This window comes from Taudactylus pleione, unplaced genomic scaffold (assembly GCF_031769625.1).
Source record: "Taudactylus pleione unplaced genomic scaffold, aTauple2 ptg000563l, whole genome shotgun sequence".
In the NCBI taxonomy this organism is placed as follows: Eukaryota; Metazoa; Chordata; class Amphibia; order Anura; family Myobatrachidae; genus Taudactylus; species Taudactylus pleione.
In genome coordinates this window covers 1,318,115-1,390,203 of record NW_028284965.1, presented here as the reverse complement: position 1 = coordinate 1,390,203, position 72,089 = coordinate 1,318,115, and positions in this window count along the sequence as shown.

Below are 72,089 nucleotides of genomic sequence, written 5' to 3'. Positions count from 1 at the left end.
ACCGCTTCAAATTGCTACCACATGTTGTTCGACAGATCACTGTGTACCAAAAACACCTAAATGTAAGTTACTCAAACTTACTATTACTTACTAAGTTTTATTATTATCATTATCCTTTATTTGTAAAAAGTGACATATTACATTACATCACTGTACAATGCATGAATCCTGACACAAACAATGACTTACACTGACATGAAACTGGAGGTAAAGATGCTCTGCCCAAATGAGCTTACAATCTAAGCGGTGTGGGGAACATCTGATACGCAAGGTAGCTAAATAATAATTATAGCTGCTGGTGGGGGATGTCACTGTGTGTGGCTACTACAAAACAGAAACATGATCAGCCATCGATGTTGAAGCAGCCATTGGGGACTGGAAGTTCGGAACATCGACTGGTGTGCTGCGGAAATGAGAAGACACAGTCAAAGTTGGAGACAAGAAACATGAATTATTCATTGTTAAAATCTAAAGACAGACAGCTGCTGGCCATCATGGCTGTCCTTCACCATTTATCTTTCCTGAACCTCCTTCCTCTACTCATTCTGGAGAAGGCTTTTGCTTTCACATTGCATTGTCACTCTCAGGGCCGGCTCAAGGCACGTTTTGTCAGTGCAGCCGCATGACGGCACAGGGGCAGTAAGGTGTCCGTTGTGGCTGCAGATTGCAGACTTCATCAGCTGACTGGCTCTGGAAGAGCCCCAACCTTCCACCACCCACTGGCATTATTGGCATAAGGTCAGAGGGAGGGAAGGAGTGGCGGAGGAAAGGGGCAGAGAGGAAGGGCAGTGGTGACAGTGCAGCACAGGACAGCAATGGGTGCCGAGAAACACAGCACTGGTCCTGGTCACTCTCATGATTATCTGCCAGCAGAGAGCCCTAAATCAGGACTGGTGGAACAGAGCTATGGCTAACATCTGTTATGTCTGATAGCAGCTGCTGCCACCAAGTAGGCTTCAGAGCTTCCAAAGGAGGTACAGAAATGACAACAGTAACTGAGATGGTATTTAGAAGATCTTCTGAGAAACTCTATCCAGGGATGAAGTTAGGCTTTATGTTACCTGGGAAAAGACACAAGTTGGCGCCACCCCCTCACATAAATAGCAGTCACTGTTGGCTTGCTTGAATACAGACATCAAAATTGCAAAGACTGAAATGTTTGTAGGGTAATAAGACCCACTTTTAGTCCTAATACAATCAGGTGACAGTGAATGCTGCATTTGATCTGTGTCTCTGGGGTGTTTTTACATTTAAATAGAGCATGCAGACTCTATAGCCCAAAGACCCAGAGATACATTAAATCTTGCTCCCTGTACTACACTACCACACCCACCACAGAGAATTGCAATGATGTCCACACAATATAGAGAGCATTGCATTGACCGCCATATAATATAGAGAGTAACAATGACCACCATATAATACAGAGAGCATCAATGACCACCATAATGCAGGGTGCATCTATAACCTCCATGCAATACAGAGAACATCAGTGACTGCTATATAATGCAGAGATCATCAGTGACCGCCATAAAATGCAGAAAGCATCAGTGACTGCCACACAATACAGAGTAGTTGTGTCTACCATTTAATACAGAGAATATCACAGTGACCGCCATATAATACAGAGAGCAACAGTGACCACCAAACAATATATAGAGCATCAGTGGCCACCATACAATGCAGGGAGCATCTGTAACCACCGTGCAATACAGAGAACATCAGTGACTGCCATATAATGCAGAGAACATCAGTGGCCACCATATAATGCAGAAAGCCATACAATACACCCCCAAATTTTCTGGGAGTAGTTATTTTCTGCTAAAAATACTGCTTAATGCTATTCTTCACCACTTGTGTAAAGATACTAATTGGAAGTAATTGACACAACTTAAGTACACCAATTACCTTCATTAGGGCTAATCGGGGGCATCTATAGTGGTCCCCAATGTTTGTGCATGTTTTGGGGGCTGTCAGACTGAGTTCCCCATTTTTGACAGAACTTTCCGCCTGTTTAAGTATCACTGGGTGCCGTTTTCGCCTCCTTTGTAATTGAATACGGGGAATAGCGGTAGCGTGCCCGATACTTTTTCACATGTAAAACACGCGATGTAGGCGAAAACCTCGACAGGCGAAACTTTATTGCGGGTGTGAAACTAATTGAATACGGCCCTTAGTCTGATATTTTAAGATTTCGATTACGTGGATTGCTTCGTATATTGGGCCTGATTCAAACCCGTTCGCAAGCGGCCACTCGCTCATACTCGGCCGATGTTATGCATTTGCGCATGCGTATGGGCGAACTAGTCGTGTAGAGCTCGCTCGCCCAGCAAAGACGGCCCAGTGGAATGAGTGACAGGAGAGGCCGTTTGTGGGTGGTAACAGAGGCAGGGTAGTAGTAACGGGGGAGTGGTGTTGCGAACGCAGGCGTGCCAGAATGTTTCAACACCATTTAAGAAGCGTGCATATTTAACAGGCAGAGTCATAGTACACGTCACCTGATTGATTTGTTCACAGAATTGCTCTCAGTGCTTCCAGTAGGGTACAGTCAACCACAAGCGCTGCGGTCAGATCCTATGGTCCCGATGTACCGATGGTTGTATATACTTCCTGGAGATGACGTACACTGGTGGGCATCTATAAACACAAAGTGATCGCTCACCAAGACATAGGGGCGTGCTTATGGCTTACCGTGCGATCGCCTGCCTTGACGTCACTTAGCTGAATTTGCATATGCTGGGAGCGAGCGGCCACATCTAGCGAGCGGGTCTGAATCAGGTCCACTGAATGCTTCCTCTATTGTATAGAGAACATTAGTTTGGTCTATGTATTGAATATTGATCATTAGAGTGGTCCCTGTATTGTCTAAGTATAAGTCACTAGATTGCTCTGTGTATTGTATGTATAGAGATCATTAGTTTGGTCCATGTATTGAATATTGATCATTAGAGTGGTCCCTGTATTGTCTAAGTATAAGTCACTAGATTGCTCTTTGTATTGTACATAGAGTATATAGATCAATAGTTCATTATTGTACAGAGGTCATTATGAGTTGTATTCATAGGCATGCACAGAAGATGGCACATGGGGTGCTGCTTTGGCCCTCCCCCTCTGGGACATACCTGGCCACCTAGGTAAGTAGTGTAAGTCCAGGTGAGTAGTGTATGTTCTGGAGGAAGGGAGGGATGGGGTAGCCCATGACCCAGGGGAGGTGAAAGTGCCAAAGCAGCACCCCCTGTGCCATCTTTTGTGCACACCTATGGATGTATTTGATTATAGCTCTGTGACATCTCAATTTTAGACCATACCAACTTCAGACAAACCACTCCCATAGGTTTTTGTCAGGTCCAGTTTTTTCCTTTGTCATGTGCCAGGATTGCTAACTGGCATTTCCCCCCCCCAGGCTATAAGTTGCAGGCCAACCACTGCCCACAGTACTGACTGCTGCCATTGGACGCCTCCTCACCACCTCATGCAGACATTGGCCTGGGGATATGTCTGTCAGGGCTGGCACCAGACCACATGCATGGCCTAATGATGCCCCTAAACAAAGTGAGCTGGGAGGTGGAGTTCCGGACTGCATTAAAGGACCCAGGCACACAGCTAATGACATACATTGTAGCGGGCACCCAGCAAATATCAATTGCAGCCATGGACGGTTCTCAAGCTCATCCTGTGCTCTTTACTGTGACACCAGCCTCACTGCCCTCATTATGGCCCTGATCTTGTGCATCCACTCATTAATACCTATCCATACATCCTACTACCCAGGCTGATGTCCTAGTGGCATCTGAGTACCGGCTACTATAAATGATCAGAGTTCTATTTCTAAGGATTTATCATGTGTATGTTGTGCTATTAATACAAATCGAGGAGTTTGTCCAGATTTATTTCAGTTGCACTGACGTGAATGCCATCCTATTTACTAAGCAGTGTTAGGAGACAGAGTGAAAAGTGATAAGGTGCCAGCCAATCAGCTCCCAACTGTCATTTTTCAAACACAGCCTGTGAGATGGCAGTTGGGAGCTGATTGGCTGACACCTTATCACTTTTCACTCTGTCTTCTAACACTGCTTAGTAACTAGACCCCTTCAATAGGCAATAACCTACATAGGAAACCAAATGTAACCTTTTTTCAAATTTGCAATATGAAAGTTTGTACAGTACCTTATGCGAAAAAAAGGGACTCTAAATGATTCCCTTTCTCTGATGAATGGAATCCTGCAACAGCTGCACCTTGATTTCTTGACTCACCGGTTATATTATTATTACTCCTATAAATTGTCAGTGACTTATTTTCTTTTACTTCATGTGACAATTCTCACTGTACAGTACGAAAACTCACTTTTATGCATTTTTTCTTTTAGCACCAGACAAAAGCCATGAGAAAAATGGAGTGAGCTGCCCTGTGTGTTTTAACACATCAAGTGAATGTCGTTCTAAAGAAACAATAGAGTGCACTGGAGCTGAGACAAATTGCACCACAATTCAATTCAAAATTGCAGGTATGCCGATAGATAAATTGCAAATATACTGTACCTGTCCTCGGCGGGTCATTCACCAACTGCAAAATCTGCCCATCTGCAGTGCTACTCTACATCCTCAACTTGTCTCTTAAGTACATTTCAAGGTGAACACCCACTTCATGAAACATACTTAGGGGGAATTCAATTAGCTGCTATAATGTGATTTTTTTTTGCGCGCTAGGTTTTTGCACTGTTTGCGTGCAAATTTGCTTATCGCGTTTATGCGCGCTCCTGTTTTTTTGCCAATTCCAAAAGTCGCGATACAGCATCTGTGCGAAAATTCTTCCTGGTTTTACATGCGATAGTTATAGGTGAAAACGGGTCCTGCCTGCACCCAAAAAACACGCAAAGTGATATATAATAACAATATGGGAGTGTATCAGTGGTGCTAACAAGTGTTTGGGGTTTATACATATTTCTAAAACTGCCAATAATGATAGAAAGTGTTTTTTTTTTGCTAAATAAATGCTCTGTTTAAATTGGGGCTGCATAAAAATGCCCATAAATATACAGTACATTTGTGTCATTTAAAGACACTTTTGAAAAACCTTCAAAATAATACACCTCTAACACCCACTTACAACCTTAAATATACCTGTCCCATTCATACAGCACACCTATATACCTGTCCCATTCATACAGCACACCTATATACCTGTGCCATTCATACAGCACACCCATATACCTGTGCCATTCATACAGCACACCCATATACCTGTCCCACATCAATAAACTCCTTTTTCCTACACTACGCACTTTTTCACCCCAAAAATGACATAAAAATATTGTTGCCTAATTAGTCATTAAGGAGGGTGTTCTAGTGGTTTTGAACCAAGTCCCGATATTTTTACCTTGAAATAGGGATTTTCCCCAACTTTTCACCTGCTGAGAAGGTGGTGAAAACTAATTTGCGCAAAATTCATGTAAAAAATTCATACCCGTGAAAACAGCAGCTAATAGGATTGCGCGATAACTGTAAATCGCACGTTAAACCTTTTTAAATAAAAAAGCAGCTTATTGCAGCTAATTGAATTCTCCCTCAAATACTGTAAGCGGCCAGGAATAAACCAAATAAAACTTCACAGTGAGAAGAGTAAGACATCATGTAGAATTATTTATTGATTTATTACCAGTTATTTATATAGCGCACACATATTCCGCAGCGCTTTACAGAGAATAATTGGCCATTCACATCAGTCCCAGTGGAGCTTACAATCTATGTTTCCCACACTAGGGTTCATTTTTGTTAGGAGCCAATTAACCGACCTGTATATTTTTGGAGTGTGGGAGTACCCGGCGGAAACCCACGCAAGCACAGCGAGCATATGCAAACTCCACACAGGTAGGGCCGTGGTGGGAATCGAACCCATGACCTGTGAGGCCGTAATGCTAACCATTACACCGTCTGCCCAACCTCCTACCACTCATACCCCTTTTAAACCAGAGCAAAAACCCGGGTCAATGCCGTGTCAACCTTAGTGGAAACAGCTCCAAAATAAATAACATGGCTCGAAACACAGTGTATTACCCCTTTTATACCAGAGCTAACCTGAGTTATTGCAGGGTTAACCCGGGTAGCTCCTTGGTGTAAACGGGGACAGGGTTGGATTCAATGGTCGAGTGAACCGGCAATCCAACCCAGGTAACTTGCACACACCCCCTCTGCTGGCTGACCACCCTACTTAAGCAGGGGCCCCTTCCTTTGCATTTCCCTAGTAGGCCCTTCAATCCCCAGTTCGTACATTTGTATGTTGTTGTACAGTAAGGCGTCAATTTTAAAAGAGATGTTGCCCATAGCAACCAATCAGATTCTACTTAACATTTAACTAGCACCTTCTAGAAAATAATAGCTAGAATCTGATTGGTTGCTATGGGCAACATCTCTTTTAAAACTCACTTCTAAAAACTCTCACTTTAGTAAATTTACCCCTTTGTCTTTTAATTGTCCCATCTTTAATTTCCATAGATGAGGTCTGGAAAAACATAAAATTAAATTCAATTACTTACAAATTGCTTACAGATAGATATACAGTACAGTACCTAGAGTGGCGGTTCCAGAGGTGTGGGCTGCAGCATGGTCCAAAATAGTGGAGTCACAGCCAACTGTCACCCCAAATACTGCCGACATCACTGGCAGTTGGTGTGGCTCCCCTACTTGAATTTGGAGCCACCACTTATTTGTATTTATATATATATACATACATACATTCTGTATGGTGCAGTTTGAGTAATCTATTTACACTTGTCTTTACTAAGCTGATTGTTGCTTATCCTTACTGAATCAGGCCTGAGTTAGATGTATCCATGGCATTGTGTCCGGCAGCAGCAGATTACTTACTGTGTCATGTGATGGGACTATCCGCTCGTCAAGTATCTGTGCATCTGCATGAGCGCGAGTCACTGTCACAGGGTCTGATTCAGCAGCGGAGGCTAATGCGATCGCAGCTGTGAGAAAATATGCTAATGCTTGCCAAAGCATACCTGAGCATAGGGACACCCAAATGCTACTTTCTCATGTACATCCAATGTCGCTCTTCTGCGTAAACATCGGTACCATCGTCGCACATCGGCCAGTCACGCAGCATCAAGTCTGACCACCCGCAGCCTCTACAAGTCTCCTCGCACACAGAGAGCTCTCATGCTGTCTATGCAATCGCAGAAGCTAATTTATGCACGCCCATAAAACCGCATTGAAACGGACAGCAGAGGCAGAACTATGGGAGACAATAGGGGCACCAGCACTGAATGGGCATCTCCTCCATTGCCCACAATGTATTCACGCCACTTAGGGCTGTAACTATGTACCCGGAGTGTACCGTCATGGCCACTCAATACATGGGACCTCTTCCCGGCACCTGAGAAAACCCCATACACTAGTGGAGAGCTCCATGTCATACCATCGGCTGCCATCTCCGTCTTTCTATGGCCTGTCCCTAGTGACACATCCGGTGCCCCCCTCACCCACAACTCTCCGTCTCACTTTTCCCTGGCGGCAGCCCTAGCCTCAGACCCATGCAGCAGTTCCGGCACTCCCTTATGCTAATGCATACTGATGTGCCCCCATACATATATCCTCCATGCGCTGCAAGTCCAGGGTTACCGACTTTTGATTTCTCCGGGGAGGAGAAGCAGGTGGGCGGAGTCAGGGGCGGGGCCGGCCGGGTCACATCATTAAACCCCGCCCCCTCACAGCAATTACCTGCGAGCGCCAGATATTTACACAGCCATGCTGATAGAACGCACAAGCAGTTTCTGCTGATTAAAATGATATGCGGCATGCCTATATTCTATGTGCGACTGCCGGTGTATCTGCATGCGAAATGCTACGTTACAGTGTCAGTGGCTGTGAGGGGGGGGGGAGCACCGAATTATAACTTGCCTCCGGGCATCTGGGATGATCCTATGCCACTGACGGACAGGCACGTCTGCGTTTTTATGACCACCCCCCCTGTCACCATCCCCAAATGCTGACAGCCTGTTACTCACTTTGCGATGGAATCCTCTGTGCTTTTGTAATCACAGGTACAAAAAGATTTGTCAGGAGCAGGTGTCCCGGCCCCCGCAGATTGCAGCTGTTCTGTGCATCCGAACCGTCACCACCCAGTTGCTGCTCAGAAACGCACTTACACTACAGGCTACACCCACTGGGGATGTGGCATGGAGGGAGCTTCTTGCTGGTGTGGGTGCAGCTATCTCAGGATCAGGTCTATTATGCTCAGGTGTAGCTGAGAGTAGTTTGGCCACTTACCTAACCCTCTGGTATAGTTTCAGCAGGGAGGATAAACCCTCTGCACTGACCTAATATACACTATGCATATACTTTATCATTGCTAATGAAGCTTTATTATCTTTCAGAAGAACCCTCCCTTCAATTATCTCTGCGTGGCTGTGCAACTCCTTCCATCTGCAACCTGGGAAACAATACTGTGATAGCTGATTATCTAAACGTGAATGTGGGAATTGTTTGCAATGACACTGGCTACATCCGATATAGTTTATTATTTCTGGTTGTTGCTTTAAGCATTGTGCTCAAAAATAATTATTAAGACCTGTTCCATGAAGGGCTGGACTGGCAGCCATACTATGGCCCGTATTGAATTTGAGCTGAGCTGCGATACTGTTTTGCCTCCTGGACTTTTTGCCTACATCGCGCGCGTGCCCGAATATCACCGTATTCAGGGCCTGATTCAGAGCCGGACGCTCTGAACGAGCGCCCGCTCTGAATCAGGGCGTGTTTTTTTTATTTGCAAAGCGGCCTCTTGGACGCTCGCATAGCTGTGGGTTACCACCCACAGCTTATGCGAGCATCCATGATGATGGTCGCGATGGTCAAGACCATCGCGACCATCGGGCTTGCAACGAGACCCTTGTGGTAGGGTCTCGTGGCCGCAAGCCCTAGAGAGCTTTTGGCTCTAACAGAGCCGGATGCTCTCCACTGACATCACTTGTGATGTCAGTGGGTCCGCCCCCAAACGGCAGGAGTTCTCATGGGAACGCCTCCGTTTGGGCAGCCACCCCCCCAGCCCGCCCACCAAAGGGGGCGAGCTGTCACTCAACATTGACAGCTCGCCCCCTTTGGTGCGAGACCCGGAGCAACGGAGTGTCCATCACTAGCGGGGTCTCATGCATGCACACGACGGAGCCGGCTCTGTCGAGCGCATGCGCTGTGGGCCACCATCGACCCAGTTGTGAGCACTCAGCGCTTGCGACTGGGTCTGAATCAGGCCCTCTGTGCGATGTAAATTAGGATATATGCTGCATTTGGCAGGGACATGACATGGGGTCTGAATGCAGCCACAATAGTGAGAGTACCAGTGAAGGACCCTCGAGCAATACTGATGTTTACACTGATGCGGGAAGATTGTTGTGTTAAATGCAATACTTATGAAACATATTGTTATTCATCATCAATCTTGTGGTAATGAACAATTGCAGCTGTTTTGTAAAATGATGAATAAATAGATTTATACAGAGCAGTTTCATTGTCCAACTGTTCAGGTGCTTTGTACTATTAATCATGTTTTGACAAAAACTTAAATGCATGTGGATTGCAAGACTTGAAAAGGAGCTCGATCCAGCCCTGGCAGTCCACCTGCGCTCACGAGAGCATGACCTCACCTCATGGGGATGTGCCGCGAATCACGGGGGCCCGGCTTCACGGCACGCCCCCCGTCTTTCAGTATCCCGAGCAGAGCGCCGGCAGGCGGAGATGCTCGGTCAGGATTTGACACTGTACCGGCAAATCCGGCCATCGGCCCTTCTGTCATAGTCCCTGGTTTATCTGAAATGTTCCTCTCCCTAAGGGGTTCATTCATCATTCAATTTTATACACAGAAATCTTAACATTCCCTGCCTATAGCACAGACTGGAGTCATGAGGATTTTCATTGTGTAGTTAATGCAGGATATTTGTTGGAAATCTCCTGCTTGCCTTCCTGAACACAGTCCTAATTTCATTAAGCTATCAGTTGTCATTTAGGGCCCGATTCAGACCCGGATGCTAAACTGCGCATGCAAGCAGCAGAAAGGGGTCTGGTATGCAAGTCCCACGATCGCACGGCCTGGCTTAAGGATGCCCTCTATGTCTTAGCGTGCGGCGGCTAAGCGATCGTAAGCTGGTCTAATGCCACGCCCTTTACCATTGCAGCATACATCATCTCCAGGAAGTGTGATAAACCATCAGTAACATCGAGAACCATCGGAAGCACTCGCAATGCTTATGGCACAGGGCACCATAAAGTCTAGTTACGGCTCTGATTGTGCCTTATAACCAATGAGGCACCTACTAGAAGGTTAGGGTTAGGCACTAGAAGGGACGGCTAGGGTCAGGCACCTACCCCGACGGTTAGGGTTAGGCACCAGGAGGGAGGGTTAGGGTTAGGCACTAATGAGGGTTAGGGTGAAGATTAGGGTTAGAAAAAAACAAAAACATGTGTCAACCATTTTTGTGTCGACCATTTACATGTCAACATTTTAACCATGTTGACCATTTGTACATGTCGACCTTTAGTGTGTCAACTTTTTGTCACTGTTGACCTAATGACTGTCTAACATCTGGTGTCTATCTAGACATTGTCTACCTTTTTACGATAGATCTTTCAATCCACACCCATTATTCAACTCACTACAAAACCAGTAACAAATAAATTTCTTCAAACTAGTCCAATGAAAATAAGTAAACATTGCTACTAACTTTTTAACATTTCTCCATAGACAGATTGTTTCAAAACCTTCAAAATCCATGATTTGATATTGTGTCCTCTTCTGATCTCCAGCAAATGTTACTCTTTTACAAGTATCAAAATTGTTTCTGCACATAATAACATGCAAAATGTGTTTTGACAAAACAAATGTGACTACTGTATAGAAATCAATTGTTTCAATAAGGAAACATGCAATGCGTCATATGCACACAAAGTAATCTTCATAAAATAGCTTTCATTATACTCTGTTTAACTTTGTTAGGGATATACATGAGGAAGTGGATAGTTGTAAAACGTTAGCCTGAAATACTGTACGTTGTTTAATATTTTATAGCTTAGTCACCTAGATAGAAACTGAGGTATGTATTATCTCTATGTGACATCAGGGAGAGGAGCAATAAAGGAAACCAGACACTTGACACTCAGCACGTGCAGTTTGCAGCCTCCTCAAGCCGAAAATTACTAGATGTATATAAATATAATTTTTTGGCGATAAATTTACTTTTAGGAACTGTTTATGAACTATACATAGATATATATATCTCAAGATCTATTTTGCAGGAAAATCCAACTTTATATTAAGCACTAATCAGGCAGCTTATCTTAACTCATAGAGTTGCAGTATACTTGTCAATCCAGTAGATGGCAAACCAAGACAAATACTACATATCATAAAGTTGCTGTTCATGTTACTTGCAACCTTTTAGTGTTACTGTAATTTAAGTGGCTTTCTTACAAGATAGTATCCCCAAACATCTTGTTGTGTTAATTCCTGAAGTAAAAACGGCAAACATTATTACAAAGACATTTTGTGATCAATGTCTGAAATATACAATATACTGTATGTCACAATATTAGATGCCGCAACTGTCTTTGTAAAATTAGTTCTGTCGAGCAATGACAGACATCCACGCAAGCAAAGCTGCTGGCAAATGCTTGTAACATAATAAAGCAAAAAATCTTGAATTTATATGATGTAATACTATAGAACACAGGTTCTCAAACTCGGTCTTCAGGACCCCAAACAGTGCATGTTTTCCAGGACTCCTCACAGAATCACGTTAAATAATTATCTACACCTAGGGATCTTTTAAAATGTGTCAGTGAGTAATGCACACACCTGTGCACCTGCTGGGTGACCTACAATATGTGAACTGTGGGGTCCTGAGGTCCGAGTTTGAGAACCTCTGCTATAGAACAATAACTCTCAATTGATACGATAAAGATTGGTGTCTATTTTGCTGCAGTGGAAAAAAAGAAGAAAATAAATTACACATTTGGTAATATATGTGAGAAAATTATAGTATCACAGCATTTGAACTGATGAGAGACTTACAGTACATAGGTGTGTGGTATACTCTGCATGTTGACACCGATGAAATATCTACATGATTAGAATAGGTTTTAGGATGGTTGTCAAAATGTACTTTAGTGATCCAGTTCCAAGATGATGCAAGCCCTTGGGACCTGGGAATAAAGAACTCAATTTACATGGTGAACAATTTTTCCAAATCACTTACTTTCATCATATCCTCCTTCAGCTTCTTTTGCTGCTTTTCCAGTTTTTTCATTATAGGTATTACTTAACTCAATTTGGCAGTGTCTGAACTCACTTCTTATGATACAATTGTAAATGCTTTAAGTAGTTTACATAAAGCTAACTTGAATATCCAGTGTGCTGCAGTAAGGTGACATGTCCCCACCTCCCTATCTCATGGCTTGATGTGTAGGTCTTTATAGCATGTTGCTGTTCATCAAATCAATGAAGCATATAAAGTGTGGAATTCCACTTCATTACCAGCAGTGGCTCCTACACTTTTGGATGAGGGGAGACTGCGACTGCCTGCACTGTAGGAGAAGATTAGGAGACAGTAATCCTGGTCGGCCGGGTCCCAGTGCCTGCACAATTGAGTTGTGCATGTGCAAAACACTGGCTTCCAGGGACTGCAACTGCTGCAGCCACTAAAAGCTGGGTAGGGCTGATAGTGATTTACTATGTGTTGTAACCCAGGCAGATGCTATACAAAGTTAAGCACTACCAGATCACTATACTGCTAGCATACCTTAAGTATACTGTATATGTGCTGTATATGTGCTGTATATGTGCTGTATATGTGCTGTATATGTGCTGTATATGTGAAAAGTGCAGAGTACTCTCTCAGCAGTTGAACGCTACTGCTGTATTAAATTATAAACTCTGCATATTGTTTCTACCTCATTGTGGTCAGCTATCTTTTAATTTATGTGATACTTATAGATTTTTGGCTTCTGAACAGAAAAATGACTCCTGTGCTGGGATGCAGTGGGAGATTGCTTGCAGCTGCAAAGCAGCAGCCAGAGCAATCTCCTATGCTTGAGGGGGGGAGCGATCACACTGATTGTGCCCCCCTGGCTTTGCGCCAGGCTGAGGGACTCACAGCGCCCCCTGCCCGGCGCGCAGCACCACTACGCAGCACTGCAAAAGTATATTTTGTTTTCAAGGGGGCGTGGCCACGCCGCCTGTGATTAGGCCACACCCCCTCTTTACCAGGGCCCCGGCGGCGCTCTCTACGCCCCTGATCAAGCATTAGTCACTTTATTGAATGTACAAAATAATTTATTGTAGCTCACAAATGAATAGAGAATTCTATTGTGACTGTGTCAAACATACTGTATATACTTCTCTATATGTATGGTAAAAGTTTTTTTTGTAACCCATTGCCTATAACTAACAGAGCTTTTTATCTTGTACTGATCACTTTACAATAGAATATAGAATATTCAGTGTCGGACTGGGGCATGAAGGGCCCACCGAATAATGCAATGATAGGGGCCTATGCTTAAGGGGTGTGGTTATCCAGAGGGGGTGTGGACAGTCACCCAAACTGCTAATCAATAAGTCTGGTGTAGATTCTATAGAAGGGAACCAATCACCTTTATTGATCAGTGGTACTGCTCCACAAAATAACTGACCATCTAATAGAGTAACAATGTATAATTTGAGATCTGGTACCTGACACCTTGAAGAGGGAGCGGGCCCATAGACAGTGGGGCCCACCGGGGATTTCCCCTGCACCCCTGTGGGCCAGTCCAACCCTGAGAATATTATATGGAGGATATGCAATAACCTGATACTGATACAGATATCTTTTGACTATAACTCATTGGCTTATTATTTATAAGAATGCACACGCAGTATTTTAATATTTTATTTATATGTTTATGTCCTATTTGTCTCAGGGCATGATTCACTACGGATTGCTTTTGCGATCGAAGCTGCGATGATGTACGCAGCTCAACTGTGATAGTATGATAATTCATTACGATCGCTATGCCCTCGCAGCACTACATAAGGACGCCCACTTTACCTTACACACATCCATAACGTTTAGCAAGACTGTAAAACCATCGGTACAATCGTGTACCATCGCAGCCTCACGCACACTTGCACAAGGTCTGACTACTCAGAAATTGCTAACTTCAACGCACGCTATGAGGCCACAGGCCGTGTAGGGCATCGCAGTGGCTAATTTATGCATGCCCCTGCAACGGCATTGAAACGCACTGGCACACCTGCATTTTGCTGACCACACCCCCGTCACCTCCTACAAATGGCACTGCCTATCAATCACTCTGCGATGGGTCTACATAGTCACTGCGATAGCAGTCCCGATCACTGTGGCCAGTTTGCGCACATGCACTGCGATGAATACGCAAGTGCCGAACGCAACAATCATCCAAATGCGTGCGTAATCGCAGTTGTGAATCAGTTGCTGAATCAGGCCCACCAGTGTGGCTTCCAAAAACTGCTTAGCTTTTACAGTACTTCCATCTCATCCAAATATTGCTGGGATTGGCCTGAAGAGCTGGTTGAGCTACAGATGCTCCCTCATTCGCCTATCATTTTTGTGCCAGTGTGAGACGCGTGGCACAATTTACAAGCCGAACCCCATATAGCTAGTTTCGATCTTTAGCAGTTTACCATCTCATTAGCACTGCAGACTATGGGCCTGATTCAGACCCACTCGCGAGCGGCTGTCCGCTCGCAAGTGGGTTGATGTTCTGGACTGAGCATGCGCACGACGGAGGGAGCTCCGTCGTGCGCATACGCCAGACGCGACGAGCGAAGGAAAGTCCTTCGCTCGTTGTGTCCGATCAAAGGGGGCGTGCTGTCAATGTTGATTGACAGCACGCCCCCTTTGGTAGGCATGCCGGGGGCGTGCCTCCCTGACGGGGGCGTTCCCACGGGAACGCCTCCCGTCAAAAGCCGGCCCACTGACATCACTAGTGATGTCAGTGGGAGTGATTTTGGCTCTGATAGAGCCAAAATCACTCCTGGAGCTTGCGGTTGAAAACCTCAACCGCAGGCTCCGGCTCGCAATTTCGATGGTTGCGATGGTCTCGACCATCACGGCCATCAAAATGCACGCTCGTATAGCCTGTGGGTGGTGACCCACAGCTATACGAGCGTCCAGAAGGACGCTCCATTTTCATGGAGGCCGGCCCTCATTCAGAGCGTGCGCTCTGCTCAGAGCGTACGGCTCTGAATGAGGGCCTATGGACTTTGTAGTGTACTGGGGACTTAGGAGTTACACTTTTCTTGTAATAATGTAAATTTGCACTGTGTGTGGCAGGATACATGTTGTGTCAGATTAGTGTATGTTTTGCAATGCAGTTGCATGTGAGTGGATTAGTGTTGTATAGGCTATGCATATCTTGTGCTATTTTCACTAGCACTGTGCGAAAATGATGCAAATTGAGTATATTATTAAACAAAAATGATGCATGACGCGGCTTAGTTGCATTTTTGTCACTAACAGGGCTATTTGGCGGATCCGAGGACAGGTCAAAGAAGAAACATCTGTATATCGTTTTTTCCACAGTAACATTCTTACACTGCTAGATCATTACAGATTACAGAAATCGCCCAATCTGGTAACAGATCGCTTATCCTCTATTTACATAAAGCATGGAAAAATATGACAATATGTCACTAAGGGCAGGATTGGGCATGATCTGAGTAGGATGCAATTTGTTGTCCAAACTTAACCTGGGTCCACACTGACAGATACATTGGCCGATCAATTGATAGGCCAATATATCTGCTGGCCGTCGGCCAGTGTGTACCCGCGATATGTCGGTGAACGTCGGCGTTCACCGACATATCGCATTGGCTGAGCTGCACAGCCGATGGACAGATATGTCTGCATACATATCTGTCCATCGGCAAGTGTGTACGGGCGGTCTGCAGACCGCCCGTACACACACATCGGCTTTTCGGAGCAGTTGTCCACTCACCGGAGCAATGGTGAATTTCTCCAGTGTCAGGCTTCCCCCGCTGCGAGTTGGGTACTAAAGTATCCCTCGCAGCAAGTTCTAAACTTCATCATCGGAGGCCATATAGCCTTCGATGATGAATAGGACCCTGAGTGGTCAGTGGTAGCAAACCTACAAAACAGATAAAAGGAGAAACCCAACAAGTGGAATTTAGGGACCACACTTAGCAATGAGACTTAACTCCTTTAGCATTCGCTAAAGGGGTTATGTCCTCCTTTCAATATTTAACAAATAGCAGTAAACTAAGATTACCGTTGTTTGTCTCTGTATCATTTACACCATCTATAGCTATCGAGAGAGATACTGCACTGTATGGTCCCCATTACCAGCAAAAGGACCCAGCAACAGCCTTTCCTGCTATATTTTCTTGTATGAAAGTTATTCAATAACTAAAAAGCCAGATTTGCTAGAAAATGACACTGTCTGATCACCCTAATAGTAACCTAATCTGATAGTGACATCATCTTCCCAGCAGTTACATCACGCGTCCCCTCGGCAACATACACAGATCTGGTTATGGAAATCTCATTACACAATTCTGGTCAGTGACCACTTGTACATTTCTGCAAATGAATCCAATGAAAATAAATAAATGTGCGTTACCTCCGATGTCATAGTTTCCTTATACAGGTTGTCACAAATCCTTCATAGTCCTTAATTTACCTAATTTTTGCAGATCTCCAGTAAACTTTAGTCTTGTATCATTCAAGTATTAAAGCTGTTTCATTGGAAACTTTATTGGAAATTGTATGCAAAAGAAGAATTTTCATTATACTCTATTATCCTCTATTTAGTTTTGTTAGGGGAATATATGAGCAAGTGTATAACGCTAAAAGCAGAATGACATGAAATGAATGACTTTATTTTGGAGGACACCGTATATAGGGCCTGATTCAGAGCCGGTCGCTATTTGCGCTCGCTCGTCCAGAAAATAGGGTTGGCTATTCAAATGAACCGTTCGCTGTTTGCGGTCTGTTCCCGCCTCTAGGTCTGAACGAGCGAACAAAACTTGCGGTCGTTTTTTGGGAAACTACGCCCCCTGTCCGCTCGCATCCTACATCATGTCCGCTATTTATTAGATTAATCGAGTACATCGAACAGGGTATGAGCTGCTCGCTATTCTTGTGGTTGGTTTTTGCTACCACAATTTTGCGAGCAGTTCTCCCTATAAAATAACCCAGTGACGTGGTCAATGACGCTGCTGTTTTAAATATGCACACCCATAAAACGCCCGTTTTGACCTTTAAGCACGCCTGCGATCGGATCTCCACTCCCCGTTTTCAAGCACCTTCCCCTGTTACCACCCACATACACCTCATCCTGTCACTCAAATTAGCAGGCATTCGCTATTTTGCGAGCACATGAATTTCGGCCTGCACTGACTGGTTCGCGCATGCGTATAACGATCTGTACGCATGCGCAGTTGGGCAAACATCGCTCGGAGCGAACGAGCTGCCACTTACGAGCGGCTCTGAATCAGGCCCATAAATCACTAGTTTGGGAGCAGCTTACCATGGCTTTGCGACGCACAAGAAATATAGAACAGGTTTGTTTTACTGTACAATAAAAGAGTCACTGACCTTCGGTATATATACAGGTTATACAGTATGTGTAACAGTATAGACTGTTTAGCTCTTGTAAGTCCTGTCTGTTTGTGCTCACAATGATCTTCTTAATCAAGGTTCTCTATTTGCTGTCAGCCTTTGTAGCCGTAGGTAAGTAGCTATACAATGACAATAAGCTTATTATATTGATAATATCTGAAAATTTATAGAGAATGAGCATTTTTGACAGTTTGAATTTGAATGATAAGTGATATTCAGTAACATGTTTTCTTTCACAGTTGAAGAAGTTGCAGATCAAAATCTAGTGCTCGGTCTGTGGTTATTAGAATCCCGGCAAATAATATTAGTATTACTATTATTGTTGTTGTATTATTAAAAACTACTTTTGTATTATTAAAAACTACGACAATTACTACTAATATTATTATTAGAAATACTACTACTTGTACTGCGAATAATAATAATTACAAAATATACAGAAATGTGACAAAATAATATTGAGAACTCTGATTAAAAGAGCTTACACTCTAAAGGTAAGAGGGAGAAGTAACAAGAGTTGAGGTGACATGAAAGGTAACAATGTGTGATGGGAGATGTTTTGGGAAGAGCTCTGATTGATTAACTATGAGAAGTGGATTACCACTGGATCAGTTTGCACGCACAGATGTATATTAAATAAATATATAGATATCTGTAACACATTAGTTGGACCAGAGCAACTGTAAACACACAGAGAAAACAATCCTGGGGGCAAAACTGTATTTTGTCCATTTCGGGTGGTACATATAAACGTGCGATTCAGACCATAGAAAACTTACCATCCAAAATGTATTAGCATTTATTTTAAAATGATCTAAACTAAATTTTAAAAGTAATTTTTTTAACAAGCTGGAATAAAAATTTTTCAAAAATAAACATATAGTAATTTAAAAAAAATTTTTTTAACCTGTACAACATATTGTGCAATAACGTCTCTGCAACTGCTGTGCCAAGCTTAACATATAGTAAAGTAATTCATTAAGAATGTACACTGTGCTGACATATTGGTGTGGAAATATTTTTCTGAACTATTCAAAGCAACTTCAGACCTGTAACATCTCCAAATAAGCTACAGTAAGTCAGTATAAGGTATAGAGGGTTATTTATCAAAGCCTGGAGAGACATAAAATTGTGAGAGCTAAAGTACCAACCAATCAGCTTCTAACTTACATTTTAGAGACAGTGCGCTCGCAAGCGGCTCGATGTTTCTGAGCTGTACATGCGCCGCATCCGGCGTGTGCGTGCGCAAGCCCCGCTGAGCGACTGAAGTTCAGTCTCTACAGGACGGGGCAGCTGTCGATGGTGAGTGACAGCTCGCCCCATTTTGTAGTTGGGTAGGGGGGGTGGCTGTACAAATGCAGGCATTCCCTTAGGAACCCCTGGCATTTGTAGGGAGGTCTTGCTGGCATCACTACTGATGTCAGTAGTGGACTTCCTGCTCTATTAGAGCAGGAAGTCCACTCAGCCTTGCGACAGCCTAGACCCTACCACAGGGTCTCGTCGCAAGGCCGATGGTCGCAATTATAGTGACAGACTCCTGGCCGCCCGCACAAGCTGTGGGAGGTCTCCCACAGCTTTGCGAGCGGCCAGAGAAAAAAAATTTCAAAATTAAAAAACGCCCACAGACCCAGCGAGCTGCCGCCGGCAGCGAGTGGGTCTGAATCAGGGCCTGTGTTTGAAAAATGACCGTTAGGAGCTGATTGGTTAATACTTTTCTCACGATTTTATCTGATAAATATCCCCCTTAGTAGCATTTAGCAAGTCCCTTTACAATGAAAAGTAAATGGTTATTAATCTCCAGTTTACTACAATACAGTATCCCAGCAAGCAATGCTTGGTCCGTGGGGTGTGTAATACATGGTGACTGCTCAAATGAGAATGTGTCCCAGTATAAGGAATTGTTTTACCAGTATAGATGAGTATGACGCTTTTAGTTTGACAGGTAGGTCTTGCAATTATTACACAGCTCTCGAAGTATGTGTAGGCAAGAGCAGCTAGTTTGCCCTCTGTAGCCAGCTGGTGTTAGCATTTTTGGATGTACTAGATCTATTCCCTGTTGCAATCCACAATCGGCTTACGCGTTTTGTCTTTGACTTTTCCAAAGGTATGGAATTAGGGGTATAGCAACTGGGTCCACACCTTTTCTGTATATCATTGGAAAGATTTCTGGGGGACCAGGAAGTGACATCACAGTGAGAAAGAGGTCAGTAACCAAACACATTTGGCAAGGATAGAAATGGTACGAGAGGCTATCGCATGCATTCTGTGGCAGAACTGGGGTAGGTAACACCCAGTGCAGCCAGTCAAGTCCTTATACGCACTGAAGGTGTGTGCACCCATAATGGGATATGGGCTCAGGGGGAGGGCGCATGGCCTCACAGCACACTCCCGGTTTCATGGGAGTGTGCCTTAGTGCCTAGCATTCCCAGAGGTGCCAAGCAGCCCCCAGAAACTCTCCTAGCTTTGCTGGCTCCTCCTCGGTGATTGAGAGGCTGGTGGTGCACTGTAATATTAGTGTGCAGTGTCCCGCTCTCTGGGCCTGATTCAGACCCGTTTGCTAGCAAGTGCTCGCTCGTAGCGAGCGATGTTTTTCAGTGTGCGCATGCATATGCTTCGTATTGCGCGTTCGCGAACTAGAACGAGCGATGGGGAAACTCTCGCTCGCCAAGCATAGACAGCCCAGCTGAATGAGTGACAGGTGAAGCCGTTTGTGGGTGGTAACAGGGGCAGGCCACTGGAAACGGGGGAGTGGAGGTGCGAACGCAGGCGCACCTGAGATTTGTAGCGCCGTTTCAGAGGCGTGCATAATTAACAGCCAGCGTCATAGGACACGTCACTTGCTAGAAATATACAATGAAGTCAACCTCAAGCGCTGCGATCGCATCCGATGGTGCTCGATGTACCAATGGTTACATGCACTTCCTGGAGATGACGTGCGCAAGTGGGCGTATTAAGACAGGCTGGTGGGCGTCTACAAACTCAAAGTGATCGCTCGCCAAGACATAGTGGGAGTGCTTATGACTTGCCCTGCGAGCGGCTGCCATGACGTCACTCAGCCGAATTTCCATATGCTCGGAGCGAGCGATCGCATCTGGCGAACGGGTCTGAATCAGACCCTCTGTCAATAAGAAGGGGCCATCACCTTGGTGTCACCCCCTTGGAGAGTGACACCCAGTGCTCTCCGCACCCACCTAGTGATGCCAGTGTATGAATTCATCTTTTAACGGCTTTTACGCCTACAGTGACTGAGCCGCTCAGAGAGGTGTAACACAGCGACTTTTACTTAAAATTATGCATCTTATTCACATCACGGCTGCAGCGAAACTCCAATCACAGTGTACTAGAGAAATGAGAAACCGGACTGAGACTTTAACCACACAGGAATTAGTTTTAAACATGTACTAAGTCACTGATAAAGCACAATTTAACTTGACATGAGAAAAAACATTTCATGTCCCTCGCAGTGCCCCAAAAGCGCCAGCAGCCATCCCAATGCCGGCAATGGGCGCCTTTTACATATGATGGCTCGTGTGGCTTTTCAATATTTGTGCACAGTCACTATGTACAAAGCTGCAGCGTCTGTGTGAATTGCGTCCATCAATGAATCAGCCCTACAGTCGCACACAGATGTACTAATATCACACATCAATTGATCAGTGTAATCTAGCAATGTGGTTTTGTCACTTCCAGTTGTTTTATTTTTGAGAATAAGATGCACATTTTGAGCGAAAAGGGACGTTTGGCTCGGCCGTGTCACCCGGGACCTGGCGCGCCGATAGGGACTATTTGGTGAGATTGAAGACACAGTATATAAGGACAGATCTGTATATTATTAACAGTACTAGGAAAGTAGCCTACAGTATAACAAGATCTGGAATATCACTAAGAAAAATGTGGCGTTGGTTCATTTATCCTGACGTTACAATCAGATATTTTGTGTGTTGGAGCATGTAAAGATTTTATAATACATTGTGAAAAGACTGAGAAATTAATATCTACTTTTGCATTTTGCAGGTTATTCGCTATCATGCGTAAAATGCGTAACAATGTCAGGAGACTTCTGCACGGGACCCACGATAACATGTAAACCAGATGAAGATGTCTGTACATCTGTGATCTTTAAATATGGTATTTTCTTTTCATTATATTTTGTTTCAAAAATAATAATTGTTTTGGTGTACTTCTGTAATGAGAGCAAGTTTCTCTAACGTATTGCACATGCTCTGAAATAATGACTTATGTATTTTGTAATGCTCTACTTTTTCTGAGATGAGAATATTACAGGATAGGTTCTGAGTGTGACGATTTCCCCTGATTTGTGGTATCTGGTGGCTCTAGGACGTCCTATCACACCGTGGCAGAGAGGCAGGCTGATGTACAATCGCAGAAACCAGTCTGATTCAGACCCAGTCGCAAGCGTTGAGCGCTCGCAACCGGGTCGATGGTGGCCCAGAGCGCATGTCGCACGATGGAGCCGGCTCTGCCGTGCGCATGCTAGAGACCCGGATAGCGACGTGCAAACCGTCGCTCCGGGTCTCGCTCCAAAGGGGGGGTGCTGTCGATGTTGAGTGAATGGCTGCCCAAACGGAGGCGTTCCCATGTGAACGCCTCTGTTTGGGGGTGGCCCCACTGACATCACGAGTGATGTCAGTGGGAGAGATTTCGGCTCTGTTAGAGCCAAAATCTCTCTGGGGCTTGCGGCAGCGAGACCCTACCACAAGGTTCTCGTCGCAAGCCCGATGGTCGTGATGGTCTCGACCATCGCGATCATCTTCCTAGCCGCTCGCTATAGCTGTGGGTGGTCACCCACAGCTATGCGAGCGGCCAGGAGGCCGTTCTAAAAAAAAAAGACCGGCCCTGATTCAGAGCGAGCGCCCTGTTAGAGCGTCTGGCTCTGAATCAGGGCCAGAGTTATTTGAAAAGCTTTGTAGATCCACAGTAATTGGGAGAGAAAAGAGAAAAACACACAACCAGCTACATGTAAGCTGGACAATACGATACAATAGTGAATACTAATCGTAACGAGATGATTGCACAATGAAAATAATGGAACGATAATGGATAGAGTAAAGCACCACACAATTCTTGGAACAGTAGTGTTGGAGAAAACAGGTTAAAGATGTAAATCTGTTTATATCTGGATTTCAACAACAATTTACTCCCGGAATTACAGTGAATGTGTGTACGCTTCTGCAACTTACTTCCCTATGAATTACGATAATCTGCGGGTTTTAGCAATACTAATAGAAGTAATGTGAATTTACTACTTTTTATTAACAAAGTGTCTACAGGCCTGCTCTTCCAACACTGTCTATACTACGCTGTAGTAGTACAATCTTCCTGAAAGAAATGGTTATGACAGAGGTACAGAAATACACAACTGCATTAATGGCAATCAATAACCCAACCGGCAACTTTGATGTAACACCTGTGGATAAAGTAAAATATACAATCTCTTCTAGACTGAAACAATACAATTTTAATGTCCAACAGCAGTAAGCAGTAGTGACGCAGGGATACCCTTTGCAGATATGACACCTGGATACACAGTAGACAACTTTGAGCACATGCAGGCCACTTGGATAACACAGTCTTTGCTAAGCTGAAGCAATACAGTTCAATGGCGGGAAAAAGTGTGCAGTAGAGAATCTGAGGTACACTTTGCAGATACAGTATGACACTTGGATATACAACAGACAACTTTGATTGGACACCTGCAGGCCACTTGGATAACACAGTCTTTGCTAAGCTGAAGCCATGCAGTAAAATGGCGGGACACAGTGTGCAGTAGAGATGTAGAGGTACACTTTGCAGTTATTTAAAGGTAATTACACCTCTAATATACTGGGTGCCCAGGACCCATCCTGCAACTGCCCCTGAGGAGACCTCAAGGATTTAGAAAGGAGAGTTTCTATACGAACCCTAAGTCACCAGACCCCCACTGACAAATAATGACGCCAAATATAGGGTCTGGTTCAGCATGGATCGCAATTGCAACCACGTACGCAGAATTGCAATCACACTGTGATCACACAGCATATAGAAAGCCATCGCGGAGTGACAGGATGTCAGCATATGGAGGTGGTGATGGGGTAGTCGGAGAAACGCAGGTGTCCATGTCCGTTTGAACGCCGTTGTATGGGCGTGTATTAATTAGCCACTGCAACGGCATATGCAGCGTGAGTACTTATTGAGTGCGACGAGGTTAGCGATTTCTGAGTTAGATCAGAGCTGCTGTAATTGTGCGTGCTGACCCGATGTTCCTTGATGGTACCGATGTATATTCAGGACTGCAAGGTATTACAGATGTGAGATACCGGTAGTGGGCATCTATGCGGGCCGTGCGACAGCTTTGCGATTTCAGTCATCACCATATTATTGCAAGAGAACTGCGTGTGAGATCGCAGCGGCGTGCGCACAATAGCGATCCATGCTGAATTAGGCCCATAGTCCACAAATCTCCACAAAAGAGGAGAAGAAGGGAATGGGCAGGGGATTTGAAAAGGGCTCTAAAGCATCTTCAGGGGCAGCAGCTGATTATCTCACCCCGAGCTGTGTGGCGCTACTGCCTCCCAGGGTATCCAGCTCCTGAGTAGCAGGTTAAGTCATTTTGCTATCACATCACTGAGTGACACCGATATGACTCCTAGTGAAGCCGGTGATACAGAGAGTAGCCTGCCTGTGAATAAGCTGGCTTAGTGTGTTAGATACTGCCAGGGTTGGACTGGCCCACAGGGGTACAGGGGAATCCCCCGGTGGGCCCCACTGCCTGTGGGCCCACCCCCTCCTCTAGTGATTAGGTTCAAGACTGCACTTGAACTATACATTATACTGCACAGGACTATGGTTTATTTTCTAAAATGCATGCCTGTTATTAATCTGGTACATTATCATGCATGCACTAGCAATATTCACTATATACAGTCAGGTCCATAAATATTGGGACATTGACAGAATTTTCAGATTTTGGCCTCTATTCACCACCACAATGGTTTTGAAATGAAACAAACAAGATGTGCTTTAACTGCAGACTTTCAGATTTAATTTGAGGGTAATTACATCCAAATCGGGTGAACGGTGTAGGAATTACAACGGTTTCTATATGTGCCTCCCACTTTTTAAGGGGCCAAAAGTAATGGGACAAACTAAACAATCCTAAATCTAACTTTCACTTTTTAATACTTTGTTGCAAATCCTTTGCAGGCAATTACAGCCTGAAGTCTGGAACGCATAGACATCACCAGACGCTGGGTTTCATCCCTGGTGATGCTCTGCCAGGCCTCTACTGCAAATGTCTTCAGTTCCTGCTTGTTCTTGAGGCATTTTCCCTTCAGTTTTGTCTTCATCAGGTGAAATGCATGCTCAATCGGATTCAGATCAGGGGATTGACTTGGCCATTGCATAACATTCCACTTTTTAGCCTTAAAAAACTCTTTGGTTGCTTTTGCAGTATGCTTCGGGTCATTGTCCATCTGCACTGTGAAGCGCTGTCCAATGAGTTCTGAAGCATTTGACTGAATATGAGCATATAATATTGCCCGAAACACTTCAGAATTCATTCTGCTGCTTTTGTCAGCAGTCACATCATCAATAAATTCAAGGAAACCAGTTCCATTGGCAGCCATACATGCCCACGCCATGACACTACCACCATCATGCTTCAATTATGAGGTGGTATGTTTTGGATCATGAGCAGTTCCTTTCCTTCTCTTCTCTTCCCACCACTCTGGTACAAGTTGATCTTTGTCTCATCTGTCAATAGGATTTTGTTCCAGAACTGTAATGGCTTTTTTAGATGTTGTTTGGCAAACTCTAATCTGGTCTTCCTGTTTTTGTGGCTCACCAATGGTTTGCATCTTGTGGTGAACCCTCTATATTCACTCTTGTGAAGTCTTCTCTTGATTGTTGACTTTTACACATATACATCTACCTCCTGGAGAGTGTTCTTGATTTGGCCAACTGTTGTGAAGGGGTTTTTCTTCACCAGGGAAATAATTCTTTTGTCATCCACTACAGTTGTTTTCCGTGGTCTTCTGGGTCTTTTGGTGTTGCTGAGCTCTCCGGTGCATTCTTTCTTTTTAAGAATGTTCCAAACAGTTGATTTGGCCACACCTAATGTTTTTGCAATCTCTCTGATGGGTTTGTTTTAATTTTTCAGCCTAATGATGGCTTGCTTCACTGATAGTGACAGCTCTTTGGATCTCATATTGAGAGTTGACAGCAACTGATTCCAAATGCAAATATCACACTTAGAATCAACTCCAGACCTTTTACCTGTTTAATTGATAATGAAATAATGAGGGAATAGCCCACACCTGTCCATGAAATAGCTTTTGAGTTGATAGTCCCATTACTTTTGGCCCCTTAAAAAGTGGGAGGCACATATTGAAACTGTTGTAATTCCTACACCGTTCACCCAATTTGGATGTTATTACCCTCAAATTAAATCTGAAAGTCTGCAGTTAAAGCACATCTTGTTTGTTTCATTTCAAAACCATTGTGGTGGTGAATAGAGGCCAAAATCTGAAAATTCTGTCAATGTCCCAATATTTATGGACCTGACTGTATACAATTTTAAAGAGCCCAGTCCATGCACTCTCTAATGGTTAGCCAAGCCTATGTGGAGGCTGGCCACACCCCATTTAGAGGCTGGTCACGCCCCTAAATATGGGACCTTATCACTTCATTCTCCCGGTGGGCCCTTCATGTCCCAGTCCGACACGGGATACTACTGCAGCTGAAGGTGAAACACCCACCCAGTGGGCTGTCACAGTCATGTAACCTTGAGTTTGACCAGTAGTGCTTGTCCACATACCTGTAGTTAAGTGGAAAGTGGGTAAAATGGCAATTTCTAGGCAAAAAATATATATTTTTTAATGTCCTGAAACCGATGAAAAATTGCTGTTCTGGTAAAATAGAAAAGAGATGGAATTTGGTAGTGGTGACTCGGGACCTCAACTAGTTGTCTAACACCAGATGCATTGATGGCGGATATTGGAAACAGATCTAATGCTAACATAGCTCTCATGGCTTCAGTGATCCACTGTGCAATAGGATGGCGGCTGTCATACTTGGTTCCTCTTGCAAATTGTTTCCCAGCCAATTGTTGTTTTAAACTACTAGTCTTCTTGGTCCCTGTCTGTCATGAAGATTCGCCACCAGTAGAAGCAGCAGCCCTAGCACACTAGGATTCTTCTTGGGAGTCCTGGATAGGTGAAGAGTCAGTTAGCCTTCACAAATTGGATGCAGGAGGACTACCTCCGATCATTAATGAGGAGCTTGATGATGAAGGTGTTGGTGATGGAGATTGCATGTGCTGGGATCTATCCATGTTGGTGATAGCTGATGTTGTACTGTTTCTTATTATTTATTTTTGTCCTTCTCCTTTTCAATGACAAGAACTGCTGCCACTGATGGCTGACTTATTTTGACATAAACAACAATCTCTTTCTGAATGTTATCAACTTCTTCTTGTCCAACACAGTCATCATCAACATCTAAAAAATAAAAGTAAAATGACAGGCGTCGGGATTTCGATGCCTGTCATTAGACCCTTGCCGGGATTAGACAGTCGGGATACCGACAGTCGGCATTTAGACCCGACTGCATACCGTGCAGAGGAACCTCTTGGGATCAGAATCCAGCCCCATCCTTCACATCTCACACCAAGCAACAGGAGAGAAAATAAATTTAAACTCAATTATTATTATTGGGATGTGGTGATGTCATAACACAGCAGTCTATGTATGTTCCTTATTGTTAATGAGCCAATATCCCATGCAATGCACGCATCTGGTATAGATGCTGTGTGCAATACCTACTGCTCATTTCTAGCCTAAAACCTCCCAGGTGTCAATGATAGCCAGTAGACGTCCAGTGCTGGGAAGGCATAGCATGTGGGACATGAGTGACACCTTAGTTTTATCACCAGGTGAAAGTTTGAAAAATAAAAGTAAGTGGATATATTTGTGCATACTGTACCTTCCAACCAGCCGGCTTTTGTCGGTACAGTACTGATTCAGCAGGTATAGCTGGGGTGTCTGGCATAAGACTTCGGTTTGAAAAACAAAACTCCCTTATTTTTCCTAATGCTGGCCATACACGCTACAATTATCGGGATAATTGTACCGTGTGGGGGGGCGACCGAGGGTTAAATATTGCTCGGTCGGGCATGCTGGATTGTCCAGCATGCCCGTCCGATGCGATATTTCCCGGTAAACTGTCGGCCGCATCGGGCAGTGTATGCCCAGCGCAGCCGACAGACAGACTTTTCCTGTGTTCCTTCCTACGGAAGGAACAGGGAAATGTATCCTCCCCCGGGGGCGGAGCGCAGATGTCTGCCGAATACACTGTGAGAGAAATCTCACAGTGTATGTCGGCGACTTCTGCGGCTGGCAGCCGGCCAGAAAAAATGTCTGTCGGTCTGACAGACATTTTATCTGGTAGTGTATGCCCAGCATTAGTCACATCTATATTATTATTATTATTATTATTATTATTATTATTATTATTATTATTATTATTATTATTATCCTTTATTTATATGGCACCACAAGTGTTCCACTGCACCTTACAAAGTACATAAATAAATAAGTGAACAAGAAACCAGTGACTAATAGTATAATGCATGGTCCATACACATTGCTGTAGTAGCAATCATAGGCCCTCATTCAGAGCCGTTCGCTATTTGCGTTCGTTCGTTCAAAAACAAGGGGTGGCTATTCAAATGATCCGTTCGCACATTGCAGTCTGTTCACACCTCTAAATCTGAACGAGCGAGCAAAACATACGCTCGTTTATTTGTTAAAAACGCCCCCTGGCCGCTCGCACCATACGTCATGTCCGCTATTTATTAGATTAATCGAGTACATCGTACAGCGTATGAACTGCTCGCTATTCTTGTGGTTGGTTTTTTCAACCACTATTTTGCGAGCAGTTCTGAGTTAAAAAAAACCAAGTGACGTGGTCAATGACGCTGCTGTATTAATTATGCACACCCATAAAACGCCCGTTTTGACCTTTAAGCACGCCTGCGTTCTGATCTCCACTCCCCGTTTTCAAGCACCTTCCCCTGTTACCACCCACATACGCCTCATTCTGTAACTCAAAATAGCAGGCACTCGCTATATTGCGTACAAACGATTTTCAGCCGCTCTGACTCGTTCGCGCATGCGTACTAAAAAACGTACGCATGCGCAGATGTGCGAACATCGCTCAGAACGAGCGTACTGCCGCTAGCGAGTGGCTCTGAATGAGGGCCATAATACCCAAAATAAGCAGCAGGGAGTCAGCAATCAGGTGTTAGGTGCCCTTCTGGGGGGTAAGGAGTAGATGAAAGTGTAAGTAAGGAGAAACACATGAGAGAAGAGGGCCCTGCTCCTTCAGGTAGGACTTGTGGACTTTACAGAGTTCATTAATACTAAAATTAGACTTTGTTTCTTTTTGGTCTTCTTTCTCTCCATTTGCAGGTGAAAAAGAAGCTTTTGTTCGATCCTGTGGAAAGAAGAGCTCAAGCTGTGATATATCTGGGAGTATTAAAGTGGATATGGAACCACTGCAAGTTGCAACCACATGTTGTTCAACAGATTACTGTTTACCAAAAACACCTGAATGTAAGTTTCTCAATCTTAAGTTTTATTATTATCATTATCCCGTATTTGTAAAAAATTGGCATATTACATAACATCACTGTACAATGCCTGAATCATGATTCATTGAAGCTGCTGGTGGGGGAAGTCACTGTGTGAGGTTACTAAAGATGTGCCGGTTCGCTTCCCATAGAACTGACAACAACCAAATCTTAGGGTTCCAAGTAGGACCAAGTCTGAGTTCAGAATCACCGGGGTACCGAGTCAAATAGAGTCCAGACTTGGATCTTCCCACGGTTTGGAACTCAGATTTTAAAACCGAGCTTGGGTTTTGGGTTGCATGTGAACAGGTAAAACAATAAATAAAGATCAAAACCAAAACACAGAGATAAATCCGGATCCAAAACCAAAATACAGAGGTTGGTGCACATCTTTAGTCATTACTACAAAATAATAACATGATGAGCCATCAATGTTGCAGCAGCCATTGGTGACTGGTAGTTCTGTACAGTGGAAATGAGAAGACACAGTTGAAGTTGGAGACATGAAACATTCATTATTCACTGTTGAAATCTTAAGACAGTCAGCTGCTGGCCACCAGGCCTGTCCTTCACCATTTATCTTACCTGAACCTCCTTCCACTGCTCATTCTGCAGCGGGTTTTTGCTTTCACATTGCATTGTCACTTTTGTGAATATCTGCCAGCACACAGCCCTGAATCAGGACTGATGTGTTTCTTTAGCATAATTCCTACTGCTAGGAACCGATCCAGGCACCCGCCCCCCCTCCGTCTGGTAGCAGCTGCTGCCACCAAGTAGGCTTCAGAGATTCCAAAGAAGGAAAAGAGATACAGTAACAGCAAAGACAGTTGAACTCACTTGGTCAAGCAGCTGAACTGAGATGGTATTGACAAGATCTTCTGAGCAACTCTATCCAGGGATGACTTTAGGCTTTATGTCACCTGAAAGAAAAGACTCAAATTGGCACCACCCTTTTTCATATATAGCAGTCACTGTTGGCTTGCTTGAATATAGACATTAAAATTGCAAACACTGAAATGTTGGTAGGGTGAGGGCAAAACCCACTTTTAGTCTTATAATAAGGTGACAGTGAATGCTGCATTTGTTTTGTGTCTCTGGGGTGTTTTTACTTTTAAATGGAGGATGCAGGCTCTACAGCCTGAAGACCCAGAGATAAGCCTTGCTTTCTGTACTACACTACTTAACCCACCACAGGCAATCACAGTGATTTCCATACAGAGAACATCAGTGACTGCCACATAATGCAGAAAACACCAGTGACTGCCATACAATGCAGAGAGCATCAGTAACCACCATACAATGCAGGGAGCTACTGTTACCACCATACAATACAGAGAACATCAGTGACTGCCACATAATGCAGAAAACACCAGTGACTGCCATACATTACAGAGAGCATCAGTAACCACCATACAATGCAGGGAGCTACTGCTACCACCATACAATACAGAGAACATCAGTGACTGCCACATAATGCAGAAAACACCAGTGGCTGCCATACTATACAGAGAGTAGTTGTGTCAGCCATATAATAAAGAGCAAACCAGTTTTGATTGTACTTTAGGGATGAGAGGGTTGTCAGATTTGGGATATGATTGTAATTTAGGGGCATGTATGTATGATCTGGGGTATGACTGAAGGGAAAGAGTGTCAGGTATGGGGCCTGATTTTAAATGGGAGGAATTTATTATATGTTTTACCAATATAAGCTGGACACTCTTTTGCTAAAGTCTTTGTGAATATGTATCAGATTGTTTGGTTGTTTTTGAGGTATGTCTTGAAAAAGCTCCAAGCACAGAGTGAAGCTAGTCGACAGAAGGGTTAATAATACCCAAAGGCTACTCCTGGAAGTCCTGATAAACCTGTCCTGCCACAGCGTATTGTCAGCCTGTAACACTGAACTGAGAGAATGGAATCAGTATTTAATGCCAGCGGCTGAATAGCCGCCAGATGAAATGCCAACAGTGGATGCCCGACGGACCTAATTCCTGACTGGGGCTGGTAAGTACCCTAACCCTCCCCTCTCCCCCCCTAACCCTCCCTTATTGTTGCCTAACCCTAACCTCCCCCTTTGTGCCTATCCCTAACCTCTCCCCATTAGGACCTAAACCTAACCCCCCCTCCCTGCACCCTAAACCTAACCCTCCAGGGGGGTACCTAACCCTAACCCCCCCTTTCCCTACCCTAACCCTCCCAAGGGGTGTCTAAACCTAAGTTCCCCCGCGGTTCCCTAAAACTAACCCTCCCCCCGCACGGCTACCCCTAAGACACCAGGCTTACCTTCGTACGGTATGCCAGGTGTTGAGATTTTACAGTGGGGCTGATAGGTGTCAGGATTTCAATGTCTATCATTAGTCCTTTGTCGGGGAGGCAATGTCGGGATATTGGGGTTTCCTGACTGCATCCTGAGGGAATACCACCACCTAAAACTAAAAGGCAAGTGACAAAGGAAGGAAAGATCCGGTGATAATTAGTGCTTTATACACCACAGTGGCCGCTGGGAATACACGCGCCATAGTCTCTCCTAAAGTCGAAGGAAAGACACTAAGCAGCAGAGTGCTGCTCTCTTCACCCACAAACCTGCACGGGAGGATCAGTGCGGTGTGTATATAAAGACTGAGCCAGGGACAGACTGGGGATGTATATCAGCCCTGGCAGTCCGCCCTGCACTTCCGTGTAGAGGGGGGCGTGGTAAATGCAAGGGGGCATGCCGCGAGTCACGGGGCTGGCCTCATGGCACGCCCTGTCTCTTTTTGGCCCAGCACAGGTGCCGCTGGCCCATACATGCCTCCACCCCTTCCGGCTCCATGAAATCTTAATGATTTCAGAGCCGTTTGGTGGAGGGCGGGGGTCTTTTCCTTCACCCCTCCTCGAGCCGGTCCTTAGGCCATCGGCCCTTCTGGCACATGCCAGAAGTGCCCGATGGCCAGTCCAGCCCTGGATTGAGCTAACACACCGCCGCACTGATTTGTGAGATGACAGACTTGGACTGTTATGGGTAACCATTTACAAATACTACTAAACTGAATATTGCAGACAAAAGTGGTATTATTTCAAGCTATTTTCATGTATAATTGTTTTGTTATAATACATTTGCACACTTGCTATATGATATGTGAGCTTTAGATATGTTAAGCGTCTGTGTCTACTAAATATGTATTTTTATTGAGAGTAGCCTTGTTGAATTGAGTTTGAGTTAAGTGATACGGAACACAGTATATTATTTTATACATAAAATCCACTTATAAGAGCAATCCATTCTTTGTGTTTGAGGTACAGTATATTTCAGTAAATTTGTGTTTTATGCCAAGTCAGTAATACTCTTATTTATTACATTTGGGGGGGGGGGGGAGTAAAAAACTACACAGTTGTATTTTTGAATGCGCTTATTAATGGGCACCTTCTGCAGGAATTCAATAGCTTTGGCCAAGTGAGTCCAGGTGAGTAGTGTATGTTCTGGAGGGAGGGGAAGCGGGGTAGTACATGACCCGGCGGAGGGGGACGTGCTTAAGCGGCACTCCATATGGTTATCTTCTGTGCCCACCTCTGGTTGTATTTCATTATAGCTCTGTGACATCACAATTTTAATCCAAACCTACTTTAGGCAAACTCCCACAGGTTTTTGTCAAACCCCTTTTTTTACCTTTGCTGTGTGTCAGGATCACTTACTAGCATTTGCCACCAGGCTATAAGTTGCCAGCTGACTCCCCACATAGCCAACTACCTCCATTGGCCACCTTCCCACCACCTCGTGCAGACATTGGTCAAGGAATATGTCTGTCAGGGCTGGCGCCAGGCCGTAATCATGCCCTGGTGATGCCTCAAAACAAAGTGAGCTGGTAGGTAGAGCTCCAGACTGCGTAAAAGGACCCGGGCACATGCTAGTGATATATATTGCAGCGGGCGCCTGGCAAATAGAGATTGCAGCTGAAGACTGTTCCGCTCAAGGGCATCCCATGCTCTGTGCAGTAGCACCAGCAACACCACCCTCATTATGACCCTGATCCTGTCCTCATTAATACCAATCCATGATAAATCCTTACTACCCAGGCTGAGGTCCTAGTGGCATCTGAGTATCGGCTAATATAAATGAAGGTCTGGGTTCTAATTCTAAGGATTTATCAAGAGTTTGTACAAATTTAATTTAGTTGCACTGACATGAATGCCAGCCTTACAGTACCTGCCTCTGTTCTCCATTGCAAGAGGCATAAGTATTAAATATACAATAATCAACATGGGGAAACAAATGTTACAATCTTATTGCAAATTTGCAATATGAAAGTTTGTATCATTATGCAAAAATAGGGACTCTAAATTATCCCCTTTCTCTGATGACTGGAATCCTGCAATAACAGCTGCACCTTGATCTCCTGACTCACCGGTAACAGACACAAATGTATATTATCATTTCTCCTATAAATTGTCAGTCACTCATTAACTTCATGTGACGATTCTCATGGTGCAGTACGGAAACTCACTTTTATGCGTTTTTACTTTTAGCACCGACTGAAAGCTATGAGAAAAATGGAGCGATCTGCCCTGTGTGTGTTAACAGATCAAGTGACTGTCATTCTGAAGAGACAATAGAGTGCACTGGAGCTGAGACTAAATGCACCACAATTCAATTCCAAGGTAAACATACAAGTATTTAAATGTACAAATTGTGAATCATTTAAGACAAATTCTGCCAATCTGTAGTGCTACTGTACATATGCAACTTGTCTCCTAAACACATTTAAAGGTGAACACTCACTTCATGAAACACCCCTAGTTCTGTAGGTGGGCAGGAATGAACCAAATAAAGCTTCATGGTGAGAAGAGTAAGAAATCATGTATAGTTGAAACCTCCTATGATTTAGAGGTCACAGGCCCTCATTCAGAGCCGTACACTCTGAATGAGGGCCGGGCTCCATTTTCATGGAGCGTCCTCCTGGACGCTCGTATAGCTGTGGGTCACCACCCACAGGCTATACGAGCGTGCTTTGTGATGGCCGCGATGGTCGAGACCATCGCGACCATCGAAATTGCGAGCCGGAGCCTGCGGTTGAGGTTTTCAACCGCAAGCTCCGGAGTGATTTTGGCTCTGTCAGAGCCAAAATCACTCCCACTGACATCACTAGTGATGTCAGTGGGCCGGCTTCTGACGGGAGGCGTTCCCGTGGGAACGCCCCCGTCGGGGAGGCACGCCCCCGGCACGCCCACCAAAGGGGGCGTGCTGTCAATCAACATTGACAGCACGCCCCCTTTGATCGGACACAACGAGCGAAGGACTTTCCTTCGCTCGTCGCGTCTGGCGCATGCGCACGACGGAGCTCCCTCCGTCGTGCGCATGCTCAGTGCATAACATCGACCCACTTGCGAGCGGACAGCCGCCCGCGAGTGGGTCTGAATCAGGCCCACAGACTTTAATCAAAACCCAAAGTTGCACCTGTTTCTCCTACTCTATTTGTCAACATTTTGCCTTAAATTCATAATTTCATTCAGTGTTAAAGTGAGTGCACAAGTGTGACCAATTCGTGATTTGTAGGATACACCATTGGTCCACTCAACTCCTTCCCTCACCTGGGGATTACTTTACCATTTTGTCCTGTAGATCGATGTGCTTTGTTATTAACACTAGGGAGTATATTTACTAAAAGTTGATTTTAATTGATTTAAAATCGATACAAATCGACAAAAAAATGTAGTGTTTCAGGGGCTAAATCACACATCCTAATAGCCAATTTTTCATTTGTTTTTGAAGTATTAGTAGATCTGTGATTTAGGGCCTGATTCAATTAGAGGCAAAGAGTCACGATCAGCGAAAAGCATTTGCCAATTTGAGGATTTCGCCACATACAACACAAGCACATCGCGCTATTCAATTCCAAGATGTTTTCGCATGTGCGAAAACTCGATAGGCAAAAACAGGAGAAAAAGTTTCACCAAATGTGCAAAATCCCTATTTTGGACATAACATGGGGGGGGGGGGGGACTTGGGGGGCGATTCAGACCCGCTCGCTAGGCTGCGTTCGCTCACAGCTGGGCGATTTTTGCTAACTGCGAATGCAAATGCATTGCAGTGCGCGTGCGCAAACCAGTCACTGCGATAGAGAGGCGATCGCATGCCAGCCATAGACTGCTCGTTAGTTTGAGTGACAGAAAGTGCCGTTTGTGGGTGGTGACAGGGGCTAGTCCATGAATACGGGGGAGTGGATGTGTGAACGCAGGCGTGCCCGTGCGTTCTAACGGCGTTTAATAGGCGTGCATAATTAACATGTAGCGTCATTGTACTATACATGTCACCTGGTTGTATTTCACAGTGCTGCGATCGCAGTAGGGTCAACCGTAAGTGCAGTGAGCGGCTTCGGTGGCTCTCGATGTTACTGACATTGCTTACACTTCCTGGAGATGACGTGTGCTACGAATGGAAAGGGGGCGTCATTAGACTAGCTTGCGATCGCACTGCCATCGCACACGCCAAGACATAGTGGGCATACTAATGTCTTACCGTGCGATCACAGCCTATGAGTATATTAGCAGCAGAGTGGCTGCGTGCGAACGCATCTAGTGAGCGGGTCTGAATCAGTTCCTTGGTGCAGAACCCTTTAGAAACCCCCCTAATGACCAATTAGGAATAAAACATAAAAATTATCTTAATTCCACCGAAAAAAGACATGTCAATTTTGGGGTGAAAATTTAAAAAGTTTTGAAACTGGGTCTAAAGTACAAGGTCAGGTTATTTTGGGGGGTTATATGGATGGGGCAGTTGTTTTTAGGTTTGTAGGAGGCTGCAGCAGGTGTATTTTTAAAAGTTTTTTTAAATGCACTTTATTGACACAAAAATATTCTAGTCCCCATTTTAATGTACTCACAAAATAAATCCAACTATTAATTGTACCCTAAACATTTGTAAAATATAATTTTCCCACACTTATGCAAATAATCATATAACAGCCATTGACTCCATTTAAGAACCCAAACTACTTTCATTCAGGCTATTAATACACTTCTATATTGATTTCCAGGGTCGGTGAGGTTTTTTATGGAGTACAGACTGATTTCCCCAAAATATGTTGTCCTTTCACTAGTTTCGCCATTCGCTGCATTCGTAAATCTGCTTTTTTGCCTGTTTTGCAATTGAATAGGGTGAAAAGCGGGAGCGCGCATTGTGAAAGTACGTGACAACTTCGCCTCCAAACAGGCGAATGAGGTGAAAGCATTGCAGCGGCGAATGCCTCTAATTGAATCCGGCCCTAAGTCTCAGAAACACAACATTGATGTTGATCGATTTTTATTGGTTTTAAATTGATAAAAATCGATTAAAAATGACCTTTAGTAAATATACCTCTAAGTGTATGATGAGAAATCTGTATGTTGTTGTAAGTCACTAAATTGTCTCATATTTCATTTCATTTCCACAGCCATACTGTACTTTAGGTCTAGAAAACTTAAAATTCTATGAAATTACTGATATGATTAAGCCTGAGCAAATTTGAAATACTCCACCATATATTAAGCAGGTTTGAGCTTGTTCAAAAATCCTCTAATTGACATTCATTAGGAACACGTCTGTTGACCATTGAACATACTGAATGTATACTGTCAGGGCCGTAGAGAGCTCTGCCGGGCCCAGGTACAGAGGAGGCGTGGCCTAATCGCGGGAGGAGTGGTCACGCCCTTTTGAGAAAAAAAAATAAGCAAACACACTTTGGCAGCGCCCTGAAGCGGCACTGCGCACTGGGGAGGGGGGCATTGTGAGCCCCTCAGCCCAGCGCAAAGCCAGGGGAGGCGCGATCAGTGTGATCTCTCCCCCCCACAGGCATAGGCTGTGAACTGGGCTGCTGTGATGGAGTGAGAAGGGAGGGGGGGCGGCGCCAGACGCGGGCCCCTGCAGGATGCCCGGGCCTGGGTAAATAGTACGCTCTCCCCCCTCTCTGCGCCCCTGTATACTGTATGTACAGTAAGATGTACAGTAAATTCAGTGATCGGATTTAGCATGAACTATAAAAGGAATCAGTCCCAAATCACACCACAATCATGATTAAGCATCTGTACACAGGGCTGGCTCTTGGGGTGTTCGACCAGTGTGGTCGAACATGGGCGCCACACCATATAGGGCGCACCCCCTCCCAACATCCCATTTTCTGCGGGACCACCAAGAGCAGCGGCAGGCCCGGGTAACAGGGGGCATGGCCTAATCATGGGAGGCGTGGTCACGCCCCCTTTAAAAAAAAAAAGATTTGCAGCGCCGTGTAGCAGCGTTGTGCACTGGCGAGGGGGGCGCTCTGAGCCCCCTAAGTCCGGTGCAAAGCCAGGGGGGGCACGATCAGAGTGATCACTCCCCCCCACAGTCATAGGAGACTGCTCAGCCACGAGGTCTCCCACTGCAGCTCAGCACACGCTGTGTGCTTGGCTGCTGTGAGGGAGGGGGGGTCGGCATCAGACTCGGGCCCCAGCCGGGCCCCTCAGGAAGCCCGGGCAATTTGTACCCGCCCCCCCCCCCTCTCGGCGCCCCTGAGCACTTTCTCGCTGTTCCACCCGTGGGCTGAAGTGTCCCGCGGGTGGTCAAATTGAGGGGTTGAGCACCCCCACCGCCACAGCTGTGCGGCGGTGAAGGACCCCGGAGTTGCTGAATGCTGCGTACATGCGTGCGGCATCCATTCAGTGCTGGAAAAGGGCTGGGGGAAGCCCAGCTAGTGATGGAGTCCAAGCATGATGTTACACGGGAGGCGTGCCATGTGGCCATGCCCCCAAATAATGTCACTTAGGGGCGTGGCCTATGGTAATTAGGCCACACCCCCACTTTCAGTCGCACGCTGCTAAGACAAATTACACCAAGCAGGCACAAGGTGCGGCTACCCCTGGAGCTGGCCCTGTCTGTACATATCGTGCCTCATTCTGTGTCAGACATCTGCCTGGCATTGTGTCCGGTCACAGCAGCTCACTTACTGTGTCAGGTAATGGGACTATCCGCCCATAACTGCAAGTACCTGTGCGTCTGCTTGCGTCCGAGTCCTGTCACTGTATTTCCACCCATGACGCAGCCATTATCATTACTATTGGAACTTGCACCCACTCCATGCTGGGTGCAAAAGATTTGTCAGAAGCCGGTGTCCCGGCTCCCGCAGGCTGCAGCTGTTCTGTGCATCCGAACCGTCACCACCCAGTTGCTGCTCAGAAACGTACATTACACTACAGGCTACACCCGCTGGGGATGTGGCATGGAGGGAGAGCTACTTGCTGGTGTGGGTGCAGCTATCTCAGGATCCGGTGTATTATGCTCAGGTGTAGCTGAGAGTAGTTTGGCCACTTACCTAACCCTCTGGTATAGTTTCAGCAGGGAGGATAAACCTTCTGCACTGACTTAATATACACTATGCATATACTTTATCATTGCTAATATAGCTTTATTATGTTTCAGGAGGATCCAACCTGCAATTATCTCTGCGTGGCTGTGCGACTCCTTCCATCTGCAACCTGGGAAACGATATTGTGATAATTGGCGATGAAGAATTCCATGTGGCAATTGTATGCAAGAATGACACTAGCTTCATCCGATACAGTTTATTATTTCTGGTTATTGCTTTATATATGGTGCATACACATGTAACGATTTTGTAACCAACGATTTTCTGTCAGATTTTCCCTTGATTTTTTGAAGTGTAATGAACGGTTTTTACAACGATGAATGAAAAATGTTCCTTCCCTTAATGAAAATCGTTATGTTGGACAGTCTGAAATGGACGATGAACTCCAAACTACAAACGGGAGCGCGCTTGAACGATTATCGTTCATCGTTATAACTCAGAAACTGGCCTATTTTTTGAACAATTGAATGATAACGACGTCGTTAACGACAAATCGTTCAGAAAATCATTACGTGTGTATGCACCTTAAGACCTGATCCATGAAGGGCTAGGACTGGCAGCTATACTATGTACTTTACAGGCTTACATGAATATTGTCCACTATGTCATTAATAATTTAATTATTACTGCATCACAGCACCGAGATCATAGGTTGTATTTCTACCACAGCGCTAGCTGTGTGGAGTTTGTTTTTCTCCCCTTGCTTGCATGGGTTTCCTTCGGGTACTCCAGTTTCCCCTCACAAAAACTGGGGTAATAAATAAATGAACACATACATACATACATACATACAGTATAGCATTGAATACAGTTACTACATTCTTGTGGAACTTTAAATATCGTTTCTACCAACTGCAATTATTACCAAACCTACACAGCGAATATCATCTCTGCTGTTGTATTTCTGCATATTCAAATATCTGCCTTACATAAGTGCTGCTACTGTACATCTGCAAGTCTTGTTGTGTGGATTATTATTGTCGTCTGCTAAATCACCTGTTTGCTATCTGGACTAGATACAAATGAAAAAACAATCACATGGCTCTAAAAGGTCTATGGCCCCTCATTCAGAGGTGGTCGCTCGAAGCGGCTGCTCGTTCTGAATGAGGGCGGCTTCTTCACTTTTCAAGTGCGGCCTCCTGGTCACTAGCTAAGCTGTGGGTTACCACCCACAGCTTTAGCGTCCGACCAGGGTGATGGTCGCGATGGAAAAGACCATCGTGACCATCGGGTCTCGGCAACCACAAGCCCCAGGGAGCTTCCTGCTCTGATCGAGCAGGAAGCTCCCCACTGACATCACTGCTGATGTCAGTGCGGCCGCCCACAAAATGGCAGGCGTTCCGTCAGGAAAGCCTCTGTTTGTGCAGCCACCCCCCCCCGCCCCCGATCAACATCGACAGCCGCCCCTTTGAAAGTGAGCTCCGGAGCGAGAGATTTTCTCTCTCACTCCGGGGCTTGCACGCGGGTCTGAATGAGGTCCTATATGCCTTATGTCAGCATCCATACACAACAGATACTGAATGGTGCGATAAGATATCTGGGGCTCCTAACTTATCTATAAATCAATGAGCAACTTTCACCAAAATTTCTGCAGCAGATGATATATATTAGTATATAGGTAACCTGTAACAAGGTCTCAGTGAAAATTCCTACTTATACTTATACTGTATATTATGTATTAGTATGCAGACTAGTTAAACATTTTGAGAACTATATCTAATTTGCATATTTAGTATATCATGCAGGAGCACGGGTACGGGATGTCGGTCGGTATCCTAACCCTCCCCTACCCTAACCCAACCGTCCCCGGTGCCTGAACATAATCTCTCCCCCCCGCCACCCCCCCAGTGCCTAAACCTAACCATCCCCTGCACCCTAATCCTAACTTTCCCCCTAACCCTGTTACTTACCTTTGGGACGCCGACAGTCGGGATGCCGGCACTAGGTTTCTGACAGGTGGCGGGATGCCGGTGCAGGTATTCTAAGCACCGGCAACCCCTGTGCCAGGATATTGAATGTATCCCCATGCAGGTTACAGACTAAAAATAGAGAGAAATTAGAGCACGAAGCTACTCCCTAGATATAGTGTGAGGACCAGGGCCGCATTAAGACTTGTGGGAGCCCCGGGGCAACTAAGTTGTGAGGGCCCCCTCCAAGCCACACAACACCTGTGCCTTCCATCCCCCCCAAGCCACATGGCACCTGTGCCTTCCATTAACACCCCCCCAAGCCACACTGCACCTGTGCCTTCCATCCCCCCCCCCCCACATCCCACAGCTACACGGCGCCTGTGACAACATCTGGTCCCCCCCCAGCCCCATATGGAGCCTTTCTTACCTTAAGTGTCCCGGCTGGCATGGCAGAGCTGCTCCTGGGTTCCCTCCTCAGCGTCACGGACATGTGTCACATGACGCTGATGAGGGGACTGGGGAGCCGCTCAGAGTCTGTGCTGCATGCAATAGAACAGCCGCGGCTTCTGAGCCCGGCCCCCATCCGGGAACAGGTTCCACTGATTCATTATGGATCGTAACTGCAAATGCAATAGCATTTTTGCACGCAGTTCAACTGCGATAGTATGCTAAATCCATTGTGATCGCTATGCCATCAAAGCACAACATAAGGACGCCCACCTTACCTTACATACATCCATAATGTTTAGCAAGACTGCGAAGCCATCGGTACCATCGAGTACCATCGCAGCCTCACGGACACTTGCACAAGCTATGACCTTATTTAGGAATTGCTAACTTCATCGCATGCTATGAGAGCTCAGGCAGCGTAGGGCATCGCAGTGGATAACTTATACATGCCCCTGCAATGGTGCTGAAATGCACTGGCACGCCTACGTTTCCTCGACCCAGGCCCACCAAGAGCCGCGGCGGGTCCATGTAAAAGGGGGCATGGCCTAATCACGGCCACGCCCCGTCGAGAGAAAAAACAAAAAACAAGTTTTGCGGCTCTGAGCCCCCTCATCCTTGTGCATAACAAGTGGGGGGCACGATCAGCTTGATCACTCCCCCCACAGGCATATAAGACTACTGTGGCTGCTTTTTAGCAGCCGTGAGCAGTCTCCAAGTGCAGCTCAGCACACAGCAGCGTGCGCTGGGCTGCTGTGATGTAAGAGGGGTGGGGAATGGTGCCAGACCCGGGCCTCCGCCGGGCCCCTCCAGCAAGCCTGAGCCCAGGTAATTAGTACCCGCTCCCCCCCCCCCCTCTTGGCACCCCTGCCTCGACCACCCCCCCTCACCTCACACAAACGGCACATCCTGTCAATCACTCTGTGATGGGTCTGCGTGGTCATGTGTAGTACGCACTAATCGGCCGATTGCATGGGTATTAGCAGTTGGGACCTTGCTGAATCAGGCCCATAGTGCGAGAGCAGTTTTTGTGAAGTAAAAAAAAAACAGATGTATACAGTAGATGGCAGAAACACAGTATGTTAGCAGAGCCCTATAATGCTACCAGTCATTTGCCTTAAGGTATTGATGGTTGGTGAGCGATAGGACTCTGTATACAGTGATAGAAAGTAAGATAGTAAGCTGCGTGTACATATGTCAGTTAGGTGATTGATAGGGACTCCATTGCCTGCAGCATTACAGAGTCACATTTCAAGTCTCCAAACAACTGATTATGCTGCTAACATACTGTGTTACTGGCATCTATACATTACTAACATACTGTGTTACTGGCATCTATACATTGCTAACATACTGTGTTACTGGCATCTATACACTCCTAACATACTGTGTTACTGGCATCTATACACTCCTAACATACTGTGTTACTGGCATCTATACATTGCTAACATACTGTGTTACTGGCATCTATACAATACTAACATACTGTGTTACTGGCATCTATACATTACTAACATACTGTGTTACTGGCATCTATACATTGCTAACATACTGTGTTACTGGCATCTATACATTGCTAACATACTGTGTTACTGGCATCTATACATTGCTAACATACTGTGTTACTGGCATCTATACATTACTAACATACTGTGTTACTGGCATCTATACATTACTAACATACTGTGTTACTGGCATCTATACATTACTAACATACTGTGTTACCGGCATCTATACATTACTAACATACTCTGTTACTGGCATCTATACATTACTAACATACTGTGTTACTGGCATCTATACATTGCTAACATACTGTGGGCTTCATTCAGAGCCGCTCGTAAGCGGCCGCTCGTTCGTGCGCATGCGTACGGATTGTTTTACGCATGCGCAAACCAGTCAGTGCGGCTGAAAATCGTGTGCTTGCTAAATAGTGAATGCCTGCTATTTTGAGTGACAGGAGGAGGCGTATGTGGGTGGTAACAGGGGAAGGTGCTTGAAAACGGGGAGTGGAATTCCGAACGCAGGCGTGCCTAAAGGTCAAAACGGGCGTTTTAAGGGTGTGCATATTTAATACAGCAGCGTCATTGACCACGTAACTTGGTTGTTTTATAGTCAGAACTGCTCGCAAGATTGCGGTAGGAAAAACCAACCACAAGAATAGCGAGCAGTTCAGACGCCGTTCGATGTACTCGATTAATCTAATAAATAGCGGACATGACGTATGATGCGAGCGGCCAGGGGGCATTTTTTTCAAAATTACGACCGCAAGTTTTGCTCGCTCGTTCAGACATAGAGGCGTCAACAGACCGCAAAGAGCGAACGGTTAATTTGAATAGCCACCCCCTTTTTCTGAACGAGCGAGCGCAAATAGCGTCCGGCTCTGAATCAGACCCTGTGTTACTGGCATCTATACACTGATAACATACTGTGTTACTGGCATCTATACACTGCTAACATACTGTGGGCCTGATTCAGACCCGCTCGCGAGCGCTATGCGCTCGCTAGCAGGTCGATGGTGGCCCAGTGCGCATGCGCACGACGGAGCCGGCTCCGTCGTGTGCATGCGTGAGACCCGGATAGCGACGGGCAAGCCGTCGCTCCGGGTCTCGCAACAAAGGGGGCGTGCTGTCGATGTTGAGTGATAGCACGCCCCCTTTGGTGGGCAGGCCGGGGGAGTGGCTACCCAAACAGAGGCATTCCCATGTGAACGCCTCCATCTGGGGCCGGCCCCACTGACATCACGAATGATGTCAGTGGGAGAGATTTCGGCTCTGTTAGAGCCGAAATCCCTCTGGGGCTTGCGGCAACGAGACCCTACCACAAGGGTCTCGTCACAAGCACGATGGTCGCGATGGTCTTGAAGAGCGCGACCATCTTCCTGCCCGCTCGCTATAGCTGTGGGTGGTCACCCACAGCTATACGAGCGGCCAGGAGGACGTTAAAAAAAAAAAATAGGCCGGCCCTGATTCAGAGCGAGCGCTCTGTCAGAGCGTCCGGCTCTGAATCAGGCCCTGTGTTACTGGCATCTATACATTGCTAACATACTGTGTTACTGGCATCTATACATTGCTAACATACTGTGTTACTGGCATCTATACATTGCTAACATACTGTGTTACTGGCATCTATACACTCCTAACATACTGTGTTACTGGCATCTATACACTGCTAACATACTATGTTACTGGCATCTATACACTGCTAACATACAGTGTTACCGGCATCCAGGGCCGGACTGACCATCGGGCACTTCTGGCAAATGCCAGAAGAGCCGATGGCTGTGTGGGCCGGTCTGTCCGTCTACATGGTTACAGTACTATTGAAATTATCTCTCCCAAAAATGGCCGCCGCCTCATAGGAGACATCGTAGCACATTGACATTTGAGAGGTCTTCATTTGCCATGTTCTGCTGCCAGACGCTAGAGGACCAGCTATACCTCTAGTAACAGGGAACAGCTAGTTCGGCAAAATCCCGGGCAAGACCTGCATGCTGCCTCCCCTGCCATTCAGGTAAGTGTTTTTTTTTTTTTGATTATGTGTGTGTCTACTGGGGGGTAGCACTACTGTGGGGGGATTACTACTAGGGGGACAACTACTACAAGGGGGGGACAGCTACTAGGGACACTGCATCGGGTGTGGTACTACTGTGGGGGGATTACTACTAGGGGGACTACTACTACAAGGGGGGGCTACTAGTAGGGGCACTGCATCGGGGGACCACTACTGGGGGTACTGCATATGGGGGGACTACTACTAGGGGCACTACAAGGGGGGGACTACTACAAGGGGCACCACAAGGGCTACAAGGGGGGACTACTTCTAGGGGCACTACAAGGGGAGGGGACTACTACTAGGGGCACTACAAGGGGAGGGGACTACAACTAGGGGCACTGCATAGGGTGGAGACTACCACTGGGATCACTGCACCACTACTGGGAGCTCTATATAAAGGGCAATACTGGGGGCACTACATTAGGGGATCACTACTGGGGGCTCTATATAAAAGGCAATACTGAGGGTACTGCATAGGGGGGGACTACCACTGGGGGGACTGCATCGTGGGACCACTATTGGGGGCTCCATATAAAGGGCAATACTGGGGATTCTGCATAGGGGGGGAACTACAACCGGGGCCACTATTTAAAAGGCACTGCATAAGGGGTACCACTATTGGGGGCACTGAATGGGTGGACTACCACTGGGGGCACTGCATAGGGTGTACCACTACTGGGGGCACTGCATAGGGGACGCTATATAAGGGGCTTACTACTGGGTGCACAAGGGGCACTGCATAGGGGGTACCACTACTGTGGGCACTGCATAGGGGGCACTACTACTGGGGACACTAAGGGGCTTACTACTGGGGGCACAAGGGGCACTGCATAGGGGGGATCACTACTTGGGGCACTACTGGAGGCCTGCATAAGGGGGACCTCTCCTGGGGCACAAGGGGCACTGCATAGGAGGGACCACTACTGGGGGCACTGAATAGGGAGGACCACTACAGGGGGTGCTGTATAAGGGGTACTGCATAGGGGGGACCACTACTGGGGGCACTGAATAGGGAGGACCAATACAGGGGGTGCTGTATAAGGGGTACTGCATAGGGGGGACCACTACGGGGGGCACAGCATAGGGAGGGACTACTACTGGGGGCATTATATAAGGGGCACTACTGGGAGACTGCATAAGGGGGACCACTCCTGGGGCACTGCATTGCACATGGGGGGGACAACTACTGGGGGCACAGTATAAGGGGGATCACTACTGGAGGCCTGCATAAGGATGACCACTACTGGGGGCATTGCATACTGGGAGTACTGTATAATGGGAACTACTGGGGGGACTGCATTAAGGTACATATGGAAAGGACTGTTCCCAGAGTGACGAGAAAGGGGTATGTGTAATGATTATGGCTTTTCCATGAGACCACGGGCCCTTAAATTGTTTGGGCACGCGCAATAATATGCCTGGGGGCACCAAAAAATATATTTGCCTACCAAAAAATTTGGGCTAGGGCCGCCTCTGTCTATATGGCTGGGATTCTACAAGCTACTGGTGACTGGGCAGGATAGAGGAGGAGGCTTGTGTACTGTACCATATGCTTATTTATATATCCACAACATGTTCTATTGGATTGCTGTAACAGCCCTCTCTGAGTGTTGGTTACTGTGTGCCTTGGACACATTACAGCTAGTGTGAACTGTATATACACATATTGTTTCCCATATTTTTCTCACTTTTCACCAAATTTTTTTGTTTGTTAAAAACTGAGCTTTTAATACTTACCCTCCCCCTTCTCCCCCTAACCCTCCCCATTAGCGCCTAAACCTAACCCTCCCCCGCCTTCATGCCTAGACCTAACCCTCCACCCTTCGTACCTAAACCTAACCCTCCCCCTATTTCTGTACTCATTCTGCTCTCCAGCTCCATTATGCCCCCTGTTCCCCTCTCCCCATGTCTGTACATGTTCTGCTCTCCCCTCCCACCTGTGCCCCCTGTTCCCCTCTCCCCATGTCTGTACATGTTCTGCTCTCCCCTCCCACCTGTGCCCCATTCCCCTCTCCCCATGTCTGTACATGTTCTGCTCTCCTGTGTACTCTGCCCTTCCACCTGTGCCCCCTGTTCCCCTCTCCCCATGTCTGTACATGTTCTGCTCTCCTGTGTACTCTGCCCTCCCACCTGTGCCCACTATTCCCCTCTCCCCATATCTGTACATGTTCTGCTCTCCTGTGTACTCTGCCTGCCATCTATGTGCCCCCTGTTCCCCTCTCCCCATGCCTGTACATGTTCTGCTCTCCCATGTACTCTGCCCTCCCACCTCTATGCCCCCTATTCCCCTCTCCCCATGTCTCTAAATGTTCTGCTCTCCCATGTACTCTGCCCTCCCATCTCTGTGCCCCATGTTCCCCTCTCCCCATATCTGTACCCCTTCTGCTCTCCAGTGTACTCTGTTCTTCCACCTTTGTGCCCCCTGTTCCCCTCTCCCCATGTCTGTACCCCTTCTGCTCTCCCGTGTACTTTGCCCTCCCATCTCTGTGCCCCCTGTTCCCCTCTCCCCATGTCTGTACCCATTCTGCTCTCCCGTGTACTCTGCCCTCCCACCCCTGTGCCCCCTGTTCCCCTCTCCCCATGTCTGTACCCCTTCTGCTCTCTCGTGTACTCTGCCCTTCCACCTCTGTGACCCCTGTTCCCCTCTCCCCGTGTCTGTACCCCTTCTGCTCTCCCGTGTACTCTGCCCTCAGACCTCTGTACCCCCTGTTCCCCTCTCCCCATGTCTGTACCCCTTCTGCTCTCCCATGTACTCTGCCCTCCTACCTCTGTGACCCCTGTTCCCTCTCCCCATGTCTGTACCCTTTCTGCTCTCCCATGTACTCTGCCCTCCCACCTCTGTGACCCCTGTTCTCTTCTCCCCATGTCTGTTCCCCTTCTGCTCTCCCATGTATTCTGCCCTCCCACCTTTGTGCCCCCTGTTCCCCTCTCTCCATGTCTGTACCCCTTCTGCTCTCCCGTGTATTCTGCCCTCCCACCTCTGTGACCCCTGTTCCCCTCTCCCCATGTCTGTACCCCTTCTGCTATTCTGTGTACTAAGTGCCCCCTATTCTCCTCATGTCTGTACCCCTTCTGCTGTTCTGTGCTTTTTTTATGCACTAGACACAGTGAGGCATTTTTGTCATTTAGCATGATCACTGGGTGTAAGGGGCATTACTGTGTGTATTGTGAGAAAGGGGCACTATGGTATGGAATAATTTGAATTGGGGGTACTATTGTGTGCTCACGCCCCTTCTCAGCGAACACACAATGTTTTTTTTGATGCGCACCTACGGTGCGCATACTATCATATTCTTTTGTGTCGTTGGAAACCAAAGCTCTTTATGTCTACAGGGCATCAAAATGTGTAGTAACAGCTCTTCTTTGGTGGCACAGACGTGTCCTCCTCTGCTCAGCTCCCCTGCCCTAACACATTCCTACAGTGAACACCATCTAATCCTCTACAACTGCTAGGCTAGGCCTTAATCAATTGGGAAAATGCCTTTCCTTTACTTTGTGCGTGACATATACCAATGTAGCGCCAGCTTTACCTAACAGAACTAACCAAATACCAAATGTTTTTTTTTTAAAACATATTTTTATTGTAAGACTGCAATAAACAATATAGCATGTTGGTCAGGAAATAACAAGACATCAATAGGACCACAACAGTAATGTACAATACAATCAATCCATGTGGAACGTATCATTACAGGATTTAAAATGGTGGCCCGCCTGAGGACAAGGTTTCTTCATTATACCAGGCTGTAAGTTGGACTGCGGCACGGAGCGTGTCTTTAACCTGAGGTGTTAATGTGTGAACATACGGAAGCCAAATATTAAAGAACTTCTCTGCCTCCCTGTCTTTATTAAGGGATAGTTCTAGCCAATCCATATTGAATAGGTACGTAATTCTAGGCTGTAAAAGACATTGGGCTCTATTTATGAACATTATTTTTACTAAAATAAAGTGAAAAAGGGTGTTTTCACACCCTTTTCACATTATTTTAGTTTCACCTGTAGTTATTGCAGGGCAATTGGAGTAGAATTAGTAAAATTCTACTCCAACCCCCAGTATCACTTATTTTTAGTAAAGCAGATCGTATTTCCCATAATTGTAATGGGAAATGTGATCCGACCTAAGTTACTAAAAATAAATTGTAAAAAAATACCGGGGGAAGCCCTGTGATAATAACGCCACCTGGAGGTGGCGTTATCCAGGGTCTCCCCCGGTTACTGGGCTCCCACTCTGCTCTAACGGGGAGAGCAGAGGCGGGAGCCGGTACCAGTAATCAGCTGTGTGGTCTAAGCAGACCGCGTCTGTGTAACAGTGCGCATGTGCGTACGGCAGATTGCGAGCTTTTTTGGTCTCGTTCGTCAAATAGCGTACAGGAAGTGACCTGTCAAATGTGATTGACAGAACAGGGCGTTTTTGGGTGTTGACGGGGGTGGAGATGGAAAAACGCAGGCATGGCGAGGCGTTTTTGGGGCGTACATACATTAGCAAATGCGAGCGTAAAATGTGTTCGGACCGACTCATACGTTACTGGATGATCCTCTTTCCCTTCAAAATGCTCGCACAGTTTAGGGTCTGGATTACTCGACCACATTGGCGATGGCCTTCTCCTCCGTCCCGGGACTCCACGATGTTGTTGCGATTAATCGCGGGAGGGCTGAAAAGCAATTAGTGTTGGATTGAAAACCGGCTTGGTATGTGTTTTGAAATCAGTTTTTTGGGGTAGCACAAAACCGTACGCAGGTGGAAATCAGAGCTGCTAATGTCAGGATGACACAATCAATTTGCGTACATTTGTGAGGGTTTATTTTGCCCTCAATTTGGTGGTTAGGGCCTATTGTAACAATAATGTCATCATATTTTAATTTTCGCACCATTTTATTTTTGCCTCTTGAATTTGCCTCGTTATATGATTTTTTAAACGTTCCTTAAAGAGCCCATTTTTTTTGTTTTTGTTTTTGTTTTTTCCCAGTTTTTGCCTTTTGGTCCAGGATTAAATTTAACCCATTTGTACAATAATTTCACAATCCAATGTCAGATTTTTTGTTTCAATTTATTGCTCAAACAAAATTAAAATAAAATAAAAATTTTGGATCATCTTTTTTTGCCAAAGATATGTCCCAAAATCAAACAAATTGGCCCAACATAACTGTTGACATAAACATACAAACATTTTTTTAAAACATTTCACAAGAAAGGAGAGGGAAGTTTTGACCAGAAAGGAATATGAGCCAAGCACAGAAGGATTGTGGGAAAAGTCACCATTGCTGTCATCGTTTTTTCACCCGTTTGGATGGGGGAGGGAGGGCGCCAGACCGGGTCCGGGATGTCATCGGGCTGGCCTGTCCAGAGGCAGATGTTGTGGCCTCTGGACTAGGCACAGGGCTAGGCACATTTGGAGGATTGGCTGATGTTGTGCCAGAGGTGGAGGATCCTGATGTTCCGGCAGGAAGGGAGGTCGGCTCCACCATGTGCTGGCGAACGAGCTGCTCCAGGGCATTGGCGATGCGGATGTTGGCCTTGGTATTTTCCGCCAGGGCCTGACCAATGGTCACGTTGGCCACAGCATTTTGCTCCAGGGCCTCAGCCACCCGTAGCAGACTGGCGTCCATCCTCTGCAGAATCTCCGTATGGAAATCCGATTTGAATCTGAGTTCTGTGAGGAGGGACACTGCCTGCGAGGGGGATTGCCCTGGACTGGCTTCTGCAAGGTCCTCAGCCGGATGTACTGCTTCCTCCCCTGCCGAGCCAGCAGAAATTCGGCGGCCAAGGCTCCCCTCTGGAACAGACTCATCCGCCTGTGTCTCTGTTAGGAAAAAAGAGAAAAGCCTCACATTAGAATCTACATATTGGCACAATAACATTTCATAGTTGATAACATCCAAAGATTTACCTGGGACAACATGAGGAGCCGCCAAACACCTCCACAGGCTGCACACACCCCTGTGCCAGCTCTTCTAAATCGGTCAACTCCAATGACACAGGGGTGGGACCCCCACCTGTCCCCCTTGCATGCCTAGCCCTGTCCGCGAGTTTTTGCTTTAGGCGATATTTGAAGTCGCCCCATCTGTGGGAAAAAATGGAAGCCATTATCCTTTTGTTTAAAATGGTGTTTGTTTTTAGGGGGGGCAAGTGTTTACTTACCGCCGTTTGACATCCCGGGCTAGACGGACATAATCACCCACCCTATTGACAGCAACGGCTACCTCTTCCCACATTCTCCCCTTCTGGCTTAGACTCATATTCCTGTCTGCCTGTGGCAGGATGTCCACACACTTCTGTATCAAAACCTCCATCTCCTTTCTTGTGAAATGTGGCTGCCTTTTTTTTTTGGCAGCTTTGGCCGGAATACTGGGCCCGGCAGCCTCTTCCATGTCATCCTCCTCACCTATTTGTGTAAATATTCAGATTTCTCAAAATCACAACTTGCCCAATCTTATGTTTCAAATAAATCATTGATACAAAATGCATGAAAGACTCTTGGGCATTGTTTCCCTGGTCTGTCGCCATGTCTGAGGTCCAATCCAGAAATACCCCAGAATTTTAATGTGTTTTCGTGACGTATTTATACATGCGTCCTTATTTTGCGGCCGCATCATTGATTGTGCGTTCCTATGATCCCTCCTTAATTTGTGCGGGAAATGAAACACTATTTATGGCTTGGTGTGTCTCGAGTCGAGGTGGCGTTTTTGGATTGTTGGAGGATACCTTGGCTGGAGTTTATTGTTTGCGTATAAAGGAGTTGGCGATTGGAGATTATTTTGTTTGGTAGATTTGCGTTTTTATTTTCCGTTCTCTTTTTTGTTTTTTATTTTTTTTACCTCGTTTCTTGATTTGGTAAGTTTTGTGAAGTCTAACTTTTGATCAATTGTTGTTTCATTGTGTTTCTTCATTTTTGTAAATTTTGGATCAATAATTTCATATATTTTAGCTTTTGATTAATTTCGGACCCAAAGACCTTTTGATTTGGACTCTTATATATTTGCTCTTGGTAAGTCCATTTTTTATCTTGTATTTGTGAACTAATTAGCGCATTTTTCACAGTTTGTATAGTGACTTGTATTTGCGAACTAATTAGCGCATTTTTACTACTTACTATTGTGACTTGTATTTGCGAACTAATTAGCGCATTTTTACTACTTACTATTGTGACTTGTATTTGCGAACTAATTAGCGCATTTTTACTACTTACTATTGTGACTTGTATTTGCGAACTAATTAGTGCATTTTTACTACTTACTATTGTGACTTGTATTTGCGAACTAATTAGCGCATTTTTACTACTTACTATTGTGACTTGTATTTGCGAACTTATTTGCGCATTTTTACTACTTACTATTGTGACTTGTATTTGCGAACTAATTTCCGCATTTTTAAATGCTTATTAATAATTTTTATTTTTTTGAGGTTGCCCTTTCGCTTTTTGGGCAAACATTTCAACCCATTTTGATGTACTGTGTGCAATGTCGTTTTGCTCTTTTGCCAAATGTGTGTTTCGCATATTTTAAGTTTGGTCTATCACAAAATTTAGAAACAAAAATGCACAGAGTGAAATTTTTCAAATAATTTTTGTGATTAATTTCAGTTTGGACGTATAATGACAATACCCCGGCATGTAAGCAGCAATGGATGGTATCATCAAGCTAAGTTGTTTTGAATTTTCTTTTGGGGTGGGTCCAAAGCCTTACATTACAATCTTGCCATTTCAGGTTGATCTAGGGCGGATTGTTCTGGCCATGCTCCCGGAAGCCGACCAACCTCAATCTCGTCCCAGGCGTAGGCATCGTAGGCGTGCAAGGCCCCAGATATTTCGAACACGTGTCACCCTTTTTGGAATGCCTGATGATGAGGTTTTAAGACGCTACCGTCTTCCTCCCAAAATCATCATAGACACTCTCTCATTAATAGAGAGTGATCTGGAGCGGCAAATTGACAGTCCTACAGCAATACCACCACTTACGCAATTTATGGCGGTGTTACATTTCTGTGCCTCAGGATCGTTTCAAACAACGGTGGGAATAGTGGCAGGCATCTCACAATCCTCCTTTTCCCGGATCCTGAGGGCAGTGATGGAGGCACTTTTCAAGCACCTCCATCATTTTATTCAAATGCCTTTGGATATGGGTGCCCTTAGTGTGGCCAAGGCCAATTTTTACCAAATAGCTGGCTTCCCACACATCATAGGGGTTGTGGATGGTACTCACATACCACTTCAGCCTCCAGCACGGCTGGAGGCCATATTTCGAAACAGGAAACACTATCACTCCCTGAATGTAATGGTGGTATGTGATGCCTCCCTCCAGATCCTGTCCCTGAATGCAAAATTACCAGGAAGTGCACATGACTCCTTCGTCATCCGGCAATCAGGGATATGGCACAAATTAAACAACCTACAAGCTGGTGATGCGTGGCTTCTGGGTAAGTGTAGACCTTTAGTACATAACAATGTTAAGCTTGATACACAGTGATCCTGATGTTGTCTATTCTTTTTCACAGGAGACAGTGGATACCCTTGCATGCCCTGGCTGCTCACTCCTTACTTGGCTCCCACACCAGGTCCACAAAGTGAGTTTAATACCGCACTTACAGCCACCAGGCAAGTGGTGGAGCGCTGTATCGGCCTCTTAAAAGGCCGATTCAGATGCCTCCACCGCTCTGGTGGCGAGCTCATGTATTTGCCGGATATGGTTTCGAAAATTGTGGTCCTGTGTGGGATCTTTCACAACATCGCCATAAGGAGTGGTGTTCCAATGCAGCCAGAGGATGCCTTACCTGAGGATGGCCCCCCCGAGGTTGGTCGGAGGTCAGTATGTGGGGGGGCCATACGCGATGATGTGGTGGCCCGATATTTTAGGTAATTATTGATCAAACAACAGTGTGTATACCCAATGTGTTACGGTTTTTTAACGTTCATCTTTTTTTATATTAATTCTTGCACCATCTTCTGTTTGTTTGCATAATCTTTGGCACTCCCACGATGACTACTTCCTGCTACCCTTCAAAAACCTTTCTGTGGAAACTTCGGGAATATATTCTGACACCAATATTGCAACGCCATATTTGTGAAATCATGTGGGCATGGACCTTCGTCAACCAGTTCTTGATTTGATGTGTGTTTGTTTAGTGTTTTTGGTATGTGGAGTTTTTCTGATTATCACTGTGTGTTTTGTTTGTGAGTGACCACTTTGTATTTTGATTTCTGTTGTGAATAAATATTTGGAGAGTGTAATTTGTTTCCTTTTTGGGCACGTTAGAAGCAAGTGTAAACAAAATCCCAAACGTTAATTTTACCTAAGGGGTAACCCAGTAATGAAGCAAGTGGAGCTAAAATGTAATATGTTTTCGGGGTACTAACCAACACAACAAGGAATCGTGTACAATCAGTTGCCTTCGTAAGATTGTCCTAAGCAGTTTGGCCACCAAATAGGAACCTGAAAAATGGTGTAAACTATCATGTTGACCACCACAAAAAAGGAAAATGACATTGGTAGTGGGAGGTGTTTCTTGTGCCTGTTTGCATTCAAAATACAACACACAATCTGTAGTGAGTTTCTGGGGCAAACCTTGCTTGAAGAGTCTACTTATGTCAGTGTAAAGAATCTTGGATTTACTCCAAACGCATGAGACAGAGCTTGATTTTAAACATATTTATTAAGAAACAATTTTAAAAAAAATGAAATAAAAAAATTAATTCCAAAGGAGGACCAACAGATGGTCAAGGGCCTGCATTAGCCCGGTGACCTGCTCCCGCATACGGCCCACACAATTCTCAATCTGTTCCCGACGCCTCTGTTCCTCTGTGGGTGACAAAAGTTTGGGGATTAATAAATCGATAATGAAGCAACATTGTCAAAAAACAAAAAACAAGCAAACACAAACTTACAAGCTTGTGGGCCAAAAATACATTACACGGATAAAACCCAGAACCCCAAAATGTCGTATGCCAAAAATACAAGGGCCCTAAAAAAAGGCACACAGGTGTGATATGTGTATGGTGACATCAGCAGGAACAGGTAAAGACAACCCCCAAAAATACCCTAAGGCGAAAAAAATAAAAAAAAAATGGGGACGACACATGATTACATACAAACAGTTTGTGGTGTCCAAAATAAACTTTAAAAACATACCGTTCTCCAAAACGAGAGAGCCAGAAGCCACTCCCTGGACCACCTCGGAGGTGGCTACATTCCCCAACCCGAGGGGCAAGGTGTTTTCGCCATCCTGGGAGGGGGTATTTGGAGGAGGGACGGATGGAGGAGAGGGGGAATTGGGCTGGAGGGGAAGTAGGGCAGAAATTTCGGCCACAGGGTCTGGGGAGGAGGGGGGAATAGAGGAATTGGGGGTTGGAGAGAGGGGCCGGGACCGGCGTCTTGTGTGGCGATGCTGCCGTAGTGTTTGCTGTGCCCCTAAAAAATGACCAAAAAATTGTTGTTAGTTTCAACAGGAAACCAAAAAAAAAAAAAAAATATAGGACAGGCATGAAAACATGCACATGCAGATATGACTACAATGACTCAATAGGACAGACATGAAAACATGCACATGCAGATATGACTACAATGACTCAATAGGACAGACATGAAAACATGCACATGCAGATATGACTACAATGACTCAATAGGACAGACATGAAAACATGCACATGCAGATATGACTACAATGACTCAATAGGACAGACATGAAAACATGCACATGCAGATATGACTAAAATGACTCAATAGGACAGACATGAAAACATGCACATGCAGATATGACTACAATGACTCAATAGGACAGACATGAAAACATGCACATGCAGATATGACTACAATGACTCAATAGGACAGACATGAAAACATGCACATGCAGATATGACTACAATGACTCAATAGGACAGACATGAAAACATGCACACGCAGTTAGGGCCCACAAGATAAACTTGAAAACCACAGTCCAGAACACTTACTTTCCGCAATCTGCATGCGAAAGCATGCCAGCAAGCGGGGCGTCCGCCGGTGCAGGTCCGACCACCAGCGCTCCAGCTGGCCAATATGTCGGCGTGAGCTGAAGGAGCGCAGGCGTCGACGTACCTCCGCATATGCGGAACGCTTGCGCCTGTTGGAGATGGGTGGAGGCTGACTGGTGATCCTCCTGTCCATCACCTCCGTCAGCACCAGCAGTTCGCGCCTGGTGAATGCGGCGGATCTCATGATGGCAATGGTGTTTTTTTTACAAAATATTTTTAATAAAGCACCACAAAAAAATTTGATTGGCTAATGTATTTGGGAAATTAACAGGACAAATTCTATTGGTTAGTGTATGAGTCATGTGTTCGACAGGGCCACAAATCTCTTGAGAGTTATGATTGGCTTGATGCAGTGACATGCGTAAGCAAATTTAAATAAAGAAATGAACCACAGGCTAACATGTCTTTGGAACAATAAAAGCGAAGGTTTCAGCCGTACGTATTCTGCGAGCAAATACAAACACGGACAAGATTAAAGTTTATTGCATTGTGTTGAAAAAAAATAAAAAATTAAGCTAATTGATACATTGATTGGCATGATACGATTGAGGGAGGTAGGCCGAAAAAACGAGCAGGTAATCAGAATCTGACAGTCCCACTTCCGGTTTGTACTTGTGCGTGCGTTCCCTTCAAGCCATTTCGGGGGATGTACGCTCGCTATTTGGCATGCTCGTTAGTCAGAGGAGGGGTCGCCAGAGTTTGGGGCGGATTTTTAGCTGCGTAGGAAAAAACGAGCGAGTGCTTGAATTTAAATATTTTTTTACGTACGGCGAACGTGCGTACGCCCACTTGCGAGTGGGTCTGAATGAGAGCCATACTGTGTTACTGGCCTCTTTACACTGGTAACATACTGTGTTACTGGCCTCTTTACACTGGTAACATACTGTGTTACTGGCCTCAATACATTACTAACATACTGTGTTACTGGCATCTATACATTGCTAACATACTGTGTTACCGGCCTCTATACATTACTAACATACTGTGTTACTGGCCTCTATACATTACTAACATACTGTGTAACTGGCATCTATACAATGCTAACATACTGTGTTACCGGCCTCTATAAATTACTAACATACTGTGTTACTGGCCTCTATACATTGCTAACAAACTGTTACTTGCATCTATACATTGCTAACATACTGTTACTGGCCTCTATACATTGCTAACATACTGTGTTACTGGCATCTATACATTGCTAACATACTGTGTTACCGGAATCTATACATTGCTAACATACTGTGTTACCGGCATCTATACATTGCTAACATACTGTGTTACCGGCCTCTATACATTGCTAACATACTGTGTTACCGGCCTCTATACATTGCTAGCATACTGTGTTACCGGCATCTATACACTGCTAACATGCTGTGTTACCGGCGTCTATACATTGCTAACATGCTGTGTTACTGGCCTCTATACATTGCTAACATACTGTGTTACTGGCCTCTATACATTGCTATCATACTGTGTTACTGGCATCTATACATTACTAACATACTGTGTTACTGGCATCTATACACTGCTAACATACTGTGTTACTGGCCTCTATACACTGCTAACATACTGTGTTACTGGCATCTATACATTGCTAACATACTGTTACTTGCATCTATACATTACTAACATACTGTGTTACTGGCCTCTATACATTACTAACATACTGTGTTACTGGCCTCTATACATTGCTAACATACTGTGCTACTGGCCTCTATACATTGCTAACATACTGTGTTACTGGCCTCTATACACTGCTAACATACTGTGTTACTGGCATCTATACATTGCTAACATACTATTACTGGCCTCTATACAGTGCTAACATACTGTGTTACTGGCCTCTATACATTACTAACATACTGTGTTACCGGCCTCTATACATTGCTAACATACTGTGTTGCCGGCATCTATACATTGCTAACATACTGTATTACCGGCATCTATACATTGCTAACATACTGTGTTACCGGCATCTATACATTGCTAACATACTGTGTTACCGGCATCTATACATTGCTAACATACTGTGTTACCGGCATCTATACATTGCTAACATACTGTGTTACCGGCATCTATACATTGCTAACATACTGTGTTACTGGCATCTATACATTGCTAACATACTGTGTTACCGGCATCTATACATTGCTAACATACTGTGTTACCGGCATCTATACATTGCTAACATACTGTGTTACCGGCCTCTATACATTGCTAACATACTGTGTTACCGGCCTCTATACATTGCTAGCATACTGTGTTACCGGCATCTATACACTGCTAACATGCTGTGTTACCGGCGTCTATACATTGCTAACATGCTGTGTTACTGGCCTCTATACATTGCTATCATACTGTGTTACTGGCATCTATACATTACTAACATACTGTGTTACTGGCCTCTATACACTGCTAACATACTGTGTTACTGGCCTCTATACACTGCTAACATACTGTGTTACTGGCATCTATACATTACTAACATACTGTGTTACTGGCCTCTATACATTACTAACATACTGTGTTACTGGCCTCTATACATTGCTAACATACTGTGCTACTGGCCTCTATACATTGCTAACATACTGTGTTACTGGCCTCTATACATTACTAACATACTGTGCTACTGGCCTCTATACACTGCTAACATACTGTGTTACTGGCATCTATACATTGCTAACATACTGTTACTGGCCTCTATACAGTGCTAACATACTGTGTTACTGGCCTCTATACATTACTAACATACTGTGTTACTGGCCTCTATACATTGCTAACATACTGTGTTACCGGCATCTATACATTGCTAACATACTGTGTTACCGGCATCTATACATTGCTAACATACTGTGTTACCGGCATCAATACATTGCTAACATACTGTGTTACCGGCATCTATACATTGCTAACATGCTGTGTTACCGGCATCTATACATTGCTAACATGCTGTGTTACCGGCCTCTATACATTGCTAACATGCTGTGTTACCGGCCTCTATACATTGCTAACATGCTGTGTTACCGGCTTCTATACATTGCTAACATGCTGTGTTACCGGCCTCTATACATTGCTAACATGCTGTGTTACCGGCCTCTATACACTGCTAACATGCTGTGTTACCGGCATCTATACACTGCTAACATACTGTGTTACCGGCATCTATACACTGCTAACATACTGTGTTACTGGCATCTATACATTGCTAATATACTGTGTTACTGGCATCTATACATTACTAACATACTGTGTTACTGGCATCTATACATTGCTAACATACTGTGTTACTGGCATCTATACATTGCTAACATACTGTGTTACTGGCATCTATACATTACTAATATACTGTGTTACTGGCATCTATACACTGCTAACATACTGTGTTACTGGCATCTATACATTACTAACATACTGTGTTACTGGCATCTATACACTGCTAACATACTGTGTTACTGGCATCTATACATTGCTAACATACTGTGTTACTGGCATCTATACAGTGTTACTGGCATCTATACATTGCTAACATACTGTGTTACTGGCATCTATACACTGCTAACATACTGTGTTACTGGCATCTATACATTGCTAACATACTGTGTTACTGGCATCTATACACTGCTAACATACTGTGTTACTGGCATCTATACATTGCTAACATACAGTGTTACCGGCATCTATACATTACTAACATACTGTGTTACTGGCATCTATACACTGCTAACATACTGTGTTACTGGCTTCTATACATTGCTAACATACTGTGTTACTGGCCTCTATACACTGCTAACATACTGTGTTACTGGCATCTATACATTGCTAACATACTGTTACTTGCATCTATACATTACTAACATACTGTGTTACTGGCCTCTATACATTACTAACATACTGTGTTACCGGCATCTATACATTGCTAACATACTGTGTTACCGGCATCTATACATTGCTAACATACTGTGTTACCGGCATCTATACATTGCTAACATACTGTGTTACCGGCATCTATACATTGCTAACATACTGTGTTACCGGCATCTATACATTGCTAACATACTGTGTTACCGGCCTCTATACATTGCTAACATACTGTGTTACCGGCCTCTATACATTGCTAACATACTGTGTTACCGGCCTCTATACATTGCTAGCATACTGTGTTACCGGCATCTATACACTGCTAACATGCTGTGTTACCGGCGTCTATACACTGCTAACATGCTGTGTTACCGGCGTCTATACATTGCTAACATGCTGTGTTACTGGCGTCTATACATTGCTAACATGCTGTGTTACTGGCCTCTATACATTGCTATCATACTGTGTTACTGGCATCTATACATTGCTAACATACTGTGTTACTGGCCTCTATACACTGCTAACATACTGTGTTACTGGCCTCTATACACTGCTAACATACTGTGTTACTGGCATCTATACATTGCTAACATACTGTTACTTGCATCTATACATTACTAACATACTGTGTTACTGGCCTCTATACATTACTAACATACTGTGTTACTGACCTCTATACATTGCTAACATACTGTGCTACTGGCCTCTATACATTGCTAACATACTGTGTTACTGGCATCTATACATTACTAACATACTGTGCTACTGGCCTCTATACACTGCTAACATACTGTGTTACTGGCATCTATACATTGCTAACATACTGTTACTGGCATCTATACAGTGCTAACATACTGTGTTACTGGCCTCTATACATTACTAACATACTGTGTTACCGGCCTCTATACATTGCTAACATACTGTGTTACCGGCATCTATACATTGCTAACATACTGTATTACCGGCATCTATACATTGCTAACATACTGTGTTACCGGCATCTATACATTGCTAACATACTGTGTTACCGGCATCTATACACTGCTAACATACTGTGTTACCGGCATCTATACATTGCTAACATGCTGTGTTACCGGCATCTATACATTGCTAACATGCTGTGTTACCGGCATCTATACATTGCTAACATGCTGTGTTACCGGCATCTATACATTGCTAACATGCTGTGTTACCGGCATCTATACATTGCTAACATGCTGTGTTACCGGCCTCTATACATTGCTAACATGCTGTGTTACCGGCCTCTATACATTGCTAACATGCTGTGTTACCGGCCTCTATACATTGCTAACATGCTGTGTTACCGGCCTCTATACATTGCTAACATGCTGTGTTACCGGCCTCTATACACTGCTAACATACTCTGTTACCGGCATCTATACACTGCTAATATACTGTGTTACCGGCATCTATACATTGCTAATATACTGTGTTACTGGCATCTATACATTGCTAATATACTGTGTTACTGGCATCTATACATTACTAACATACTGTGTTACTGGCATCTATACATTGCTAACATACTGTGTTACTGGCATCTATACATTGCTAACATACTGTGTTACTGGCATCTATACATTACTAATATACTGTGTTACTGGCATCTATACACTGCTAACATACTGTGTTACTGGCATCTATACATTACTAACATACTGTGTTACTGGCATCTATACACTGCTAACATACTGTGTTACTGGCATCTATACATTGCTAACATACTGTGTTACTGGCATCTATACAGTGTTACTGGCATCTATACATTGCTAACATACTGTGTTACTGGCATCTATACACTGCTAACATACTGTGTTACTGGCATCTATACATTGCTAACATACTGTGTTACTGGCATCTATACATTGCTAACATACTGTGTTACTGGCATCTATACACTGCTAACATACTGTGTTACTGGCATCTATACATTGCTAACATACAGTGTTACCAGCATCTATACATTACTAACATACTGTGTTACTGGCATCTATACACTGCTAACATACTGTGTTACTGGCATCTATACATTGCTAACATACTGTGTTACTGGCATCTATACATTGCTAACATACAGTGTTACTGGCATCTATACATTGCTAACATACTGTGTTACTGGCATCTATACAATGCTAACATACTGTGTTACTGGCATCTATACATTGCTAACATGCTGTGTTACTGGCATCTATACATTGCTAACATGCTGTGTTACCGGCATCTATACACTGCTAACATGCTGTGTTACTGGCATCTATACACTGCTAACATACTGTGTTACTGGCATCTATACACTGCTAACATACTGTGTTACCGGCATCTATACATTACTAACATACTGTGTTACTGGCATCTATACACTGCTAACATACTGTGTTACTGGCATCTATACATTGCTAACATACTGTGTTACTGGCATCTATACAGTGTTACTGGCATCTATACATTGCTAACATACTGTGTTACTGGCATCTATACATTACTAACATACTGTGTTACTGGCATCTATACACTGCTAACATACTGTGTTACTGGCATCTATACATTGCTAACATACTGTGTTACTGGCATCTATACATTGCTAACATACTGTGCTACTGGCATCTATACATTGCTAACATACTGTGTTACTGGCATCTATACACTGCTAACATACTGTGTTACTGGCATCTATACATTGCTAACATACTGTGTTACTGGCATCTATACATTGCTAACATACTGTGTTACTGGCCTCTATACATTGCTAACATACTGTGTTACTGGCCTCTATACATTACTAACATACTGTGTTACTGGCATCTATACATTACTAACATACTGTGTTACTGGCATCTATACATTACTAACATACTGTGTTACTGGCATCTATACATTACTAACATACTGTGTTACTGGCATCTATACATTACTAACATACTGTGTTACTGGCCTCTATACATTACTAACATACTGTGTTACTGGCATCTATACACTGCTAACATACTGTGTTACTGGCATCTATACATTGCTAACATACTGTGTTACTGGCATCTATACACTGCTAACATGCTGTGTTACTGGCATCTATACATTGCTAACATACTGTGTTACTGGCATAGTTAATACAGGTAATACCAACCAAATCTTTCTTGAAGAGAAGTATCTATAAAATTATACCTTTCCCCTCCTATCAGCTACTTCCTGCAAATATGTCTTACATGTACCTAATGAGTGTTCATGCAGTGGCAAATGCAGGATTTCTAGAGGGGGGGGGTTTCCAAATGCCTGATTTTAGAGTGAGTGTGGCAGTCCATGAGGAGGGTAGAATTAGCACTTATCCAGCTTTAATATGTGTCATACAAAGTGTATTGTGTATCATAATTCCAACATATAGAGGACCAGCAATCCTGCCTGAGCTGAATGGTTTTATTGTAGATGTGGGCACCATTCCAGTGTATTAGAGCAAGTCCAGGAGTCTGGGGGGGGCAGCAGAAGACCCTAGCACTGCCCTGGACATATATGTACATATTGGGCTCTATAGCAGCACATCCTTAACAGTGAATGTTTTCCAGATTTCCTAGTTGGTGCACAGGTTATTTATTACTGGCTGATACATGTTAAAAGTTCCACGGGTGGTGCTAATTATTTCATTTGTGATACAGTACTGAGAAGAACATGCAGCACTAGTAAAATTCTATTATATTACTATTTGTATTGTGGTCACGGTGTGGGCTGGGGAGGGGGGTTTCCAGGCAGATGGAAACCCCCCCTGCGTTTGCCTATGTCGTGCACTGATAAATGCAGAGATAGTTAAAGCAGTGATACAGTGGTAGCGTGGTATGGCAGCTAAGCAAAGACAGCAAGTAAAAGAGGCAAAGTGATAAGACAATAAAATCAATAACACTGGCAAGGTGGGAGATTACCAAATGCGACAGGCAGCTAAGAGAAGGGTGAGTGGTTGCTTATTGAATTCCTGATTCATGCTAGGCTAGCATTTAATGATGGTACTAGGTAGGTACATGGATAGGCACAAAAAGGGGGCAAGGGGCAGAGGGGAATTATCTATGGGCTAAGCTGGCCAGGTGCATGGCCAGGGGAACACTAATGGTACATTGTAGGTGAGTTGGCCAGAGCTGATATTCTCTGTGATTTGTAATTGTGGAGAATATGTCCAGTAGCTATAGCAGAATACTATGGGATTGGGAGGGTCTATTAGATTTACATGATAAATTAAAAATATGTCTGTGAGAAAAATGATAATGTCCTTGTGGCCTGAATGTAGACACATTTGTGAAGAGTATAATCTTGCATTTATAAACATTCTTACCACGCCATTCTTATAGGAGGCTGTGTCTGGCCCGTCAGCCAGTGATACTGAATATAGCAAGAGACGCACTGCTAGATACAAGCAATTTGTTCCTTTAGGGCTGAGTACGTGTGCCAAAAGATCCAACCAAGACGCAAAGTCATCCAAAGAGGGGGGCAGTGTAAGAGGCAGGTCACAAAGAAAGCCCCCGTTGCACCGGAGGTATTATTCAATTTATCATCAACTCCCAAATCAGATCTTGGGTCCAGAATTTTGCACAACGGACTGAGCTTTGTGTCTAACCCCAACTTTGACTCCTTTGTATGGGAAACAGAAACTCTGAAACTACAAAGACAATTAAAGCTATAGGAATATTTTGCAACTCACCCAGGATCGGGTTCTCAAGACGTTCCTAAGGAATTATGGGATTTATGTATCAAGCAGTGAACAGCATGGAGAAATGGACCAGTGGAGAAGTTGCCAATAGCAACCAAACAGCTCCTACCTATTATTTTATAGAATGTACTTGATAAATGCTGCTTCAAAACTGATTGGTTACTATGGACAACTTCTCCACTGGTTCACTTCTCCCTGCTTTTCACTGCTTGATACATAACCCATATATAAGATATCAGCAAAACAAATTTTGACCCACAATCAACTAATGCGTCGATTAAAACGTTTGTAAGATTGTTGGAAGTAGATGTGACACAGAACAGCAACAACCAGCATAGGAAGGAGCGGAATTTAGGGCCCTTAAGTTTCTCAGCAGAAGGGAGGACATTGTAATAAGAGCTGCTGATAAGGGCGGCTCGGTGGTGATCCAAGATTTGTCAGACTATAAGGGGTAAATTTACTAAGAATCGAGTTTTTTAGTTTTGAAACTCACTTTGCTTCACCAAAACTCGGGTGAGTGTTTCCCTTTAACAACCCGCAGATTTACTAAGAAGTGAGTTTAAGTGAAAGTGAGTTTTTCGATGGTGAAGCAGATCGAGTTTTTTCCTCCAAATTGCGAGTTTAGAGGAGAGTTTAGAGGAGAGTTTAGAGGAGAGTTTAGAGGAGATTACTCACCCGAGATTGCAGTGTTTTCTCTCTTCCAAACTCACCCGAGCAAGCAGCCTGCACATATCAGTGAGCTTGTGTGTTAAGACCTGTTAAAAAATGGGTTAAATAATATAAATAAAAATTACATAGGGTCCCCCCCCCTAAAGCTTAACCAGCTCCGGACTTGCCAGCCTGTCCTGGTACCTACAATTACGGGGAACAAAATGAGTAGGGTTCCATCGTAAATAAGGTACCAGCACCAGGCTGCAGGGCCAGTCCTGATTTTAATTATAGGGGGAAAAATGTAAAACCAGCACTGGACCCTTTCTAGTGGGGGACTGATTCACAGCCAGGGGACCCCTTTTACCGGGCCCCCCAGCCGCAGCATCAGCCCTGACCGCTAGTCAGCCCAGGCCAGGGATCCCTGGGGAGATGGGGCCCACTCCAATAAAGGGGTCCCCCTCTCCAGGGCACCCCTGTCAGGCTGATAGCCCGGGGCTATCCCCACCACCCCTGGGTGGTGGGTGGCGGGTTGATAGTGTTAGTGTGTAGTGTAAAATCAATGGTTAAATATTGTCTTTAGTTGTGGAACTACACATACCAGCAAGCCTCCCCCGCATGCTGGTATTTTTTTGAGAACCACAAATACCAGCATGCGGGGCATTATGGGCCCGCTGGCACTTGTAGTTCCACAACCAAAGCAATATGTAAATAAACACAACATACACCATGTAAGTAAAATTTTATTATAACTACATGCACACTCACACTCACTATCACACTCACTATCACACATACTCACCTAGTATCCATATGGGTACCTAAAAAAAAATATCCATTCTCACCTCTCCTATGCGTAGTTCACGTCATCTTCTCCAAGTAGGCATCCAAAGGCTTAAAATAAAAACGCGAGTGTTCCCGAATCCAAGCAGACTGAGCAAAGGTATGTGTGTACACATACCTTTACTCCGCGCAAATGACCGGGGCACACGAGTGCCCCGTCATTGAAGGAGCCGCCAGCCAATCAGCGGGCATCTCCGTCGGAGCAGCTCGCTGATTGGCTGTATGCGGTCAGCGTGTCTCCCCATAGACTTCAATGGAGAGAAATCTCCAATGAAGTCTATGCTGTGAACGCTACATTGTATCATTGATGTAACCACAAGGTTAATTGTGTTTAAGATGGCCATTTGCCGTGTTCCCTGTAGCTGAGCCCATATGCCATATCTGCTTTAGTTGAGCCCATATGCCATACCCCCTGTAGTTGAGCCCATATGCTGTGTCCCCTGTAGTTGAGCCCATATGCCCTGCCCCCTGTAGCTGAGCCCATATGCCGTCTCCCCTGTAGTTGAGCCCATATGCCATACCCCCTGTAGTTGAGCCCATATGCCGTGTCCCCTGTAGTTGAGCCCATATGCCGTGTCCCCTGTAGTTGAGCCCATATGCCCTGCCCCCTGTAATTGTGCCCATATGCCATGTCCCCTGTAGTTGAGCCAATATGCCCTGCCCCCTGTAGTTGTGCCCATATGCCATGTCCCCTGTAGCTGAGACCATATGCCGTGTCCCCTGTAGCTGAGCCCACATGCCAGGCCCCCTGTAATTTAGCCCATTTGCCGTGTCCCCTGTAGTTGAGCCCATATGCCAGGCCCCCTGTAATTTAGCCCATTTGCCGTGTCCCCTGTAGTTGAGCCCATATGCCAGGCCCCCTGTAATTTAGCCCATTTGCCGTGTCCCCTGTAGCTGAGCCCATATGCCATGCACCCTGTAGCTGAGCCCATGCCATGCCCCCTGTAGTTGAGCCCATATGCCATGCCCCCTGTTATTGAGCCCATATGCCATGTCCCCTGTAGTTGTGCCCATATGCCGTGTCCCCTGTTGCTGAGCACATATGCCGTGCCCCTTTAATTGAGCTGATATGCCGTGTCCCCTGTAGCTGTGCCCATATGCCGTGTCCCCTGTAGCTGAGCCAATATGCCGTGTCCCCTGTTATTGAGCCCATATGCCATGCCCTCTGTAATTGAGCTAGTTGTGTCCATATGACGTGTCCCCTGTAGCTGTGCCCATATGCAGTGTCCCCTGTAGCTGTGCCCATATGTCATGTCCCCTGTAGTTGTGCCCATGTGCCGTGTCCCCTGTATCTGTGCCCATATGCCGTGTCCCCGGTAGCTGAGCCCATATGTCATGTCCCCTGTAGTTAAGCCCCCACCCCCCAGTACTTACCTGCCTCGCTGCCATCTGTGCCATCCCTCCCACTGCCACGCTGACTGGATTTAACATGATCCAGCAGGCGCGGCCGTGCAGGTTCCTCAGCACGTGGGTGTCATCATGATGTCACCCGCACACTGAATGACTGGGAACGCTGGCCTCTGAAGCAATCAGAGGCTTTCTTAGCCTCCAATCGCATCAGAGGCCAGCGTGCTTAGTCATGCAGTGGTGAAGAAGCGGCCCCCGGTGCCCCCAAGCCACCGCTAGGGGCTGCGGGGGCCATAGTAATGCCACTGCTTGATTACTCTGTCTGACTTTACTTCCTGCCAGTTTATTATTTATTACTCTTCATTTGACTATTATTCTTCCAACACTATTTACCTACTCTCTTCCATTACTTCACCGATATATTATACTGCCTAATTGTCTGCCTCCCCTCTAAATACCTGCATCATCTGCTGTGATTTCCTGCCCTCCTCCTATTTGCTCACTTGTCATCCTTCGATCTCGGCTTCCTATCTCCACCCTGAGTCAGCCACCATGCCTCCTCGCCCCTGCCCCATGCCAACCATCTCCACCAGCTCACAACGTCCCCTTAGATCTAGCCCACCTCCCGTCCCCTACAACCCAGCCAATTTCATCCACATATCCCCCGTCCCCTCCCTCCCATTCTCCTGTGCCCTCTGGAATACCAGATCAGTCTGCAATATACTGCCTGCTATCCATGACCTCTTTATTTCCCACTTTCTAAATCTTCTCACCTTCACCGAAAACTGGCTCTACTCCTCTGACACCACAACCCTGTTGCCCTCTCCTATGGGGGCCTTTCCTTCACCCACTCTGTCAGACCTGACAACCGCCAAGGAGGTGGAGTGGGCATCCTCTTATCCCCCAACTGCACCTTTCGCATTATCCCACCTGAGCTCTCCCTTTCTTTCTCCACCTTTGAGGTCCACTCTATCAGTCTCTTCTACCCCATTAATCTCCATGTTACAGTCATCTACCATCCCCCAGGATCCCCCATCCAATTCCATGACAACTTTGCTGCCTGGCTTCCCCACTTCCTCTCTGCTGACCTCCCCTCTATAATACTTGGTGACATTACAAATCCTGCATCCACCAATCTTCTTGCCCTCTCCTCCTCCCTTGGTCTTTCTCAATGGACCTCCGCCGCTACCCACTGTCTCAGCCACTCCCTTGACCTTGTCTTCACCCGTCTGTGTGCTCTATCTGATTTCTCCAACTTTCCTTTCCCCCTCTCTGACCACCATCTACTCTCCTTCACTCTCTCAACTCCTCCACTCCTACCCTCACCCAAAGCCACCATCACCAGGTGCAATCTTGAGACTCTTGACCCTGCTGTCCTGTCTTCCTCACTTGACACTCTCCTCTCTCCCCTATCAACCATAGCATGCCCCAACCAGGCGGCCTCCTTCTACAACATCACCCTCACTTCTGCACTTGACTCCGTTGCCCCCATCTCCTCTGTCCCCCTCCATCAGTCCAAACCCCAACGCTGGTACTCCAAAATGACCCTGTTTCTCCAAAAATGCTCACACACTGCTGAGCACCTCTGGAGGAAATCTCGCTCTCTGGCAGACTTCTTTCACTTCAAGTTTGTCCTCTTTTACTACAGCTCGGCCCTCTTCTTCACCAAGCAATCCTTCGTCCAGTCGCTCATCACCTCTCAGTTCTCCAATCCCCGCCGCCTCTTTGGTACTTTCAACACTCTCCTCTGCCACCCCTTCCATCCTCTCTCATGGCATTTAACTTTGCCTCTTTCTCTCCTAAAATTGAGGCAATCCTTAACATTATATTCTCTAATCTCCCTGCTGCAACACCACCTCCCCACTATCCTCACCTTCCGGCCACCCCACCTTGTGCTCCTTCAGCCCCACCATGGGTGACGAGGTCCACTCCCTCATATCGTCCTCTCCTCCCTCCACCTGCCCCCTTGACCTCTCTCTTCTCACCTTCTACGCTCCCTCTCCACCACCGCCTGCTCCCACCTTGCTTTTTGACTTATCTCTCTCCACCGGCATCTTTCCCTCATCGTTCAAACATGCTCTTGTCACACCTATTCTTAAATAACCCAACCTCGACCCATCCTCACCCACCAACTACCGCCCCATTTCTCTTCTCCCTTTCACCTCCAAACTACTTGAATGGATTGTCTACAGCTGCCACACCAGCTATCTCTCTGACAACTCCATCCTTGATCCTCTCCAATCTGGCTTTCACCCACATCATTCTATTGAAACTGCCCTGGCCAAAGTCACCAATGACCTGCTTGCAGCCAAATCCAGGGGCCACTTCTCTCTGCTTATACTCCTGGACCTCTCTGCAGCATTCAACACCATGGATCATCCTCTCCTCCTCCTCACCTTAAGACCTTTGGCATCTCTAACACCATCCATGCCTGGTTCACCTCTTACCTCACCAACCACTCCTTTTCTGTGTCTGCCTGTGGCTTCACCTCCCCCCCTTCCACCCTTCCCATTGGTGTCCCACAGGGTTCTGTCCTGGGCCCCTTGCTCTTCTCCCTGTACATCTCTACACTAGGAGAACTCATCAGTTCCTTCGTCCTCCAATACTACCTCTATGCCGATGACACGCAACTATACCTCTCCTGTCCTGAACTCTCCCCTTCTATTTTCTCTCAGGTATCCAGCTGCCTCTCTGCCATCTCTTCCTGGATTTCTGAGCGCTCCCTGAAGCTCAACATGGACAAAATCAAACTCATCATTTTTCCCCCTAATAGAGTCTCCATTCCAACCAGCTACTCAAAATTGCTTGCATTAGGCCTTTCCTCTCCCAGAATGCTACCAAACTGATTATTTATTCACTAATAATTTCTCAGCTTGACTACTGCAACCTTCTCCTCACTGACCTCCCATGTTGCCATCTTGCTCCCCTCCAATCTGTTCTCAATGCTGCAGCTAGATTTATCTTCCTCTCCCGCCATTCCACTTCCACTGCTCACCTCTGCCAAAACCTGCACTGGCTCCCATTCCCCTACAGATCCTCTTCAAACTCCTCACCTTCACATACAAGGCCCTCTCTAACTCTACTGCTCCCTACATCTCCAACCTCATCTCCTTACACACTCCCTCCCACTCACTCCGGTCTGCCAATGACTGTTACCTCTCCTCCACCCTGGTTACTTCATCTTTTGCTTGTATCCAAAATTTTGCCCGTGCAGCCCCCCTCCACTGGAATGAGCTTCCTCACTCGATCAGGCTCTCCCCAACCTTGCAGAGCTTCAAACATGCACTGAAAACCCACCTGTTCATCAAAGCATACCCTTCCACCACATAACCGTGTCTCCAGGTCGCTCTCCCTCCTGCCTCAGCCATCTCTTGCCTATTACCTGCACTCAGGTCCCCCTCTACACACTCATGCCTCATGTCATCTGTCTGTTTCCCCTCTCCTCAAGATTGTAGGAGCAGGGTCCTCCTCCCCACTGTTTCACAGCCCTCTTCTCAAGCACTTCAATGACAGCCTTCACCCTCCCAACTGTATTGTGTATGGAGAATTGTGATGCTAATTGTTACTTGTGCTCTGTTTATATTTTGGTTACTGTATTGTAAAGTAATGTTCTGTGTACCCTGTACTGTATGTACGGAGCTGATCCCTATAAATAAAATTTAATAATAATAATATCCCTATATCTACTAACTTACTTGTCACACTAAAATACAATTATCTCACTATTTAGTACCTACTAAACATATCATACAGTTACCTTTATCAATGACAAACCAAATGAGCCAAAGAAATATAACACTCTCAAACAAAAATACACATTTCATTTAAAGCTCCTTCTTGTTCACCCTTATCCAAGCGTGCATGCCTCTAGGCACCCTTATCCAAGCTCTCTGCCTCTAGGCACCCTTATCCAAGCATGCATGCCTTTAGGCACCCTTATCAAAGCTCTCTGCCTCTAGGCACCCTTATCCAAGCATGCATGCCTCTAGGCACCCTTATCCAAGCATTCTGCCTCTAGGCACCCTTATCCAAGCATGCATGCCTCTAGGCACCCTTTTCCAAGCTCTCTGCCTCTAGGCACCCTTATCCAAGCTCGCTGCCTCTAGGCCCCTTATCCAAGCTTACTGCCTCTAGGCACCCTTATCCAAGTTCGTTGCTCCTAGGCACCCTTATCCAAGCTTACTGCCTCTAAGTACCCTTATCCAAGCTCGCTGCCTCTAGGTACCCTTATCCAAGCTCGCTGCCTCTAGGCAACCTTATCCAAGCTCGCTGCCTCTAGGCACCCTTATCCAAGCTCGCTGCCTCTAGGCCCCTTATCCAAGCTTACTGCCTCTAGGCACCCTTATCCAAGCTCGCTGCCTCTAGGCACCCTTATCCAAGCTCACTGCCTCTAGGCACCCTTATCCAAGCTCACTGCCTCTAGGCACCCTTATCCAAGCTCGCTGCCTCTAGGCACCCTTATCCAAGCTTGCTGTTTCTAGGCACCCTTATCCAAGCTCGCTGCCTCTAGGAGTGATGTTATTATGTTCCTCTCGCTTTGTTAAAGTTATAACTTATATGTTATTTAAGAGCTCTATTCCATTACGTTGCCCGGGATAAATGCAGCAAAGGGAATTTCCCTATATGCCTCGATTAGTTAATCTTCTGGTTAGAAAACAGTAACTGAGAGGGGTTACTTTTATGACTCTGTATCCTTCCTACAGAAATGCAACTATTTACTACAATGCTTCCATTCCCCGCTTTTACAGCCTATGAGGTGACTTTTACAACTGCTTGAGATGTTTAACGAATTTGTCCGGCTACTTTATACTGTACTCTCTGTAGACTTTCACTGCAGTTTGGTTAATGACTCCTAACAGGTTAACTGAGACTGTTAGGTATAACTGGAAGCAGTGATGACTAGGCTGACTGTGATGTAGCAGTAAGTACTTTAGTGTTGGTCTCTGCTGACTCATGTCAGTTACACTGTGGAGGCTTTCAATTTGTCCAATGAATAGCTATCCTGCTGGACTGACTATAACTGTCACTACAGTCACTTGCATGCTCCCGTCACTCTGTGGTGTCCATTGTTTGATTGTTGTGACTAGTAGGTAGCCTGTACTGCAGTATTAAACTGAATTGAGTTAACTACCTCTCCGGACATTGG